This window comes from Gordionus sp. m RMFG-2023, chromosome 2 (assembly GCF_954871325.1).
Source record: "Gordionus sp. m RMFG-2023 chromosome 2, tfGorSpeb1-WG-v2, whole genome shotgun sequence".
In the NCBI taxonomy this organism is placed as follows: Eukaryota; Metazoa; Nematomorpha; class Gordioida; order Chordodea; family Parachordodidae; genus Gordionus; species Gordionus sp. m RMFG-2023.
In genome coordinates this window covers 45,392,840-45,443,591 of record NC_088776.1, presented here as the reverse complement: position 1 = coordinate 45,443,591, position 50,752 = coordinate 45,392,840, and the positions used below count along the sequence as shown (strand labels likewise).

Genomic DNA, 50,752 nt, shown 5'->3' with positions numbered 1-50,752 from the left:
TACCATTGTTTGTTTCGGTATTGTTGTGGTATTACCATTTTCGTTCTCCATAATAAACAACCTCTCTCAGTTGTAATTTCCTCTCTCCTTTGGTTATACTCCTTTAAACATGCATCATAGTTGTATGGCCATCCATCTATTGTATATCTGTATACTTTAGAAAGTATATCATCTCGCATTGTTTCTCTTTCAATTTCGCTTGCATTTAAAGGTGTTTCTCTCACCTGTATTTGATCTGGCGCTTCTTCTTTTGATATTGAAGTTCACTTTAGGGGTAATCTGGATAGCATGACAGCATTTGCTATTTGTCTACTACTTTTGACTTCTATTTCATATTGATAACCGGCTAATAATAAAGCCCAGCTTTGTATTCGGGCAGTTGATGTTGTGGTGTGGGTATATCTTTTCTTGGATGAAATAAAACCATTAATGGCTTGTGATATGTTTGTAATGTGAATTTTTTCCATATATAAATTCTTTGAATTTTGTAACCCCGAATATGATGGCAAGTGCTTCTCTTTCAATTTGGCTATAATTCTTTTCAGCTGCATTTAGTGTTCTTGAGGCGAATGCAATTGGTCTCTCCTTACCCCCTTCTATATATGATATTACTGTCCCAATTCCTATAGATGATGCATCTGTTGCTAATATAATGGGTAATTTTGGATCATAATGTTGTAAAATTGGAGTACTACTTATTTGTTGCTTTATTTTCTTATACGCATCTTTGCATTCATTAGTCCATTTCCAAACAACTGCTTTTTCTAATAATTTGTATAATGGTTTGGCTTTGGCTGCAAAATTGGAAATAAATTTTGAATAGTATGTTGCTGATCCTAGAAATGACTGTAATTGTTTCAAATTTGTTGGTTCTGGTGCATTTTTTACTGCCTCAGTATTTTTTTCGGTAGTTGTAATTCCGTTTTTTAATACTGTGTCCTAAGTATTAGACATTTTGTTTGAAAAATTTACATTTTTCTATTTTTAGCCTGATTCCATTTTCATCTAGACATTTTAGTACCTTTTTTAAATTTGTTTCGTGTTTCTCTCTATTTTTCCCGGTTATTATAATATCATCTAAATAACAAGCTACTCCTTCAAAACCTTTTAATAAATTCACGATGGCTCATTGAAATATTGCTGGAGAAGACGATATACCAAAAGGTAGTCTTGTATATTTAAATAATCCTCTATGCGTATTGATTACAAGTGAAACTCTCTCCACTTAAATTTGAAAATAGGCATCTGAGAGATCCAATATTGAAAATTCCACTCCTTTTCCCAAATTGGCTAATAAATCTTGGATTCTTGGTAATGGATATGAATAAATATTAATATTTTGATTTAAAGTTCTTTTAAAATCCCGGCAAATTCTTAATGTTTTATCTTTCTTTTGATCAATTACTATGGGTGATGCATAAAGTGAATGATTAATTTTCTCTAGTACTCCTATTTTTTGCAATCTATCTAAATCTTCTTCAACTTTATCTTTTAATGCGTATGGTAAGGGACGTGATTTACAGAAAATTGGTTTCTCGTTTTTCATATATATTTATGCCTTATAATCTTCAAAGCAGCTTAATTCTTTGGTAAATAATTGAGGAAATTCATTTTGTATATTAATATTATTTATTTGTATGGTCCTTTCAGGTAATTCAGTCATTTTGGGAAATTTAATTATCCAATTTCTTCCAATTAGATTTTTAGTATATCCTTTTGTAATTATGAGAGGTAGTTCTAATGTTCGCCCTTTATATTGTACTTTTACTACAGTTTGACCTAATAGTGGTATATTGGTTCCTGTATAACTTTTAAGTTTTAGCATGAAATTTGTTAATTCAGGATGATTAAGTTTATTTTTCCAATCTATTTCGTTAATTATACTGACTCCAGTTCCAGTATCCAATTCCATTCTTATATCGCTGTTGTTTATTTTGACATCCACCCAAAATTCTGGATTATATTCTTTGTTTTATTATTAATAAAATTCACTATTTCTTTTATACAGACTCGAGCAATGTGCCCAATTTTGTTGCATTTATAACAAGGGGCATTCTTGAAAAAACAATTTTCCCTTCTGTGGTTTTCGCCACAGGAGTGGCATGGATTTGGTTTTTTGTAGCTCGCATTATAATTATTATATGATTTTAATTGTTTATCATTATCATTAGTATTATATGATTTTGTTTGTTTATCATTATCATTATTAACTTTTTTAATTTAATTTATATTATCATTATGTTACTCTTCTAAATGATCGATTTTAGTTTCATCATTTTGTATTAATTTTGTATTTTTTATTGCTGTTTCTACTGCAGTAGCTATCTGAATAGCTTTATTTATGTCAATATCATCTTCGGATAGTAATCTTTGTAAAATTTTTGGATTTTTTATTCCGAATATAAATTTATCTCTTAATGCAGTATTTAAATATTCCCCAAAATCACAAGTCGTTGCTAATTTTCTTAGATTTTGTATATAGTCTATTAGTTTTTCATCATTTTGTTTATTATATTGATAAAAATTATGTCTCTCTACTATTATATTGGGTTTAGGATGAAAATGCTTGATTACAATATTATGTATCTCTAATACCTCTTTGTTTCCCGGACTATCAGGTGCACATAAATTTACCAGTATTTTGTACGTATCACACCCTATTGTTGTTAATAACAGATTTTTCTTATGATGATGTTAAACTTGGTTGTGTGTTTTTAAATTCTTGAAATAAGTTGTACCAATCTTTGTAACAGGTTTGAATCCGTTAGACTTTTTATAGACTGCGCCATTTATGTAATGTATTTTAATAGTAAACGAGTTTTTCTTATTCTTTTATTTTGTAATGTAAAAAATCAAAATCAGCCTTTTCTATTCAAATTAATCTCAAAATATATAATAATAATAAAAATAAACATTTTACAAAAAATAACAAAAAACAACAATTTAATACACATCAATAATAAATTGAGAAAAAATTTAAGAAAATTGACAGATTTTCTTTTTTTTTTTATAAATTTTTTTCCATGGGGTTTTTTTCCGGGGGTTTTTTCCTGGGGGTTCTTTTCCAGAAGTTTTTTTTCCGAGGATTTTTTTCATGGGTTTTTTTTCCGGAGGTTTTTTTCCGGGGATTTCTTTTCCTATTACCGATTCCATATTAAACAATTTTTTCGCCTTGCATTAACAGGTTCAGCTTGAGATATTGATTGGATAGATGTTGATCTAGAACTAGTTGAGGATTGGCTTTGTCCATCACCACCTTTTCTCCATCAAGAATTTCAAATTGTACTTTGAATATATTTAAAATCATATAAAATCCAGGTTTACCATCCTTCCTAAAATTCCAGATCAATGTTACACAGGAAAAAATATTTAAAATTTAAAAAACGAACTCAAAAAATGATTTAAAGTTGAAAAATTAATAAATTAACACGAACGTATAAATTTATTTATATGATAATTTGAACAAAAATAAATTATTCACTGCTACAACATTTCGATTCATTTCATTGTTTCAATTCATTCTGATGTGAATCTCGGATTCATTTCGTGGTGTAGGGTACTTCGAAAAAAAAAAGAATACCTTTTCCGCTTAAAATTTTTCTCAGTTTTCGAATTAACTATGTTTAAGGGTTTCACAATTTTTTTTAAAGATTAATATTCGGTCTTAATTATAATTAAATTTAAGGGTTAAATATTGAAAAGAATTTTTTTATTGTACAAGGGATGAACCTATTCCAACAATTTTCTAATGAAGTTGGATAATTTTTTAGTGAATTAATAACTTTTCACATATTGCCCATCTCAAATGAGCTAATTTTATTATTATCAGAGATTAGCGGAAATGAAGTAATTCTTTGTCAAGAGCTTATTTTACTATTTGTAATGTTTTGAAATTCGGGGTTCAATTAATACGTAACAATTCTAGAATTATATTTCCCATATTCTATCAAGGATCATAAAGTGATAACAAAATTAGTTATTTATTTTTAATTTCAATTAACCTTTACATTGTTCCCATGATGGAAATATGTATTGATAAATATTTTTTACATATTTAGAAAATTTTATCACCATATTTATTTATTTATAAAATTTTTAGAGTATTCACATGTGATGATTTACCAACCTTGATTATTATAATTAAATACGAACATTATACACTTATCATATGATACTGTTGAATTTTACTTTTTCTGAAGTTTATTAGAATTAATAAAGGATACCCAATAAAAATAAAATTACAAAAATAAAATTACAAAAATAAAATTACAAAAATAAAATTACAAAAATAAAATTACAAAAATAAAATTACAAAAATAAAATTACAAAAATAAAATTACAAAAATAAAATTACAAAGATAAAATTATTAAATTATGTCTTGCAAAATATTTTGCGACATCCCTTTATGAAATAAATAAATATAAAGCCCCTAAAGGTGTTATATTTAAAATGTATAAACTCATAAAAATAGAAGAAAAAAATTATTAAAAAAATTTAATCTTTATATGTCTCAAGTCTTAACAAAAGGATATAAAAACCAATTAAATTATTATACATGTTACCATGAAATAGAAATATGCAGATTTAATATTCTGAGATACAATAAGTGAGAGATCAGTCTTCAATCATTTTTATTTTTTATTAAAAGGAATCCAAAAAGTTTGAAGTAAATTGTGATTTCTTTTCTGGTAATTACAAAGAAAGGGGAATTTTAAAAGAAACTTTTCCGGCCCGGTCCTATCCCAAACAATTTTATTTATTTATCCCGAAAAGCCTGGCTTGACCCAAAAAAAATAAATTACTTATTTTAATTAATATATTTTAAATTATAAAAATAATATTCTACAAAAATATGGCCTTGTTTTTGCAAAGATTAAATTATATCAATTTATTTCACAAGGATATTTAAAAATTTAAGCCCGATGTCGCCTTGTAGAATGTTGGTAAATTGAGTGTGATTCGCAATATCGAGAATTTTAACTTATACCAAAGTAGTGATTCACAAAATGTAAAACATTTGCCGTTAATGTTAAATATTGTGAAGTCAATATATATAGAAATTTTCCAAAAAATGACCTATTTGCTAAACAACGTCCAATTATTTTTTAAAATACAATAAGATCAAGTGGTGGAATCATCACCCCTCCTAGGATGAAACTATCAAATTACTTGATTATATATTATACCTAATTATAATAAACTGGATTCGAACCCAAAACTATCGGATTGGCAAGCCACGCTCTTATCGACTAGGCTATAGACTTTCCGAAAACCACAATTTTTTAAATATATAAATTATGACCAAAGTTTCGATCCAAAAAAATAAATAAAATACCTATTAGCTCATCACTGACTTTGGGTAGTAACTATTGACATTATGTAAATCAATGCAAAAAATGTTAAGTAGAAATAGATGGCAATATTTAGGGAAATAGAAAATGACACGAGGAATAATGGAATACATGATGCTTTCAATAAATTAAATCACTTCTGTAAACCGTCTTGCTTTAAGAAGCTACAAATATTAAAATTAGTAAATAATAAAATATTAAACAATCCAGAGGAGCAAATATCACTTTGGCTTGATTATTGCATAATTACATTTGAATCAAGAACATCCAACTTAATGACATCGAAAGATATGAAAGACCTACCACATCTTCAGACTCTTCCGTATTAGAAATTAGTGCAACGAACAAAATGTTAAAGCTCCAAGACCCGATAAAATAAATCTGTAACACCATAGAGGGCCTCTGATAATATATCCAAATTTTTCTTAAGATAATTTCCCAATGAATTATGGAAGCAGCTGAAACCTTGAAAGATTGGAACCTATCTATATATATTGTAATTTATCCAAAAAACTAAACATATTATACTTTAACAGAGCTTGACATCAGTTGTATCAAAAGTAAAATTGAATAATAATAATCTTTAAAACATTCAAAATATCAAAAGATTCAAACTGGTTCATTCACAGACTTTTTTTTAGAAGTTCGGAGGATAGAATATTTAAAGATTTAGGAAGGAATTAATGACGATTAATGCCAATTAAAGAGGTTGGTTCAGATTTTGCATCCCTGGTATAACATAATGTAAGAAAAATTATGTGAAAATGTCGAGTGAATGAATTCTAAAAACCTAATTAAAATTCTCTTCCTATCGCCTAGCTACGCGCTGAGCATTTTATTCATGATACATCGATGTTAGGGAAGGTCACGGTCCGGTCTTTGGTTCGGACCGGACCGATACCATCGAACCGGACCGGACCACGGTCCTTAAGAAAAAGATCGATCCAGACCGAGGTCATAAATAAAAAAACCTGTCCTGGATCGGTTTTTTTATTTGTTTCTTTTTTTAACCTAATTTGATTTGTTTTATCAATTTATTAAAAAAATTTATCCAATAGTATTGAAAAAAATGATTTTGTGCTTGTGGAGGGCATATTAAAATTAATAGTAGATTGTGTTTTTTGAGATATTTTCATTTTCATCATTAGAATTATATATTTTATGTATTATCAGATTTCTGCTCAAGGTACCTAATTATTTTATTAAGAATAAGGTTAAGTAATTTTTGACAGTTTCTTAAGAAAAAATATAACTATATAATAACCAAAATATTTTAAAAAATTACTGCTTATTTTGATTAATTTATTGCTTAAAAAATTATAAACAATTATTTTGTTACTAGTTGCTGACGATACATTAAATTTGGTACTGCAGTGAACATATACTCTATGTTTTTTATTGGGACTATAAGTAAAATGTTTCTTGGACAAACTTATGGTTTTCATATTGTAAAATAAAAATTAACAAAATCTAAAATAACTCCTCTAGAAAAATATCATAAAAAAAATTATATTAATTGATAGTAAAGCAAACTTAAAAAATAATAAAAGACCGGTCCGGACCACGGTCCTCAAAAAAGATCGGTCCGACAATCGGTCCGGTCAGATCCCGGTTAAGACCGATAGGACCGGACCGTTGACCTTCACTAATCGATGTGATATATTCGTAATTACATTATCATTAATGTTTTTCATAATTATTTTTTTCGTACAAATTGTATTTTATTTTGGTATAAAATATTTTAAATTTATTCAATTAAAAAATTTGATATGCACAAAATACAAATTTATAATTATAAAAATCACAGTAATTATTTTTTCATATAATAAAAATTCATGATTCAACGATTCCATTTTTATGATTTAAATTATTCAATTCAAACTAAGTTATATTCTGTAGTATTATAGTCTGTCAATCCTATTTGTTCAATTAAATTAGTTTTGCTATCGAGATCCAGATCACCTGATCCTGCGTTAATTTAAAATATTAAAGTCAATTTTAACAAATGCACTTTAACTTTTATATAAGATTTAAAATTTAATTATTACGTTCATATATTGTAAAATTTAATTTATAATATAATCCAAGAAGTATCAGCTCAACCGACCATCTTTATAAAACAAAAAATATTTAAAGATATATGCTTTTATCCATTTCCCCGATTTATAAAAGATTATTGAAAAAAATACTCAGATTTTAAATTCCATATAAAATTTGTCTATGCCATAATCAGCGGAGTTGCTAATAGCTAGATACTGATAACGTTATTTAGCCTAAAAATATTTATAGTTATAGATTCAATGATTTTCACAGCCAATTTTGGGTGAAATATTTATTTTGTCAAAATATCATGCGATGTATTCCTCAAATTTGAAATTTCGGTGGGAGTCAGGTAAAAAATTTGAATTGTGGGAGAAATTTTGATTATGTTTTATGGTGTACAGGCATAGCTCCTATACCTCCATTTGAGGGTCAATCGGATCCAATCATGGGTAGTTGATTTTGTATGCTTTTATCTAAAATTGGAGTTATGGTTTTTTGATAAATAAAATAAAACCTGGTAAAACTTAAACGTACTGATTAAAAAATAATGACTCTCCTTATTTCTATTTGTCAACCGAAAAGGAAAATATTACAACATAAATTAGATATTTTTATGTTTAATTTTTGTTGATTATACGTATAGATTAATATTCAAAAAATTTATTTTTGAATAAAAATATAGAAGGTTTCACTTTCATAGTAAATTTTGGTTTGTAATAGATTTACTGAAATTTCAAAATTGCAGTAAATTTTGTGGAAGTTTGATTAATATGGTAAATTTCCTTTTTAAAAAAATACCGATAGTTTTTCACTTAATGTGGGCACATGAAAACCCCTTATAATGATCGATGGTTCTAAAAATATTTTGATTAACTGATTCTTTCTAATTTCCCATCTTTGGGAAATTCCACTAACCAATGTTTATTTCCAGAATACATTTTTGTGGGAATAATGTTAATCAGTTTTATAAATGAGGGATTCTCACCTATTAAAATGGTTCAAGTCTAAAATCAATAATTATCACCTACAAGTTTGAGTAATGTTTGAAGGTTTTATGGAAAAATATTGAAATTTTCTTGAAGATCTAGAGCATGGGAATTCTAAGATTGTGGAAGCTAATATTTGTATATTTTTTTAATTTGAATTCTGTTCTTTCTTTTTATTGTTCATTTACATTTTAAAATAGGCTCTGTAAATTGGCCAGAAAAGTCACTAGTTTTTTCATAATGTTATTAATACTTCTTCGTCGATTTCGGTGTTATCAATCCTATAATTATGGTTCAATATAAAAATTATATTTCTAGTTTGTATTGATTGAAAAAAAACACCTGTAAATTTAATACAAAAAAAATACCTATAAAAACCATAAAATATAATTGTATTGAATATATATTCATAAGCTATCAAAAATAACTATGCATATAGGAAGCAGATCCCTTCATGGGCTTTAATATTTTGACAAGCCCGTCCCAGGCCAGCATTAAATTTTTTTAGTTCCAAGTCTAGCCCGATACATATCTAATATTAAAAAAAAATTCCCAAGTTCATAATAAGTTTCAAAAATATTTCCCAACCCCGGGCCAAACCCATATCTAAAAATTTAATTTATTTTATTTAATAAAAATAAACAATATTTAAGTTTATTTAGGCAATCATTTTGATTACAAAACTGAAAATTTATTATTGTTAGAAGAAAAACAATATTTCTTTAAGTTAGCAACTGTTTTAAATAAGCTAAATTTAAATTTAATAATCTTAGTCCCAAGCCCATTGAAAAAATTTAAAAACCCAGACCTAGCCCATGAAGGTCTCTAATAGGAGTCGATTATCTACTTTCTGCACTATCATATAGCAGGATGATCCTCAAGTTATATTTAACATATGGTATGCCGGAGAGGAGCATATCGAGATTAGAGGTTTCTAGACACAGATCCTTTTACGTGGTTAAAATTAGTTAGATTGCCCTCACAAAGTTGTCTTTAGGCAACAATGAAGCCTTCGAAGTAGCCCGAGTGTTTAGGCCTAAAGAAATGTCAAATATAGTCTAGGCTACAAGTAAAGGGGTGAAGGCAAAGTGGGAAACTTTCGAATCTGAGGTTCGCATGACAAGAAGGGGGGGGGGTACACTTACTACAAAAAAGATAAGAGATGATTATAAACCGATGTGTCTAAATTCGCTTGGAAGTTATGCTTTTAGCCATGAGTTATGATTAAAGGGGAAATTAATTATCTTCATGCAGTATATTTAACCTCCTCCGTTTTCTGCTAATTGAGAGAAAATTCCAATTGTTCGGGAGTGGGTTTTTATGATAGATAGTGCCTTTGCGATCTTATTGATTAGAAGGGCCCCGATTTCATTATCTATGTACCAGGTATGCAGGGGAAGTTTGTACCAGGTATGCAGGGGAAGTTTGCAATCGGCAGAAATGTTTTTGACCATTTCATTGATACCTATGCTGAAAAGCATAGAATCCGATGAATATTCTTGTTGGAACAATTCTGATGATGAAATCAGATATTTAAATTGGAGATAAGATAAAAAGGAATAGGAGTAGTGGAAGAATTGAGAAAAGGTGTGAAATGAATGATATATTTGTAGAAGAAAATGGGAACGGAGAATAGAATTAAAAACGCAAGAAAAATAATTTTAACGATAATTCCGTCACTAAGTTTGCATTGGAAATGGATTCGAGTAGCCTTAGTAGATATTTCATGTTAATTCTGATACCGAGTCGATGAGGGGCCAAGATGGTGACTGCAGAGTCCTTAATTTTTGATATTATAAGTTTCACAGAATTATTAATCAAACAACCCTATTTGAATTTTCGAGGGTTATTAGTTTGGCGCCAAATAGATGTAGTCTGATGGATTAGGAAACAAACTCATGAGAAATTTTATTATAAAATCTTATTAAGTTTTGTAGGATTCGTGAAGATTGACCGAAGTCTATCATAGTCTGGAGAAAAGATTAAAATACTCTTTCGCACTTCGGCTAAAAATCACTTGAGAATGTGATAGAAGGCGGATATAAGGCGGTATCAGGTCACCTTCAGAAGCATGCTTAAATTCAGGTTTATTGTATCTTGCCTCATTATTTATTGCAAGAGAATCTTTAGATACAAGTAAACGTATGACGGATTTGATGTTTAAGTTATTCATTTTATTTGAAATTATCTTAACCTTTAACATATGGCTGGAATTTTTTTTTAATTTTATGAGAAGTTGGAAAAGTTGGAGAAGATGAGTGTGCTAATTAATGATTACAACTTTGATTTGTTGGAAGATTTTAGAATCTATGGATTCGGAGGTTAGAGGTTGGTAAAAAATTGTTTGAAATGATCTAGAAAGGAAATGTTATTGACCTGGAACTTTTAGGAATTCTAGATTATGGAAGGTTTGTGAAATTTTAGGTTATTGATGATACCGTCGTGAGTGGTAGGAGAGAGGGGGAATATATGTATCTGATGTATTTTAATGAGATAGGTATATTTGGTTAATTTGATGAAGTATGAGTATTATTATAGTGGAAACTACTGAGAGGGTTTTGAAAGTGAAGGGAGAAAGACGCTTTTCGGATTTAGTATATACGATGCCTTATATACTATATCTGATAAAAAACCAGATTTTAGATTTTTATATTTTAAAGCCCGACAACGCTCCATTAGAATAAGGAGTAGTTTAAATCAAGATTTGATGATTAGATCTTATGTAAAGGAGTGGAGAAAGTTAAAAGGATTTGGGGTATGGTGAATGCGAAAGGGATACAATGTAGGGAGAAATAATTTAATAGAGAAAAAAGTAACTGATGTTGTGGGAATAAGTTAGTTATGTTGTAAAGATTTGTTATAATGTATACTTGTTTTGTATTCTTTTTATATTATATTAATACCTATATTTATAGTTTCTTTATACTAAAATTTGTAAATTAATATTATTATTTATGATTCTTTATAAAGTTTTTGGATTTGATTTAACAAAAGATGATCAGTTGAGCTCATTTTTTGTTCTTTATCTTTAAGAATTACCTCGTTCTCTCCAAGCAGCTAAATCAATATCAGGTAAGTCTTTACACGTTAATAATGGGTTGCTTAAAAATATATAATAATATCTTAGGATAATTATTGTTAATTTTTTACTTGAAACTAGGTTTCCTGAAGACGTTTTTTTGAATTATAGTAATGCTATCCGAATTTTGACATAACACTTTGGCCAATGATGCCTTTCTTAATTCTTGTAATTGGGCTATTTTATAAAAGTTAAAATGTACAGATTATAATGCATAATTGATTATCAATACTGATTAAAATAGCTATTTAAATGTAGCTCACTTATTTTTTGAGTTATTTCTAAAAAATATTATCATTCCGAAACCTTCCGGGAAAGGAACTCTAAGTAAATTTATGGAACTGGAATGGAACCTGAACGGAATGTTTGAAATGATCTAGAAAGGAAAAGTTATTGACCAGGAACTTTTAGGAATTCTAGATGAAGGTTTGTGAAATTTTAGGTTATTGATGATACCGTCGTGAGTGGTAGGAGAGAGGGGGAATATATGTATCTGATGTATTTTAATAAGATAGGTATTGGTTAATTTGATGAAGTATGAGTATTATTATAGTGGAAACTACTGAGAGGGTTTTGAAAGTGAAGGGAGAAAGACGCTTTTCGGATTTAGTATATACGATGCCTTATATACTGTATTTGATAAAAAACCAGATTTGAGATTTTTATATTTTAAAGCCCGACAACGTTCCATTAGAATAAGGAGTAGTTTAAGTCAAGATTTGATGATTAGATCTTATGTAATTTGCAATCAATTAATTGAAATCAAAATTAATCGTAGAACTAGCTCCAGAAATATTTAAAAATGTTCAATTTTATCGAATGCCTCCGGGGTGGCCTAGTGGTGTATAATTTATGCTTGGAAAAACCGAAGGTCCCAGGTTCAATCCTGGTAAGGAACTATAAAAATTTTAGGTTTTTCTTTGATGACTGATGTGTAAAGACATATGATAAGATGAATTTCAGAGCTGAGAAATGCCACCCAGGTCACCGACAGGCTTGGACACCCGAGTGCTAGGATATATGTCCAATAAACCAAATGAAAGATGTCCAGCTGAATTCGTGGCGCCATTCAAGGATGATAGCGATCTCTTTGCCAGCTCTAGGATAAAGGTGACCTCGAGACCGTTCAATCACAATGTCTACCAATCTACTATGGACTTGATAAAGATACACCGATGGGAGATCCATCAAGAATGATATTCGGGTGGGAGATCAAGCTTACAATGGAATCAATAAGAATGAATATTCCGGTGAGATATCTGTCGATATTGATACTTCCGTGTGAGATCAAGATACAATGGCCTTGATAGCGATAGATCCAAATGGAATCGATAAGAATACTCCGGTGTGATATCAGAGATATAAATTAGATAAAAAGAGATAGCATGAGTAATAAAGTGGAGAGAGATATTGAAGGAGCTTACCACCAGAAAAAAAAGGTGAAAGCTAAAAAAAAAGTTATCAAGAATATTTTGCATTTAAAAGTAAATGAACCCAAGATATGCAAACATTCTGTTAGTACTATGTAAATTATGCAAACCTAAAAATATAATAATTAGAATAAGCCTTTTTTTTATTAGTTAAAATTAAATCCAATGAATTTTAGTTGTAATATTAAATTTATTAGTTTTTAAGAAAATAAAATTAATTTTTTAAGTAACTTCAATGACGCTATATTTAAGAAATAGTTATAGCCCGCTATTTTTTGAGAAAGTAGTTTTAACCAGTAGCAAAGCTAGGGAAAGTAGTTGTAGTAATTGCGCGCCAATTTTATAAAGTGACATTAATAGCATTGATCAGTATTATATAAAATAGTAAATCTTAAATTTTTTATTCACTAATCACTATAATTATATACTATAAATTATCTTTTTTTAACGATTTAAATCCTTTTATTGCCCAATTAATATTTTTATACAACCTAACGCATAAAATATACATTCAATTTTAAAATATATTTTAAAGAAACAAATAATAATTATAATCTATATTAAAATGAGATATAAAAAATATGTTCAAAATATTTAAAAATAACAATCGGGGATGGTATAAAGCGAGGAAAAAAAATGAAAAATAGAATTAGTTCTAGGATATTTTTTTGACTAGTAGACTGCCATTAGAGCTGATATAGTTCGCTTTAAGGATAGCTATGTCTAACCTTTGTGAATAAAAAACCTCCCTCTTCTTCTGAGAGTTTGCTGATTTGTGACGGTAAATATTTGAAGATAGCGCAAGTTTGCCAAAGATGGCAAGGGTGGCTAAAATGATAAGAATGAAACAATTGAAATTTCTGTGTATTTGGAGATTTTAAGTTTTCTTTCTGATCGATGATGTTGAGAGCTTGTTGGAAGGGCCAGGGGGTCAATGAGTATTTTATACCAATAATTGGCCTCTCCTACATAAAATTTCAGTGATCTCATCAGGGAGTTTATCGTCTGATCTAAAAATGCGGAGTTCTAGTTTAAAGGGTATCTGATTTCAAGGCTCGTTGGATGATTGAGTTACATTGCGTATGGGAGCGGCAATGTAAACTATGCCTTCCAATCATATCGACGGGTGAGTTACAACCTGAACACATATAGGGTAGATGGTGGAGCAATTAAGACGAATACTAATGGCGTGAGTTCGTTGCTAGAAAGTTGAAGATTGACGGAAGAATGACTTGAAATGCATGCCCAGTACAATAGGCCAGAGAATAGGGCACGGTTGGTAGATTTCAAACTAGATAAGAGTGTTTCAACGCAACGAGCAACTACGGGCAAATCCCAGATTGATTATGGGAGGATGAGAATCAACATTGATTTGTGTTTTCCACAAGTTTATTGCCTCAATTAAGTAATAGTCTTTTTTAGAATGATGGACATGATTATTTGCTTTGACAATAGGCAACTCGATATGAAATAAGTTATTGCTATTGCTAGGTAGTAGGGGGTTCTATATGAAATAAGTTATTGCTATTGCTAGGTAGTAGGGGGATCTAATGCCAAGTCTGCCGAATTTGGTTGTGAGCTAAGCCTGGGCCCAAGCAGGTTAGTTTAATCTGAGATTAACTATTTTTCGGTGAGGTCCTTTATTATTTTTCGTATGTTTTGAGTGGAGAAGATATTTAAAAATCGGTATTGAACGGAGTCCATAAAGAATCATAGGTATAAAAAAGAAATTTTTTAACAAGAAAAAGTATTTGTGTGGTGGAAGAGAGTAAAGATATCTTCCAATTTAAGAATGATCTCAAGACTGGTGTGAAGGAAGGTGCAAATTGCCTTCATACAGGAGATCCTAGATATGTAATTCTTCAAGTGCAGTGTATTTAAAATTATGAGTGTTAGGAGCGTTTGATTTAATTGGATGAATTCGGATTTGCTCGGATTGAGCGAGAGTCCGATGATTGTGCTCATTTCGTGAATTATGTTATGTGCTTTTTCAATTTCACAGGAACCACTCAAGATCAAGCATCAAGTGATAGAGTGCACGAACAGCTTATAAATTTTATTAGATTCCAAGACTAAAATGTAAGGATCAGAGAGGGGTCATCCTGTTGAATGTCCTCAACTGAATGTATATTCCGTGTTGAATTGTAAGACTAAGATTGTTAGAGATTGATAGTAGGAGAAAAGGAATTTGGTGAGCTGGAAAGAGTGTTTATGCAATGGAAAAGTCGATTTTCACTAAAGCTTCGCTTGTTTGGTTTTTTTCGAGAGAGTGAAAATTTTTTCTTGGAGTGGTGGTAATCAGCGCCTGTTATCTCTATTTTTAATTTATGTTGCATTAATTATTTCAATTTTGTTTATTTTTTATTTTAAATATCATAACTAAAAGTTTGCTGGATGTTTCTATTACAAATTAAGATTTGACTATTCATTATTAAAGTTAAAATGTATTAGTCTGATATTCAAGGGTTTAAATTAAATTATATTTTGCTTAATTAAAAAATGTTATTTTTATGTTTATCTTTATGGTGTATGTAAATTTATGGATAAATAATTTATTATATAAAGATATTTAAAAAAATGATATTGCTAACCATAATCTTTGTAATTTTTGCCCAGCAGTTGTTAACCATTTTATACAATATTTGTACAAATAATAAAAAATAGTATATAAATTTCTAATACAATGTTGAATAAAAATAAGTGATTAAATTTATTTCATCGAATTGGTTTTCAATTAATTTATAATCCTTGTTTTTGATTATGCACGTGCACTGAATCGTGGAGATATAAAAAATTATTATGTTAAAAAAATTAAAAATACAAAGTAGACATGCCGTGTTTTAATTTTTTTAAATAAAATTCGGACTGGCTCAAAAAAAATTTTTTAAATATATCCGGGATGGATTTTTTTTAAAAATATGACCGAATAATTAAAAATAAATGTAATATATTTTTAAATCGGGGCTGTGCAGAAAATATTAAAAAATATTATGGCCGAGCCTGAAAAAAAGCCCGGCTGGGCCATGTCGAAAATATTTTTTAAAAAAATCTGGCCGAGCAGTGCAAATTCTAACTCTACAGGTCTCTGGATAAAATTTTTTCATTTAAATTTTGATAATAATTCTTAATTATTTAAAAAATATCCCAGAGTATATTAATAAAAAAAATTTTTAATGGGCGAGAGGATTAAAAATCTTTCATTGCAGACCTCTATATTTTTAACTTAAAACAAGTATTTATTATTCATCGAGAATCAAATTAGTACAATAATTCTGGCTACTATAATTGTTTTAATAACAAGTTTAATAATAGTGCATTGGTTTTATTTTATCTTTAAAATAATTATCGATATTAACCAGGAAGGAAGGCGTGTTCAATTACATCACTACGATTAGCATTTTCATACCAGAATCTATCTCCAAATCGTAGTCTAAAAAATTGATCACCTAAAAGGCAGGCAAATGTTGGACCTATTTCAGCGCCGTCCGCGTGATATTCGGAGATGCCACCGGGAAATAAATCGACATCATCTACATCACTAAAAATTTTGACATAGAATTATAATGCATATAATATATTAGACTTATATAGAGCTCTCATTCTTTCAACCACATCTGAAGGCATAGCCTCCTTCATGGAATCCCAATCATTAAATCTATTCAAGCCACAAATATCACGAAATTCATTGTAAGCAGGTATACCATGGTCTCTTCCTCGGTGAATGTTTAATGCTAGAAGGTCCATACCTATAACATGATTATATTTAAACAAGTTATTTGATTATGTACCGAATCCTTTATTCTCGTGCTGAAACAAGTGATCATTTATATCTTCAGAAAAATTGTGATCAATTGTGTTGGCAGCCTGACGAACTAAACCGCGCAAAAGAGGATCAATACCTTCTGGAAATTCAGACAAATACACACCCCTTGGTAATCTTAATGTGTTTTTGAGTGGTACTGAAGAGTGATATATTCCTAAATATCCAATCCTTTGAAATTCATTGCTATATAATTCAAGAAAAATTATATATTATAATTGAAATAGGTCATTTTTTTTGCAACCAGGAAAATATTTTACAGAATCAATTTAATGCATTAGGAAGTAAAAAAATAAATAGTTACGAATTTCATCAATTTATAAAAAGATATTTTAAAAAAACATTGAAATGGGAGGAATAGCTCTATAAGTGGTTCATCTTAATAATGAGAACTTTCCGAGACGCTTCCCAAAAATCTGATTTTATTTTTATTTCATCGACCAACACATTTTATTCAAATATCTTAATTTATTATTACATATATCATCCGGATTGGGCAAATTTTCAAAAAAATGTATTCGAATATAAATACAAATATACATTTCTAAAAAAAGTATTAGAATGTAAATATAAGTTTTAAAAATATAAATGCTAAATACCCACATTAAATCTACTTGAAAAATAAGACCGGGGTAAAGCGATTAACGGAGTAATAATGTTAATGCGAATAGCTTTTTAACCTTTTAGCATAAAAACACAAAATTCTGTATGAAGGTGTATTTTATATATAATTTCTTACCTATGTTTGTCTTTTGGGAAATTTTCCTGATTTGGCATATTTTACTAATAATCCGTACCCAAAAATTATAAAAATTACTCTCTATTTGTTTTAAAATATATTTATCATGATGATTTAAAAATTTATATACATATTCCTTAAGTCTTGTCTTTAAAATAAAATTTACCTGAAGTTTATAGTTTAACTCAAGCAACAACTATTTGTATAATATATATAGCCTTGGGGTAGCGTTTTTAAAGACTCGTTTTGAGCCGATTTTTAAAAACGGCTAGCTCAATATTTTTGCAAAAAAACATTACCCAAGTTTGAAGATTTGGTCATAGATGTTAGATAGGTTTGAACATCTATTGGCAAAATCTTGTGTCTTGTGCAATATGTTTCTAGCTAAAATAATATAGCTGGTGTTTAAAAATCTAATCAAATAGCCGTTTAACAATACTGGGGTAAAGCTGTTATAGGATAAAACCGTTTAAAATGTTATTTATATTCCCTTAATGCATACATTGTTTTGTAAATAATGGATGTAGAATTAAATTGCTAATATTTGGTTTAATAAAACAATAAAGTTGTGTTCAAATTTTGCCGAAATTAGACGATTTTAGGGGCCTCCAAATTTAATAATTTCTCTATTATTTTTAGCCTCTTGAAAATCTAATAATTTTTTTGTATATACTACATATAAGACAGTATTTTTTACAAACCAAGTATGAATTTCTAAAAAAGGTTAGGCGTTTAGCCATATGTATCATTACAAATTTTCATTTTATATTAAAAAAAACAAACTTTTTAGTTGAGAAATTCCATTTTTTTATTGAAATTTTCTTTTTAATTTATAAATAATCTTTAAAAAAAAATTTAATTAAATTTTCTATTGGCAAAGAAACAAGATAATCGGTAAGTAAAAAAATATAATATATTTTCAAAAAACGATTTCTATTTTCCGACTATTTTAATAAATATCTGGTCTATTTTAAGGTTATGTATTTGTAATTTGTAATAGTTATGAGGCACATTTGGATATTCTGATTAATCTATTTTAAAATAATAAAGTTTGCACTATAGTCCTTGTTTGATAATCCCTTTCAGGTGGGTATAAAATTACTTTAATCCTGATTGAGTCATTATTTTAATTAAGATTTAGATTCAAATATTAAGTTATTAATTTGATATATATATTATATAATATGCTAGCAGAACCCTTAATCCTCAAATGCTGCACAAAAGTCTTATTGGCCAAAGAATGAAAACAATATCCATCTTGTCATCTAGTTTGATATATTTAATCAGGTAAATTTAATAAGTAAGGTCATGCAAAGTAACAATATTGAATTAGAAAGAGTTATTACACTTATAGAGCCCGTGGAATATGATATGTGCAGATGATATTGTGATACTTGCCGAATCCAAGGATGAAATGAAAGAAAGATTAGTGAGTTGGATAAAATCCTAGAAAAGCACGGGCTAAAAAGAGAAAAGACGGAGTCAGGCTTGTTAATCGATTTAAAAAGATCGAATTCCGATCACGATCTTTTGAAAAAAAGAGGATCGAAATCCAGGATTGACCTTTTTTTTAAAAAAGGATCGCGATCACGATCACGATCCTTTTCTTATTTAAATTTCTGATCGATGGAAAATTAACTAATATAAAAAAATATGGTATAAATTTATTGTAATTGAATAATATAATATAAGTATAACAAAAATTAGCCTTTAATAATAAAATTTTTTCTAAATTATCATTATTTAAACAACCACGTTTTTCATTAAGTACATGTTTAGCTTTACTAAACAAGCGCTCCACAGGAGCGCTTGATGGTAAAGGTATGTTATATTCAATAAATGTATTTTTTTAATTAACATAATTATTAAAAATATTCACTGAATCAACATTAGAATAAAAAAAATTATTAATGGAAAGAGCATTTTGTGACGAGTTTTTCCCAAAAAAGGTATCGATCCATGCATTCATTTGAAGGATCTGCATATGATTGACCCTTATTTTCTAAATGGGTAATTAACTTTTCTTTAGCAAATTTTGTGGCAGATTAATAAAAGGCCAATTGAGCTTAAATTTTGGGTAAATTATTGATGCCAATATATTACTGTCATCATATAGTGAAGGAAATCTATAATTTTTATTATATGCATATTGTTATGATCTTCACAAATAATAAAAATTGTATTTTTAAAATAATTAATTACTTCTAAATGCCTCTTTAGGTTTGAACTTCTAATCTTTGAAGAAGATATTTTGTTTGTGCATAAAGAGCATTTTGCATAGATCATTGTATGGTTACTTCCATCCGTTTCACAAAAGTAAAATACTTACTTAAATTATGAAATGGTAAAAGTTTCTCATTCTCATTTATATCTGCTGTCACATCAATAGAAGTAGATTATCATCTTCTAAATCTATAATGGAGGACATTATTAAAACCTAGAATTTATATTATAATATAATTAATAAATAAATATAACTTTTTCTTACAAAAAATTTGCAAAATTGTTGAAATATAAAATCTGGTGGAATGGTGGTTGATAAAATATGATGTAGATAGATATTTTTTTAAAAATAATATGTTAATTTAATTTCAAAATTATTTTATTTATTGCTTTTTAAGTAAAAAAATAATTTTTAAAAGGTTTGGGATCGAATATTTAAAAAAATGATCCCGATCACGATCCACAATTTAAGGTCAGGATCTTAAATCCGAAAAAATTGACAAATTTAGGATCGAATCCAGGATCGGCGATCTTTTGATTCGATCCTTTAACAACTCTGGACGGAATATATGGTGATAGGAGGAGATGAAACAGAGAGTATTGATATAAATGAATGGCAGATATCGGCAATTGAAAGCTGTAAATATTTGGGCTCCACTATACAAACAAACGGTACAAAAAAGAGATAAAGAGTAAAATTAATCAAGGGTGATTAAAGTGGAGATCTTTATCTGGAGTGCTATTTGTTTAAAGAATCCCACATAAATTAAAGGGAAAAATTTACAGTTCCATAGTACAACCAACTATTCTATATAGTTCGAAAACATGGCCAACCAAAGAATCAGACGAGAGAAGTATACAAACTATGGAGATGAGAATGCTGAGGATGATTGCTAGGGTAACAAGAAAGGATAAAGTGCGCAGTACAAGAATACTAAGTAGTTTTAAGGTAGTGCCCATTAAGACTAAGTTAATGCTAAACAGACTTAGGTGGTATGGGCACACAATGAGAAGGCCTATGAACTACATAGGAAATAAGGTTGAGAGTTTGGAAGTGATGGGCAAATGTAAAAGAGGAAGGCCAAAACTTCAATGGGACCATAAAGTTAGAGCCAATATAAAGAAGTATAAATTAGATAAATTGATGAATAACATAAAGTGGAGAGAGATGTTGAAGGAGCTTACCACCAGAAAAGGTGAAAGCTAAAGAGAAAAAAATAAATAATACTTATAGAGAAAGTCCAAAGGTTTTTTAGATCGCCTTAAGGAAAACGGCATTCAGAATTCATCTGACTCAGGGAATGAGCTTGTGCAGGAATGAAAATGAGTGTAGAAGAGCAGTGCTTTTCTTCAAAACATTAATTCATAGACTGAAAGTTCCAAAACGAATTTTTTTAAGAAGGGGATGACGAGCCTATACACTATCCTCAAAAAAATATGAGATTAAATTTTTCAATGTATTACTTGATCAAGCGAGAAATTCGGAGGAACGTTTCCTTGAAGATTATTTTGATCGACGATATAATATACCAGAATAAATAAATGCGCCTGAAAGCGTATAAATTATTGTCAATTAAATATTTAACAGATAAGGATACGTTAGAATGCTATATTAATCCGCAAGATCTACTAATTGATTAAAAAATTCCATTCGAAATTTACGCTATATTAACATTAATTGGTTAAATAAAGCTTTACCAAATATATTCATTGTATTAAGGATTATTCTAATCATTATAGTTACCGTAGCATCCTTAGAACGCAGGTTCTCAAAGTTCAAATTAATAAAACTTATCTAAGTTTCTGTATAATCTCTCTTTAATTTCAATAAAAAATGATATCTTTCTTGAGGTCTGCAATGGGCGGATTTTGGGTCCGCTTCCTCACGTCCACCCATCTAAGTGGGCGGGCTTGTGGGGGAAAAAATTTTAAACAAAGGGCGAGTGGGTGGGCAGGCTAAGAAATTTAAACAATAGGCTGGTGTAAAAAAAATAAAAAAATTTTTTATTTAAAAACGAACACGGAAGACATCTGTTGTCAAAAATAAAATGAAAGCCTCTGCTATCGAGCTGAAGGCCAATTTAATCACTAAAAAATTGACAATCTTAACATCAAAGGTGCACTTAGATTGGTTTCTACTCAAGACTCCCTCGCCGAACCTTCAAACGACACATACTTGAAGCTCTGCAAAAAACACCCTTCTACAACTATAACCCCTATATCTCTACAGCCTCACTCTACATGCGCATCACAATTTACCACTGATAAAGTGAGGAAAGCTATCTTTTCCTTTCATCGAGATTCAGCACATGGCCTTGATGGAATCCGTCTTATATTTCTCCAGGACATTACTTCCCTCTCAATATGTTCTCAAACTTCCATTCTTTCCAAAATTACAAACTTTTGCAACAAAATCTTAAAAGGTGATGTGCCAACCTTTGTTTCCCCTATTCTTTTCGGTGCCAGGCTAATAGCCCTTCAAAAACCCAATAATGATTTAAGACCGATTGCAATTGGCTCGACCTTTCGTCGTTTAGTAGCTAAAATGATTTCCTCTCGAATAAAGCATGAAGCTTCAAATATACTAAGTCCTTTCCAACTTGGTGTTGGTATAACTGGCGGCTGTGAAGCTGTTGTTCATCTAACGAGAATACACTTAGAAACCCAGCCAACCAACGAATCTTTAGTCAAAATCGACTTCAACAATGCTTATAACACTCTTTCTCGGAATTCCTTTCTGAGCGCATCGAGTATTCTCTTTCCTGGTTACACTAAATTCTTTTATTCATGCTATCAACAGCCTTCCACTCTCCAATTTGATACCTATAAAATTCCTTCGATTGAGGGCATACAACAGGGAGATCCTCTAGGTTCTTTATTTTTCTGTTTTGGGATCAATGAAATTGTTAAATCTATTAACGAGGCATGTTCATTATCATTGCATGCATGGTACATCGATGATGGAATCCTTTGTGGTCCAAACGAGGAAATCAATAAAGCTGTAATGATAATCAAGGATGCAGGGCTATCCATTGGTCTATCAATCAACCATGAAAAATCAGAATTCATTTCAATTAATTCATCTGAAAACAATTTTCATAATTTCAAACAGATTACTCTGGATGAATTATCTCACTTAGGTGCTCCCGTTGGTGAACACATAGCCATATCATCCTTCCTACAATCTACACTCGAAACCCTTAATGTGTTGGCTGACCTATTTTCCCTTCTCCCTTCTCATAAAGCCTTTTTTCTCATGAAAAATTTCTTCAATATCCCAAAAATTCTTTATGCGCTCCGCTCTACCCCTATTTTTAAATTTCCCACTTCCTTAGGCATTTATGAAAATGAGATTAAAGTCCTAATTGAAAGTATCCTTAATCTTAAATTCCATGAATTAGCGTGGACACAAGCCACTCTTCCTACCAAGATGGGAGGACTAGGCATCAGATCCCCTTCCGATCTTGCCTTAACTGCCTTTATATCGAGCTGTCTTTTAACCAAAAATTTAGTCAATCCTAATTCCTTAAATTCTGACCCTTCCTTTGATAGTGCCATCATTGAATGGAAATCTCGATTCATTGCCGACCACCCAATTAAAGAAACGAACAAGCAGAAGGACTGGGATAAGCCCATTATTGCAAGCTGCGTCGAATCTCTCCTTTCCAGTATGCAATCATTGGACCGTCCCTTATTCTCCTCTCTGCTTAATGGTTCTGGAAATGAGTTTCTCGAAGCCATTCCATCCGCGAACTTACAATTACAATTGACCCAAAATGAGCTAACTCATGCTATAGGCATCCGTTTAAATTGCTTAGTAACCCAACCCCACATCTGTGCCGGCTGCAGTTCTACTGTTTTGAGTAATGGAAGGCATAGTCTACATTGTCTTTCATGTAAAGGCCGCATCGTTAGACATAACATTTGCAATTCTATAATTCTTAGAGCTCTGAGATCCGCTCAAATTCCTTCTATTCTCGAACCCTCTGGTCTTTTCAGATCTGATGGGAAACGCCCTGATGGGATCTCTCAAATTCCCTGGAAGCGAGGTCAATTCTTGGTCTGGGATTATTCTTGTATTGATCCATTGGCTCCTTCCAATCAATCCCTTAACATTCTGGAGAACAAGGAGCTTCTAAAAATTGCAAAATATTCAGAGATATCCCAAGATCACTTATTCATTCCCATCATTTCCACTACCTTGACTACCTTTGGGAATCGTGCTCTTTCTTTCTTCAAGGAACTTGGATCGCTAATCCGCAAACTAACTGATGAACCTCGTGAAGGCTTCTTCTTAAGACAAAGACTCGCAATAGCAATTCACAGGGCCAATTACATCAGCTTCATTGGCAGCCTCATCTCACATGATGATTAGAATATATTTTATATAATTTTAATCGCGTAATGAATAATTTATTTATATAATAACTTTTCAATGTTCATTTTTATATTATTAAACATTAATATAATTTTTTATAAACTTCTTTTGAATATTTATAACTCATGAAAATTCCTTTATATTTATTATAATTACTAATTACATGTAATCGTGATTTTATAGAAAATTCTAATTATAAATAAAATATTCTTTTTCATAAAAAAAAAAAAATTTAAGTTATTAATAAATTTTACTAAAACATTAACATATTTTTATCAATCCATTTTATACAAAATTGGAAATTAGAAAAAAAATTTCTTTTTATTTCACAATTTCAAAAAGGAAAAAAGACGGGAGAAAATATTCTTAAAGAATTATTTAAAACTTGGTGTTCACCGAGAATATTTTTCCACATCTTTGTAACGGACCAAGGAGCAAATATTAAAAAAGAGCTGGATGGGTAAATTTTTGTTAAATTTTATAAAATTTATCTATTAGATAGATATTATAATAATTTTTGAGAGATTCTGTATACACCTAAATAAAAAACATGGATATTTAGAGAACTATATTTTCCGTTTATTTAGATTTAATAGACTAAACATTTCAGCACATATATTGAACACAATACTTCGGAATCCAGTCAACTTTTATTTTGAAAATGCTCTTGAAATTAATAATTGACAACTGCAAAATCGTTGACCACTTATTTCAAACAAAGGGACAATGTAAAATATCTGAGCAAGATGTTAAAACAAAATATTGATATAAGATTGAATACAAAGAATAAGATACTATAAAGCATTTATTTAATATATGATGAGATTTTTTTTGTTCTTGCAATCTCGTGATATGACTGAATAAATTGGATCGATGGGAAAGGAAGGTTTAAAAACACTGATAGATTATTTGGAACCGTATAAGGTTGCAACTAATGCTCTTGAGGGCGACTGCAGGCCTACACTACAGAACGTTTTTATATGGTATGAAAATAATATTTTAGAATTCATGCCAATTTTTTCTTTATTTATAAAAAATTTAGGTATAATCTTCTTATATATGAACATAATCAAATAAATATGGATATAATGGAGAGAAAAACAAATAGCGAGAAGTAATAGATTTAATAAAGAAAAGAGCTAAAAATTTTATAATTAAAAAATTTGAAATTCATATGCTCCTTAAAATTTCAACATTTTTAATACCAAAGGATAAATGAGGATGTTGTCGTCGGAAGAAATTAATGAAGTAAAAAAAACATATTGAAAACATATTGGATTTGATTATAACATTGAGTTGGATGAAAATCTAATTTCACCCGTTTCCCCAAAAGCAAAGAGAATCCAATTAAAGGGTATCACTAAATTATAAAATTTTAATTAGCTACTTATTAAATGCAATGTTTGAAATAAATAGCATCCTCGTCAGAATTAAACCCCAACAGATGGGAGTACGAGGTTGTTGTGGAGAATATCGTACCTAATGACATAACAAAATATTTAAATTTTAAAGTAAACCAGTTTTGATATGTTTAATTATCAAAATTTTAAGCGCATATTACATTTAATTTAAATTTTAAATTACTTTTTGAAATTTATTACTATTGGTTTCACTATTTAAAGATCTCACTTGAGGAAGAGGATATACTTCAAACGGATATCCTACTTTGGTTGAAACGACAGGAAAGAGATTTGCCAATATCAAGATTAACAAGAAAAATATTCGAGGAATTACCATTTTAGGAAGTTTTTAGAACACAGAAGAACATGTTTGAATCCAGAAAATGTAGATTCATCATTATTTTTGCATATAATATCAATTATATATATATCTTTTCATAAATATTTTATTTGATCAAATAAATTATCCATAATTTAAATTGAATATATATGCCTAATATAGTAATTTCCAAATTATAAAACTTTTTCTAGAGGTGTAATGCTAAAATTTTTTATTAGATGCTTAAAAAATTCAAAGAATGGCTATAATTAAATTTTATAATAGCGGGTTTGGGTTAAAAAATTTATATAAATAATGGGCGGGCAGGTAAACAATTTTAGACTAATGGGCGGGCGGGAGGGTTTTTTGAAAACTATGGGCGGGTGGTGTGCGGGTTAAAATTTTTTAAAACATTGGGCGGTCTTATAGTCCAAAAATCCTCCCAATGCAAACCTTTAATCGTATTTTTGGAAAATACTGCCATAATATGCTCTTTTACAAATAAAAAAGTGATGAGGATAAATAAAATCACAATATTTTAGTTTATGATTTTATTCATTTTTAATGAATAAAATTTAATAATGTATATATGCTTTTAGTTTTCACTGCGAAAAGTTTTCAAATAAGTTTAGGCTAGCATATAGTGTTTTTTAAGGGGCCGCAAATTATTTTTTGCCCTGGACCACCAAGTCTCGAGTTGGCGTGCGGTGGAGAGTAACATTAATGACATAAAATTTGAATGGACTAATTGTGATAATTGCAACTATATATATTTGATAATCTCAAATTTTTTTATTTATTCAAAAATACATTGCATAATTTTATGGAAGTTAGGCTAGCCTGGCTGAGGAGATATGTCCCATATGAGAACACTTAATATTTTATATTTGAGCAAAAGGTATTTTTTAAAAGGCCAGAATCAAATTTTTTGACTGTTTAGTATATGATGTAATTATGAGTGCTTAGAAAGAACGCTATTGATTATTGTGATTGATAAAAAATTTAGATGTTACATTCTCGGTAAAAAAAATCCGCGCCATCACTGGTGACCCTCAGGAAGGCTTCTATCTCAGACAGCGCATATCTATTGATATATGCAGATCTAACTGCATTGCCATCCATGGCTCTCTTTCTTAACCTCCTCCCAGCCAACATACAATTTACTATACTTATTATTTTTTTTTTATTATTATACAGTTTTTTTATATAGATTTTATATAAATAGTTTACATGACATTTGTAATATATATTTTTTTTAAGATTACGTATATATGTTTTACTTTTAACGTTCAATGTATTAAATATTATAAAGTTCTTAATAAAAGGTTGTTATTCAAAAAAAAAAAATATTGTGTAATTTAAAAAAATAAATAAATAATAATTCAGCTACAATCAATTAGATTTAATTATTTTTTTCAGTAAAAATTATTTTTGGCATATAATATGAATAATATATATTAAATCAACCAAAAAAAAGTCGATTCTCAACCCGACCCACTACGATTTTTTTAAAAATTTGTTGGTATTATATAAACTAACTAATAAAAATATAAAATTTTACTTTTCAAATCACCTTACTTCATGAGATATGGCCATCTTAGAAAGGCGGAAATTCCAAAATACACTAAATTTAATTTTAAATATCTCAAAAAGTAATTAAGCTAAAAACATGTTTTAAATTTTATTAAATAGCTGTAGAATAGCTCTTTAATATGACATAAAATTAATTTTATTAAAAAAACTCTATTACCAAAAACCGGAAATGGCTATAAAATAAAAATTGCTCTTTTTTTTCTTTTTTTACAGATAGACATTATATTTCTTAATATGTTTACAAAATCCTAGATTGGGACGAGTATTGGGCAAAAAGTTATTACACTTTAAATATAAGTAGTAGGGCTTAAATCCTATTATATACCAAATGAATAGTAATTTACAAACAAATAAAAAGAAAATTCGCTTGGGATCGGGCCGGATAAATTTTTTTATAAATCTTTCTGGGAAAAATTAGGCCCTATGCAGATCACTAGTAGACATTAATCATTATAATGGTTGTAGAGGATTACAAAGTTTTTTTTTGTTTTATACTGGGTAACAGCTCCATCAGAAAAATAAAATATTATTGAAATCTTATCAAATCTTTCTTTCAAGTAGAGAATTAATTTTACTTGAAATAAATGAAAGGAACAAGTATTGTGTTAGAGACAATCTGATATAATCACGTAACTTAAATGATTGAGGATATCGCCTTCGCGGTAATAAATCATAAATGGATAAAATGTTGCCTGATTATTAGTCCAATGGAAACCTTGAGCGTGATCTTGAACTACAAAAGCGTAGTTCTCTGCAAAATCGGATATTATAAGATATTCCCCATCCTTCAAATTCGATTTTAATGACTTAAAAAATGAAGATTGTTCCGAAGAAATAAATGCATGAGGAATTAAAATATTTAATTTTTCAATCAAGTACTCCACAAATTCGTTGACGGACTTTGTTAAAGTTTCGAGTGTAGTACGGTCAGCAGCAAAACATTGTTTAAATGTTATATAATCTATGGCATTATTATCTTACAATAAGTGTAGTCTATCCTTAAGTTCCAAAGTGCCGGGACACATTTGGCATTTCCTTAAGTAACAGCAAGGCTGGGCTAGATTGCATAGACTTTGTGCAATGTAGTGTTTATAATCTTTTAAGAGAGGAAATGGAGAGTTATGCTGGTTTGCAGTTAACTCATCTAATTTACCATTAATTATAATTAACTTAAAATTTTGATGAAATGTGCAGATGCACATTGTATGCGTTCCAGACCCGCCTGCTAAAATATAGTTTTTTGGTCTCATGATAGCAAACTTGCTAAAACCTATCTTTATATTACAGTTTATTTCTTTAAAATTGGTAAATAATTCTTTTATATTATATAAAACTATTCACTTTTGCACTTGGTTCATTTTTCTATTAACTTTCATTGATATAAAATTATTCATACCTGGCATAAGTCTGCTGTTTTCATCAGAATTATAAAATTCTATTACTTTATTTGCAACGTCATTCGGAATTATTCTACTTGGTTTTATGCGTTATATTTAAAATAATACAATACAATTTGGTAAATGTTGTTTTGAGTTTTTTAACATTTAATAAATGCAAAATAATCAGATTTTTTAGTTTTAAAAAAATAATTACTCTATATTTGGTATAATATAGGATTTAAGCCCTACTACTTATATTTAAAGTATAATAACTATTGACCCAGTATTCGTCCCAATCTAGGATTTTATACAAATATTAAGAAGTATAATGTCTATCTGTAAAAAAAATTTATAAGAAAAAAAAGAGCAATTTTTATTTTATAGCCATTTCCGGTTTTTGGTAATAGAGTTTTTTTAATAAAATTAATTTTATGTCATATTAAAGAGCTATTCTAGAGCTATTTAATAAAATTTAAATCATGTCTTTAGCTTAATTACTTTTTGAGATATTTAAAATTAAATATAGTGTATTTTGGAATTTCCGCGTTTCTAAAGATGACCTTATCTCATGAAGTAAGCTGAGTTGAGAATTAAAATTTTATATTTTTACTAGTTAGTGTATATATTTCCATCATACAAATTTTAAAAAAAATCGAAGGGGGGTTGAATTTTCAGTTGATTTGATATGGAATACAACATTTACTTGATTAAACTATGTCCTAATCTCAAAACAGCAGCAGCAAACGAATTAGCAATAGTGGCATCTATATTTTCATTATAACCTGAAAAATATCCTGTATCTGCCAATTCTAATTTATGTTTTTGAATTTCTATGGGCCCAAGCAAGATGGGTAGCCATTCTTTATAAGAGATATGTTGTAACATGGCTCCAACAATTTTTCTTGTTGTTTGAAATCTTTAATATTAATTGGAAATATAATGATTTTAATTATTTATACAAATAAATTTCTATTTCTAATAGATGTTTAAAAGGATGAAACTAATATATATATTAATCAATCGAAATCAAAAATATTAGCTTAATCTTACCCCTTTTCAGCAGACCAATGAGGATTTATATGTTGCAACCAATCAGCAATTCTATTATGTTCTCTAATCCAAATCGTGTGCATTGCAGTTAAAGGGGTATTTTCATTACTTCTTTCATCACCTATCATATATAGTTTTTTAAATATCTATTTTACAATCAAATTATATAAATAGGATCTATACAAATTTAAAAAATATTGGACAACTTATAAATTTAATTTTTAACACTTCTTCAAAATTACCTGCTCTAAAGCAATGATAACGAGCCCTTCGTGCATATATACATTCTTCTAATTGTAAATTAGCTTGTGCTGGTAATAATTCTCTCATTAAATGGTTAAATGGATGCGGTTGAACTTTCATTTTAGCTGTAATAAATATTTTAAAATAATATTTAAACAATATCAAATACGTGTTGATGCATCTCGCAAAGCCAAATTATCTTCAATTATGCTTCCATATAACACCGAACCATCTAAATACGAAGAAACCTGATTCATTTGCTCTCGGGGACCTATACATGTATAAATTGAATTTATTTTAAGAAATATTTCATATACCGATTTTGCAATCAGTTCTTAAAGCTGGTAAAGATCTAACGGCGTTCATACAAGTTTGATTAAATTTTGAAAAGAAGGAATCATCTGAAGGAAAAGGCATGCCATAACATAATGGGTGTTTAAATCGGAATTTGCAGCATTCTAATTTTGGAGATTGCCTCCCTGAATATAAATTTTAAAGTTTGCATATTATAAGTATTTTTAAGACTACTATTACCAGTAGGAGCCGGTGTTTGTGTTAAATCATGATCAATAAATTGACCAAATGTCATCGTCATGATCGTCATATCATTATGAAACTTGTCATCATTTCCAAATACCTTTTTAGTTATTAACCTAGGATTTGGTAATGCTTCTCCATTTTTAGCAATTCGAGGATTATTAAGTCCTTAATAAAAAATCAGATTATTTTAGAAATAGTTATGTAGGACTAAATTTTATTTTATGTTAAAACAAAATCTATATAACCATCGCCATAATCGGGCTCAATAAGTCTTTTGTGGGGCATATTTGACATTCCCCAATGTTTAGTCTTTATATTATTGCAGAATCCATCCAATTCCCGTTCATATTTATTACATGTGTGAATTCGCAGATGTTTTTCAATTTTACATTTTCGAGCTAAAGTCGTACTAGATATATTAAGGGATAATAAATAGGGCCCTATCTCATATTTATTTAGTTTCCCTCTAAATTAAAGTAAAAATTATGAGAAAGAAACAAATAATATTTACTTAAGAAGGGCTTTCATATGGTTTGCAACAAAAGAATATTCTAGAGCAATCTCTCCATATATAGTAAATGGTGTCAGAGGGTATGTAAATTCTCTAATTGTTAAATCTCTGATACCTTGTTGCATAAAAAGGGAAATGGGAGTATAATATTAAAAAAATACTTTTATCGTAGACCAAACTAGTAAAATGATCTCGTATCAGATTATTGAACGATGCCCCTTTGGCTATAGCTTCATGAATATCAGATGGGTTTAGATGGACACAAAATGTAACCAATATTAAACATATTAACACTATAAATAATTTGTGGCAATGCGGACCAACCATGTCAATAAATCTAATAGAAAAACAATACAATCGTATAATAACATGCAATATTTGACCAATTTTTTTATATTTAATTATCAAATATTATTTATTTAAACAATTTCACAATGATTTCCGGTCTTTGTAATTTATTTTACTAAAAGCCAATTTATGACACTTTTTATATCTAGATAACTAACATTATTATATGACGAAATAGAATTCTCTAAAATTTCGAAATAGGTTTTCCTGTTCTAATTTGTGAAAAGTGGGGTTCTGATTTCTAAATTTGACGCGGTTGAGAGGGTTCCTGTTCTAAACTATATTAAAGCAATCAAAATAAAATTCAAAATATTTAAACAATAAAGGAACCCTTTAAAATTAACATACATTATAAACGATATAATATTGATCACTCACACTTTTGTTAGAACCGGTTCCTGAAAATTTAAAAATGAGTTTTGGTTTTTATAAATCATACTGATAATATATAATTTTTTATTTGATTAAAATGTTTTTTGAGCATACCAAAATTTTGAAAGAGGATCTTTTATAATGCTTAGATGCTAAATGTTAAGTGCCAGCAAAGCAATGCCTCATTAAAATCTAAGTAATACACTAAATTTGAATTGAATGATATAATTATTTTAATTGAATATGGCCCTAATGAGTCTATATTTTCATATAAATTGGGATATTAAAACTTTTGGTTCTAAAAAGTTTATTCGAATAAATAGAAAATATTATGGAAAGGAAAAATTTATTTGAAAAGATTTTTTTCTAGATATCGATTTATTAGAGAGATAGAGATAATTTTAAAAAAAATCGTATAAAAAATAGTTTACAGTGCTGGTTAGTGGGTTCTGATGATTAAACGATACCCAGTCTGACTACTTAATTCTAGCCAGGGATCTATTACAAGGGGAAGGGGATAGATCATCATTGAAATTGAGGGGATAAGAAGTAAAATAAATGTTTAGAGGCCATTTTGAAAACTCACTAAAATATAATACAAATAATTAAATTTAATTTTTCTTCCCTTATAATTATTTTTCCTGATTTCCTAGGTGTTATTTATAATTGTGAGGTTTACTCGTTTTCCTTTTTAAATATTTTTTAGAAAGTTTTTTGTCACTGTCTCTTCTTCATGTTCAGCAACTCGATGAGAATCTTGCGACATTTTAGCGAAAAAATAACAGAACTCGTTACATTTTTTGGAATACTTTTCAAGTTATTTTAAAAAATTTACACATATATTCACTATCTTTATATGATGATTTTCCAAATTTAAAATTACTGCTTACTAAATATAATGTCTCATCTAAGCTCCTGAACAAAGTTTTCCTTAGTCTTGTTTTTAAGAAAAACTGGCACATCTTTTAGACACCAACTTTGAAAATATTTTTTTGTCAATAAAATAAAATTAATATTTATTTCGCTCAAACCAAATTTCTATGAAAAATAAATATTATATATTTTTTCGGAGCAAAATAAATATTTATTATGCAATTTTTTTAATTAAATTTTATTTATTTTTCTTCTTAATTTTTCGAATTAAAATTTTCAAATGACAGAATTATTTTGTATAATAAAAAGATTGACAAACAAAAAAATAACATATTTTAAACAGACTAATATAAATGACTAACTATTTATACGATAGATAAGAGGCTGCATGGAGTCATTGATAAGAAATTTGAACGGCAAATTTCTAATCAAATGTTCTAGCGAATAATGAAATATTCATTAAGATAGCCCATGTGATGGTAATTTATCAGGAAAGAAAGAGCTTTGTGATTATATTAAAAAGGCTTAATATAAAAATTTTCTAAACTAATTTTCAATGTAACTAGTTACTTTTTAAATATAACCGTAATAAGCTACAATTGATTTTAGAAAATATATCTAATGACTGTAACCAGTTACTTTTTAAGAATATAATTTGTAATTATTAACTTTAAAAAGTAACTTTAAAAAGTAACTTTAAACAATACTAACAATAAGGGATAATTACTTACATACTATTTTTTTTAAAGAAAAAGGAAAAAATTATTTAAAATCATAGTCATATTTATAAATAGTTTAAGTTTTTATTATGAAATGTGTTATTTTTGTGGTTTAGAAAAACGTAAAAAATGGAAAAAGCCTTAAATGAATATACAGCTCATAAGTTTAATTTAAAAAGCCTTCTTTAACTGAAAGTTTTATTGATAAAAAAAATTCATTGGGAATATAAAAATATAAATCAAGAAACGAGTAGAAGAGATATAAAAAATAAAATTTCGTATAAAATACTTTTGTTAAATTCTCCCTTGATAACTAATCAGCTAAAATACGAATTCAAACGATTAGTAAAATTTTCTCCAAGTTAATTAGTAAATTTATAAATCCCCTTCCCCCCGAATAAATATTTACTCTCGGTAAAAATTTTTAATTAAATTTATTTAGTATATTCTAAATAAATGATATGATATTAAACTAGTAATTAGTTTTAAAAATTGAATAGTTAATTTTTCATATAGACGAAATGTGCAAATTTTCAAAAAAATCCTATTGTCCCAGCTAGTGTTGTTAAACAGTTCGATTTGAGCCGATTTTTAAAAACTAACTTAATATTTTATTCAGAATAATGTTACGCAAGCATGAAGATTTTGCTCATAGATGGCACAAAGGTATAGACATAAATTAGCAAAATTTTGAGGCTTAGGAAATATTTTTCTGGCTAAAATATTGAGCCGTTTAACAACGCTCCCAGCACTCTTATAAGCAAAAATTCTTGATTATATCCCTGATAATTTTTAAAAGTATATAATCTTCACCATAGAACATTCATATATAAATTATAAGATTACTATAACTTGGTTAATTAATTTGGGCTCTCGATAATATGATCCCATAAGATCATCCAATTAGGCAAAAAATCGGAAGTTACAGTAATTTTTTGAATTAGTATAAATTATTACAATTAAAAAAATAAGTATGAAGATATTTTTTGATAAATATTAAAAATACTATACTATAAATTTTATTACCTTTTTCTCAAAGGAAGTTAGAATCACTCTATAAAAAGGTATCAGAAATCTAAAATTTTAGCATATTCAAAACTAAATAAGAGACGAAAATAAAAATTTTAGTTATTTGCAAAATATATTTTTTTTATGAAATACTTTTACGACATTTTTTTTAAATAAAAAATTAATATAAATGTCCTAAAGGTGCTATGTTGAGAAATATAATGAATTCATAAAAAAAATCAAATAATCTATAAAATTATTTACTATATTTTTTATAAAAATGTAACCTTTTTTCCGTATAAATTTTGTAACAAAGGGATATAAAAGCTAATTACAGGATATAGCCATGAAAGAGAAATATGCAGATTTCATATTTTGTAAATGTTATTGGAGACAGGCACTCGGATGGGGGTGGGTTATGATGCAATATCGTTATTGAAATTGAAGGGGGGGGGGAGTTGTGAAAACTCGGGAAGTTTGGTATGGATAGAAATGCATTTACTGGGTAGAAGGTATGCTAATTGATTTCGTTTTTTTTTCTAACTTTTATCTGGATTTTCTTTCTTATATTTCTAATTTATTTAGATTAGAGACCTATAAAATCTAAAATTTTGACCTGAAGTCTGGGGGCAAAATTTTTTTAAAGGCCCTGCCCATGGCCCTTTGGAGCCCATGCCCCATAGATAAAGAAATCTCAAACTCAAAATATTTATTATATCTCTATTTTAATGTTATACATTAAATTAAAATATTCCTTAAATACTTTGATGATGTGTTTTATTCTATATTGCAAAATTCTAAGAAATTGGATATGAACATTTCCTTATGATCTTTTAAAATATTTTTTAGTTTTTTTATAATTGTGATACTATGTTAAAAAGGATAGGAAGGAATGTAATATTAATATTTTTTGTGTTGATGTTACCGCCAGCCTCTTTCTATTTGGTACATTTAATCAGTGATATATCAATAAGTCGCCTTCTAATTGCGTATTATTTTACAATTTTATTCAATTTACATTATTTCTTAAAATATGCTAAAATTTACCTATATTTTCATTTTCGAGAAGGGTTGGGTCGAGAATATAGGATTAATTTTATATTCGGGTTGGGTTTAATAAAAATTTTCAGATTAGTTTGGGTCTAAAAACCCACTTCTTTACAGTTCGGGTAGAAAAATTTATTTCCAAATCTCTAACAGGGGGTAATATAGTTTGGCTGGGTGTAGAAGTGCCTGGTGGAATAATTATTTTAAAAAAAACAAAAGCAATGCATTGTTATTAAAATACAAGAATTCATCTTAAATAAAATATTAATTAAGGGTTCCCTGTTGGCTAATTTGCAGCTTACTACTAACCCAGAAGGGGAGGGAAAGTTCGCCAAGGAAAAATAATAATAGTATCAGATGTTACAAAAAAATAAAATTTACATCTTGTTGTTACAAAATTTTAAAAGTGACAAATAATTTATACCTAAGGTTAAAAGAGACAGAATATTTGGAGTCATAATACTTGAAACCAGGATTGACAGGGAGCCAAGTGAAAGGCATATAAGATAGTTTCAAATATTTTGGAATACCACATAGGTGATTTAGATAAGGAAATAAGGAATGAATAGCCAATAGATAAAACGGCGAGATATGAGTGTGATAATTAATATTATTAAATTGGAAAAGTAAATTATATAAATCCAACCTTTAATAATATCCATTTCAAATAGTAGTTAAATTTTAAACAAACTTTAGATTTTAAAAGTGTTATCCGAATAAAAATTTGTTGTTTATTTTGAGAGTTTAAAGAAAACTGGGGCTAGATGGCAAGAAATTTGTTCTTTTGCTCTATTTTGTTCTTAATCATAAGCTAAACAAATATTAAAAATCTATCTATGAATTATAATAATTTCCGGAATATCTACCTATCATAATATAGAATGCTCTAAATTTGTTAGTGGTGACAAATTTCCAAATTTATGCCCTGGGTAATACAGTCAATATAATTTGTGATTGAATAGAATTATTTAAAAAATATATATGCTAGGGGAGAGAGTACGATGCTATTAATCATTATGTAAATTAAAAGACAAAGTTAAAATTATTAAAACAATTTTAATAATATGAGTTAAATGAATAATTCAAGAGGTCTAAATCTCATCACATTTTATATAATTATTCACCATCCTCGATTTCCCTGAAATTATTTCATTGTCTATTTCCAAATTAAAATTTTCATCATCAATTCCCAAAATATTTTCCACTTTCATATCAACCGAAATATTTTCAATTTCCAAATCACTATTTTTTTTAATTTCAGATTCCAAAATATTACCAACTTCCAAATCAACTGTAATATTATTAATTTCCAAATCAATTTTTTTTTTAATTTCCGTATCAGGTTCAGAGGTATTAAACTTATATCAATTTTATTATCCAAAATATCAAGTTTTTCCTGACCCATTTTATCACTTATAATTTTTCCATTTTTCTGAACTTCCTCAGAATTATTTAATATATTTTTAATTTCATCATCTTTAGCATTTTACTTTCCACAAATTCATTTTCTTTATTATCACAAATTCTTTGATTATTATTACTCTCAATTTTAATATTCTATAAAATTTCTTTCATTAATTTATTACCCGAGTTTTTAACATCCACCTCTTTTACAGATTTTTTTAATACTTCAATATTTTTATTTTTCATTTTTCCCCTGAAATATATTCAACAAAATATTTTCTAAACCAAATTTTGATATCCAATTCCATCCCAAAACTGTAACAATTTTTTCTTCTAATACCCACAAGTCCAAATTTATTAATTCGTTATTTATTAATACCAGTAAATTTACTTTTCCCAATGGCAAAATTTCTGAACCATTCAATTGTTTTATCCTCATTTTATCTTTAATTATTGTTTCATTCGGCCATAACTTGTAAAATTCATTATACCCCATCACAGATATTGTTGCCCCTGTATCCAATAACATCAAAATCTCTTTATTTCCTACATTCACTTTTACTCTTGGACATTGATCAAAATTTTTATTATCTTCCAACTTGAAAATCGGTTAATTACTAATATGTATATTCTTTCGTGTTTCATTTTCCAACATATTTTTATAAATCCCATAAGTGTTATTTACATTTCCTTCATTTTTTCTTTCTATTTCATTATGATCATTTATCTTGTTTTTATATATATTTTCTTTCAATTTCATTATGATCATTTATCTTATTTTTATATATATTTTCTTTCAATAGATCCAACTCATTTTTTGATGTAACTCCTCCAAATGTTTTTATTTCACTATCATACAGTCATCCTGATGTACAATCTTTCGCATAATGACCAATATTACGACATTTAAAACACGTTATATCTTCTACATTTCTTTTTTCATAAATATTATTCTCTTCTATTTTCTATACTCCCCCGCTGGAAATGCTTTGGAATTTCCCTGTTGATTTTTATAACACTTATCCTGATTATGTCCAAACTTTCCACAATTTCCGCCGCTGTAATTCTTTGTTTTTCATTTAATATTTTATATGCCGGAACATAACATTCCTCAGCATTATGTCCTCGGTTTCCACATCTTTTGCAAACTACAGGTAACATTTTTTTATTTATTCCTTCATTACATTCTCTGCCTATATGTCCATATTTTCCACAATTATAACACATTCTATTTTGACCCGTTCTGTTACACTGATTCCTGCTATATTCCATTCTGTCCCTATTTTCTCCTGAATTATTTCCATAATTTCTTTCGCTCTAATTCTTTTTCTTTATTCTTCTCCTCCAATTCTTTTATCTTTATTTTCATTTCCGTCATTTCTACTATTAATATTTCTTTTCTTTTAAATTCAATTTTATCCAATTTTTCTTTATTTTTTCTTTCCAATTCTTCTATCTCCTTTCTTTCATTTTCCCATTCTTCTCTCATTATTTTTCTCATTTTTTCAATTTCACTCTCTTTTTTTTTATTTCTTATATTCATATCATCATTTTCTTTTTCAGAATCTCTAATGATCTCTGGTTTATTATCATTAATTTCAAATTTTCTTTTTTTAGTATCTCTAATGATATTTATTTTTACTATTTCACATTTTTCATCAAACATATTTCATTATATAACTTTTCAATTTTATCATATTTTTCATTTTTTTCTCTATCCATTTGTTTTAACTAACAATCTTATTTTATTTGCCTCTCTATTAATTTCTTCTTTTATACCAAATATAAATACTTAATATTAGACTTAAAATTAATATTAAATAAATACATTGTGACAAATTCCTGACTTCAAAATAATTATTAGCTTTTATCCAGGGATTTGAACCGAACCTGAACCCGGAAGAGTAAACCCGGGTTTTTGATAAAAAATCTGAACCCGAACCGAACCTGAACACCATTTATAAAATTTTTACAACCCCGAACCGAACCCAGGAATTTTTATGAACCCGGGTTCAAGCGGGTTCAGTGTATTGTTTAAAATCATATATTAAGATATTTGTATAATTGTAAATACAAATATTAATAATTTAATTGAGATTTTAAAAAATTATCATAATACCTTTTAAGTGAAGTGATAATAAATTTTAAACAACTTAATTCATTTACGCCATTTTTTAATTTTTTTAAAAATTTATTTTCAAAGATTCCTATTGGAGTGTTAAATAAATTTAAAGCAATTAAATACATTCACGCCATTTATTTTTAATTTTTTACTTAGTCTCAAGGATTACTAATTAAAGGAATGAACAAGTCAAAGTAAAAATTATTATATTTATTTTTTGTTCAGATTAATTTTTAATATATATTAATGAAGTGTATATTATAATTGAAATTAAATTTATATATCTGTTTTTTAATTTTATGAAATCATTGCTATTTAAAATTTATCCTCTTTAACTCTTTTATTTCTAGGTTTATGACTGTTTTGTATTTTTAAATGTATTTTGTCTATAAATAAAATAAAAAATTTATTTTTATACCAAAATTATGTCTAGTTTTTTAATATCAATTCGAAAATTCTTAAACCCGAGCTGAACCCGGAACCAAACCTGGGTTCAAAAATATTTCCATAAACCAAACCCGAACCCACCTTTTATTTTTTACTTAAACCGAACCTGAACCGAACCCGGGGCTAAAATTTTGCCGGGTTCGCATCCCTGCTTTTATCCCTTTTTTATTAAACTTTTTTTTTTAATACATTCAAATAAAAATATTTTACCTTTTATTATTATGAATTTTTATTTTTCACCGTGATTGTATATTTTATTAGTACACTGCGTCCACTCTTCCCCAGATATCTTCTCGTTGAATAAAAAAATAAACGGCACCAAACTGTAAGAATTGTAAGAAGGCCCTAAACTGTAAGAAGTGTAAGAAGGCCCAAGAATTCTGCAAACTAAATATTTTATTCCTGTTTTGAATTTTACAACATAAAAATAATAATAATGAATAACGCCGATTTTTACAAAATATAATATATTTTTCTTTAACATTATTTTTTTTATCAATTATTTTTATATTACAACAATTATATTGCAATTATTATATATATTTTCCTATTTTGTCAAAACTCATTTGCAAGAAATATCTGATTGTTATAAACAATATAATTTATATTTATAACTATAAACTATCTATATACAATAAAAAATAGATCTAATATAATTATACTTATAAAATATCATGATAGGGTGTTATGGACCTTAATATTTCAGAATATCTATTAATTAAACATGTTGAAGGCCGCCAAATTTATTTTGAAATTTTATATATATTTGGACCAATATGCTGATAAACATAACAAAAATGACCATATTTGTGATGTATATATATAATGATGCTCTATTAATTATAGTTCTTGCAAAAACCCCTTAAGTAGTTCTAAGAAATAATATTAAATTTTTAAATATATAATTGTGTAAAAATGTACAATTAGTGTAATATATTCATATTTCAAATTTTATCCATGAATGAATAATATGTTTAAAGTATACGTAAGTTCTCTACTGTAACAGAAGAGCAAGTAAAAAAGGTATATACATTATAAATTTTCTATTCTAATTCATTTTTTAAAGAGGTATCAAAATTGAAAAATTATTTTTATAATAGTTATTTCTCTAAAATTTTATAGTCTTTAGGTAATAATTTTTATGTAAAACGCTTTCGTTTAGAGGTTAATAGTGGTATAATCTGAGAATTTAATTATTATCGTAATCAATTTATATTCAAGGTTTATTGGCATTGGCGCAATTACGCGAAGAAGTATTTGCGTATAATTCACGCGCTGAGTAGACAGGTCTTAGATCAATGGTGTTAATAAATAAATATTTTGAAAAGTTCTTTTGAAAAATAATTATTTAAGATATAATTTTTATGTGGTAAGTTTTTATGCAATAACCACTTATCCGGAATTCTCATGTTATGAAGGAATACTGAGTCTTAATATCAAATCATCTACCAAAATAGTTTTTAAATTTGAAAAAAATCTGATTTTACCAGAGTGCATAATTTCAGGCAATATCTTAAATTTTTGAGTATTTATTTATGAATAAAAAATCTATGAAATAAAAATTAGCATAAATTAAGAGTTGTTAATAAGTTCTTAGTGAAATTGTCAGAAATTCATAGATTAGGTCCTATACACATATTAAAATACATTTCCGGTAAAATCAGATTTTTTCCTAATTGATTTATAATTGAGATATTCCAAATTCTTAATTGACAACTCCGGCTAGGTCATCGTTTCAAAAAATATAAATTTTTAAAAATTTGATATTGATATGGAACCACCCGAGGTATTGCCTTAGGGAAAATAGAATTAGGAAAAGAAAAATTGATGAAGGATATTGAGATTAATTAGTTTTCGAATTAATGTACTGACTGCTAATTGTCTATTTCAATAAATAAATTACATTTTTATGAAAGTCTGAATGTAAATTATTGAAAATTGCCCCCAGAAATCTGGTACGAAGGTAGAAATTTAACCCTTGTAATAACATTATTATGCCTATAATTAAGTTATTAAATCATTAGTCCTAAAACCGAATCTATATATCCATTCTGATCATGATATATTATTGTCAAAATTTGTTAATGTTAAATATAACAGTATGATATTGAAACAACAAAAATTTGCTCTGATCGAGATGATTAATGTTTATTTAAAATATTTATATAAAAAAAATAGGATTTTTAGAAATAACGCATATAAAAAATCAAAAAACTTCAGTGTCTCAGTAGGTAAGTGCGTGGATCGTTAATTTGATAGCTCTGGGTAATCAGAAAAATCCATGATTTTCTCTACTGAAGCCAACTAGGTCGTTCCATGCTAGGGAGGATAATATATAGTAGATCGGAAGTGAACGCGTGATTCCCTCTCTTAAATATATTTAAAAAAGAATAATGATTCTCCCCGTCAGATGGATTTTGTTAATATGTATTTTTCATAAAATATCTAAACATGTCATTTATTTATCATTATATATAGAAAAAAATTAAGTTAAACTAGTTAACGATGGCATAAATCTGGACTCGAATCCAGCAAGGACTATATTTCTTTTCTGTTAATAATTATATCCTTGAGGGGATGATAATAGATTGTAGGAGACCGCTTAATTCCGCCTTTAAATATTTAAAAAATAGGCTTTATAACACTTTAACATAATTAAGAGAAGCTTTAATGAAAATCGACTTTTCCATTGCATAAACACTCTTTCCAGCACACCAAATTCCTTTTCTCCTACTATCAATCTCTAACAATCTTAGTCTTACAATTCAACAAGGAATAGATACATTCAGTTGAGGACATTCAACAGGATGACCCCCCTCTGATCCTTAAATTTTAGTCTTGGAATCTAATAAAATTTATAAGCTGTTCGTGCACTCTATCACTTGATGCTTGATCTTGAGTGGTTCCTTTGAAATTGAAAAAGCACATAACATAATTCACGAAATGAGCCCAATCATCGGACTCTCGCTCAATCCGAACAAATCCGAATTCATCCAATTAAATCAACGCTCCTAACACTCATAATTTTAAATTCACATATCTAGGATCTCCTGTCGGAGGATAAGGCAATTTGCACCTTCCTTCACACCAGTCTTGAGATTATTCTTAAATTGGAAGACATCTTTACTCTTCTTCCACCACACAAATACTTTTTCTTGTTGAAAAATTTCTTTTTTATACCTATGATTCTTTATGGACTCCGTTCAATACCAATTTTTAAATATCTTCTTCACTCAAAACCTACGAAATAAAGGACCTCACCGAAAAATAGTTAATCTCAGATTGAACTAACCCGCTTGGGCCCAGTCTTAGCTCACAACCAAATTCGGCAGACTTGGCATTAGATCCCCCTACTACCTAGCAATAGCAATAACTTATTTCATATAGAACCCCCTACTACCTAGAAATAGCATTAACTTATTTCATATCGAGTTGCCTATTGTCAAAGCAAATAATCAATGTCCATCATTCTAAAAAAGACTATTCCTTAATGAGGCAATAAACTTGTGGAAAACACAAATCAATGTTGATTCTCATCCTCCCATAATCAATCTGGGATTTGCCCGTAGTTGCTCGTTGCGTTGAAACACTCTTATCTAGTTTGCAATCTACTAACCGTGCTCTATTCTCTGGCCTATTGTACTGGACATGCATTTCTTGAAGCCATTCTTCCATAAATCTTCAACTTTCTAGCAACGAACTCACGCCATTACTATTCGTCTTAATTGCTACATCATCTACCCTCACATGTGTTCAGGTTGTAACTCACCCGTCGATATGATTGGAAGGCATAGTTTACAATGCTGCTCCCATACGCAATGTAACTCAATTATCCAGCGAGCCTTGAAATCAGATACCCTCTAACATTGCCGCTCCCATACGCAATGTAACTCAATCATCCAACGAGCCTTGAAATCAGATACTCTCTAAACTAGAACTCCAGGGCATTTTTAGATCAGACGATAAACTCCCTGATGAAATTACTAAAATTTTATGTAGGAGAGGCCAATTATTGGTATAAAATACTCATTGACCCTCTGGCCCTTCCAACAAGCTCTCAACATCATCGATCAGAAAGAAAACTTAAAATCTCCAAATACACAGAAATTTCAATTGTTTCATTCTTATCATTTTAGCCACCCTTGCCATCTTTTGCAAACTTGATCTATTTTCAAAAATTTACCATCACAAATGAGCAAACTCTCAGAAGAAGAGGGAGATTTTTTATTCACAAAGGTTAGACATAGCTATCCTTAAAGCGAACTATATCAGCTCTAATGGCAGTCTACTAGTCAAAAAGATACCTTGACTAATTCTATTTTTCATTTTTTTCCTCGCTTTATACCATCCCCGATTGTTATTTTTAAATATTTTGTACATATTTTTTATATCTCACTTTAATATAGATTATAATTATTATTTGTTTCTTTAAAATATATTTTAAAATTGAATGTATATTTGATGCGTTAGGTTTGTATAAAAATTTTAATTAGGCAATAAAAGGAATTAAATCGTTAAAAAAAGATAATTTATAGTATATAATTATAGTGATTAGTGAATAAAAAATTTAAGATTTACTATTTTATATAATACTGATTAATGCTATTAATGTCACTTTATAAAATTGGCGCGCAATTACTACAACTACTTTCCCTAGCTTTGCTACTGATTAAAACTACTTTCTCTAAAATAGCGGGCTATAACTATTTCTTAAATATAGCGTCATTGAAGTTACTTAAAAAATTAATTTTATTTTCTTAAAAACTAATAAATTTAATATTACAACTAAAATTCATTGGATTTAATTTTAACTAATAAAAAAAACTAATTATTTTATTTTTAGGTTTGCATAATTTTCATGATACTAACAGAATGTTTGCATATCTTAGGTTTATTTTCTTTTAAATCCAAAATATTCTTGATTTTTTAGCTTTCACCTTTTTTCTGGTGGTAAGCTCCTTCAATATCTCTCTCCACTTTATTACTCATGCTATCTCTTTTTATCTAATTTATATCTCTGATATCACACCGGAGTATTCTTATCGATTCCATTTGGATCTATCGCTATCAAGGCCATTGTATCTTGATCTCACACGGAAGTATCAATATCGACAGATATCTCACCGGAATATTCATTCTTATTGATTCCATTGTAAGCTTGATCTCCCACCCGAATATCATTCTTGATGGATCTCCCATCGGTGTATCTTAATCAAGTCCATTGTAGATTGGTAGACATTGTGCTTGAACGGCCTCGAGGTCACCTTTATTCTAGAGCTGGCCAAGATATCGCTATCATCCTTGAATGGCCCAGGAGTTCAGCTGGCCATCTTTCATTTTGTTTATTGGACATATATCCTAGCACCTGGGTGTCCAAGCCTGTCGGTGACCAGGGTGGCATTTCTCAGCTCAGAAATTTATCTTATCATATGTCTTTACACATCAGTTATCAAAGAAAAACCTAAAAATTTTATAGTTCCTTACCAGGATTGAACCTGGGACCTTCGGTTTTTCCAAGCATATATCATACACCACTAGGCTACCCCGGAGACATTCTTGATAAAATTGAACATTTTTAAATATTTCTGGAGCTAGTTCTACGATTAATTTCGATTTCAATTAATTGATTGCAAAAGATTAAAAGATTTGAACAAATTTACAAGTGTAAATATTTTCCCCTTGGGATCATTGATCTTAACCATTATCTTATGTTCAATCATACGCCATTGAACTCTTTAACACATCTCGGATCCCCAGTAGGTAAAGACGAGTCCTTTATCAAGTTTCTTGTAGATATCTCACGGGAGATATTCCTCACGTGCGATACTATGTCGCGTCTCCCAGCCCTATTGAAGAACTATTTTCTAATTCCGAGAATTTTATTTACACTCCGATCTTCGCATTATGATGCCATTCTTGCTGCGCTTAGGATTAAACAAATCACAGAGGATATCTTAAATTTGGAGATCTAGCTTGGTTATATACCTTACCAACCAAATCTGGTGGCATTGGCATAAGGTCGCCCTCGCTACTTTCCCTTAGTGCATTCATATCCTTTAACCTATTTTGCGAGCCCATCATACACACACTCATAAAACATCCTGACTCCTTCCTTCTACGAAAAATTTATCTCTGTCTCTCTCATTAGTCGATCCTCCTTCATCGGCACTACAGAAGGACTGGTATAAGCATCTAGTTGGCAACTCCGTGCATACCTTAAATCGAGGAGCCAACCCGATGACCATTCTTTACTTTTCTCCATTTCCACAGGTAGCGGCTACGAATTTCTCTATGCTTTCACATCGCGAAACTTGACCATCTCAGAAACGATAAGCTACATCACGTCATTGGTCTTAGACTTAATTGCCATATAGTGATACCCTATCATTGTATTCTCTGTCAAACACAACTCCAAAGACCATCACTCTTTGCACTGCAAGCTTTGTAGAGGCATATTCATTAGACATTCAAAATGCAAAGATATTATTTCCAGGGCCTTGAAATTTTCTGTCATATGGTCAACCATCGAGCCTTCTGGCCTTTACAATTCCGATGGTAAACAGCCTGATGGCTCTACCACGATCCCTTGGAAGAGAGGGAATTCCTGCATCAATCATCTTGCCCCTTCTAATATAAATAGGGATGTTTTACTGGACGCCGAGGCAAATAAATTCGTTAAATATTCTCCATCGCTACCTAACAACTATACATTTCTACTATTAATCGCCACGACTTTAACAGCATTAGGCTCTCATGCCCTGGCTTTTTTTAATGAGCTTAGGCCTACCTACGTCAGAGATTGGTTCAAAACATAATAAAGTGCAATTATTTCAGCTTTATACTTTTAATGAGCGAAACCCCATGATTGAACATAATGTGCAAAGGATAGGCTTAGGCTATTTAGCTCCCAATAATAACATTGGCGTTAAAAGAGAACTTGGATCTCAAGCGATAAAAGACAGCAAAAATTAATGAGAAAAACAAAGTGGCCGCTAAAACAAAGCCAATGCTACTTTTTAGATGAAGAATTTACAAATTTTTCTTAAAAATTTATAATTATAATCTTTATTTAAAAATTTTTGTGAAGTATTATATCCATTTTATTTATTTAAATTATAAATAAAATAATTAAAATTGATAAAATATTTATCATTTTAAAATTAAGATTTTAAAGAAATCAAAATTAATCAGAGACATGGAACAAGGGCATTTATGCGTTCCCATTCCATTAAAATTCCGGTTAAAAAAATTGTTCCAGTTCTGTTCACATTTCGAAACTTTCCTAGAAAAGTTTATAAATATATTTTTTAAGTCTACACAATTTAATCTTTATTTAATCATTAAATGAATTAATTATTACATCGAAGTAATAATATATATTCTAAGAGATTATCATTTTTATAGGTTCTTAGTGGTGTTAGAATAAATTTGATTGAAAAATAACGTTCAGCACTTACCTGGCTAAATGGAGTCGCTAATACGATTTTGGCCAATTCATACTGAATAGAATTTTTTTTTTATTTCATTGGCCCAGTACTCTATCAAATCTTTTGTTTTATCTAGACATCCGCTAGAAATTTTAATAGTTGATATAATACCATCATTTTTGTAACTTTGCTATGTTTTTTTTTACTCCTTGAACCTTAGAAACATTAATTCATCATATTATTGTACTTATTCAGAAGATTTATTCTAATTGCTTATTATATTTAAATCTTCATCTCTAAAATTTGTAATATGTTCCCATGTCGCCAATAGGTAATTTATAGCTATATTATTTCCAGATTTAAACCTAGAATCTGGGGGTATAAGGCAGAAAAAAGTACATTTATTTCCTTTTGTTGAGAGCTTTAATCAAGTCTTGTGTTAACCGGAAATTAATTTTTTGAAGTTTTATTTAACTTTTGGTTCGACCTATAAAATAACCTGGAAATCGGCTCTCTTTTTTGAACATTAAGCTTGCTTCCTTTAACGGTTCTAATGAGGCCACCATTTTTCTATAGTTTTCTAATCTTCATCGGAGAAAATGATTTCAGAGTGTACCATTTGAAGGATTTAAAAGTAAAAGGAACTTGATATATGGGCCTGTTAAATGTTTTTTTAATTATAGAAATAAATAAGTAATTTATAAATATACGTTCCGGTTCCGTTCAGGTTCCGTTCCAGTTCCATAAATTTACTTAGAGTTCCTTTCCCGGAAGGTTTCGGAATGTTTCATTCCATATTCCTGAAATTAATATTTTTTAGAAATAGCTATTCAAAGGATAAGTGCGCTACATTTTAATAGCTATTTTAATGAGTATTGATAATCAATTATGTATAATCTGTACATTTTAACCTTTATAAAATAGCCCATATACAAGAATTAAGAAAGGCATCATTGGCCAAAGTGTTATGTCAAAATTCGGATAGCATTAGTATAATTCAAAAAAACGTCTTCAGGAAACCTAGTTTCAAGTAAAAAATTAACAATAATTATCCTAAGATATTATTATATATTTTTAAGCAACCCATTATTAACGTGTAAAGACTTACCTGGTATTGATTTAGCTGCTTGGAGAGAACGAGGTAATTTTTAAAGATAAAGAACAAACAAAGAGCTCAACTAATCATCTTTTGTTAAATCAAATCCAAAAACTTTATAAAGAATTATAAATAATAATATTAATTTACAAAATTCTAATCCGGTTGATATAGCCGAGAAAAAAAAAAAAACAATGAAATATTCCAAATTCACAAATTATATTTTTACACCGATTGTCATCTCTTCCCTTGGACATATGCCAAGTGGAACTTTAAAGTTTTTAAAAAATATAGGGGATAAGATAAGAGCCCTTACATCAGAACCTAAAGAATCTTATTTCTTAAAACAAAACCTCCAAATCATAATTTTAAAATATAACTACACATGTTTTTTGGGAACTTGTAGTCCCACCTCGGTTTTTATATAATATTTTATTTTATTTATTTTATTTTATTTTATATTATTTTAATTTAGTATTTTAACGCTATGTATTATTTTACACAAATTATATAATAAAAAATATGACGATTAAAAAATTTTAATATAAATGAACTATAAATATAGGTATTAATATAATATAAAAAGAATACAAAACAAGTATATATTATAACAAATCTTTACAACATAACTAACTTATTCCCACAACATCAGTTACTTTTTTCTCTATTTAATTATTTCTCCCTACATATCCCTTTCGCATTGACCATACCCCAAATCCTTTTAACTTTCTCCACTCCTTTACATAAGATCTAATCATCAAATCTTGACTTAAACTACTCCTTATTCTAATGGTACGTTATCGGGCTTTAAAATATAAAAATCTCAAATCTCATTTTTTTATCAGATACAGTATATAAGGCATCGTATACACTAAATCCGAAAAGCGTCTTTCTCCCTTCACTTTCAAAACCCTCTTAGTAGTTTCCACTATAATAATACTCATACTTCATCAAATTAACCAAATATACCTATCTCATCAAAATACATCAGATACATATATTCCCCCTCTCTCCTACCACTCACGACGGTATGATCAATAACCTAAAATTTCACAAACCTTCCATAATCTAGAATTCCTAAATGTTCTAGGTCAATAACTTTTCCTTTTTAGATCATTTCAAACAATTTTTTACCAACCTCTAATCTCCAAATCCATAGATTCTAAAATCTTCCAACAAATCAAAGTTGTAATCATTAATTTGCACACTCTCATCTTCTCCAACTTTTCCAACTTCTCACAAAACTAAAAAAAAATTCCGGCCATATGTTAAAGGTTAAGATAATTTCAAATAAAATGAATAACTTAAACATCAAATCCGTCATACGTTTACTTGTATCTAAAGATTCTCTTGCAATAAATAATGAGGCAAGATACAATAAACCTTAATTTAAGCATGCTTCTGAAGGTGACCTGATACCGCCTTATATCCGCCTTCTATCACATTCCCAAGCGATTTTTAGCGGGAGTGCGAAAGAGTATTTTAATCTTTTCTCCAGACTATGATGGACTTCGGCCAATCTTCACGAATCCTACAAAACTTAACAAGATTTTGTAATAAAATTTCTCATGAGTTTGTTTCCTAATCCATCAGACTACATCTATTTGGCGCCAAACTAATAGCCCTCAAAATTTCAAATAAGGTTGTTTGATTAATAATTCTGTGAAACTTATAATATCAAAAATTAAGGACTCTGCAATCACCATCTTGTAAAATTACTTTTCTTGCGTTTTTAATTCTATTCACCGTTCTCATTTTCTTCTACAAATATATCATTCATTTCACACCTTTTCTCAATTCTTCCACTACTCCTATTCCTTTCTATCTTATCTCCAATTTAAATATCTGATTTCATTATCAGAATTGTTCCAACAAGAATATCCATCGGATTTTATGCTTTTCAGCATAGGTATCAATGAAATGGTCAAAAACATTTCTGCCGATTGCAAACTTCCCCTGCATACCTGGTACATAGATAATGAAAACGGGGCCCTTCTAATCAATAAGATCGCAAAGGCACTATCTATCATAAAAACCCACACCCGAACAATTGGAATTTTCTCTCAATTAGCAGAAAACGGAGGAGGTTAAATATACTGCTCCATGGAGATAATTAATTTCCCCTTTAATCATAACTCATGGCTAAAGGCATCACTTCCAAGCGAATTTAGACACATCGGTTTATAATCATCTCTAATCTTTTTTGTTCTAGACTATATGTGATATTTCTATAGTCCCAAACACTCGGGCTACTCCGAAGGCTTCATTTTTGCCTAAAGACAACTTTGTGAGGACAATCTAACTAATTTTAACCACGTAAAATGATCTGGTATATGTGTCTAGAAACCTCTAATCTCGATATGCTCCTCTCCGTCACTCCATATGTTAAATATAACTTGAGGATCATCCTGCTATATGATAGTGCAGCAAGTAGATAGTCGACTCCTATTAGAGACCTTCATGGGCTAGGTCTGGGTTTTTGAATTTTTTCAATGGGTTTGGGACTAAGATTATTAAATTTAAATTTATCTTATTTAAAACAGTTGCTAACTTAAAGAAATATTGTTTTTCTTCTAACAATAATAAATTTTCAGTATCGTAATCAAAATAATTGCCTAAATAAACTTAAATATTGTTTATTTTTATTAAATACAATAAATTAAATTTTTAGATATGGGTTTGGCCCGGGGTTGGGAAATATTTTTGAAACTTATTATGAACTTGGGAATTTTTTTTTAATATTAGATATGTATCGGGCTAGACTTGGAACTAAAAAAATTTAATGCTGGCCTGGGACGTGTTTG

The 50,752-nt window shown here is 28.7% G+C and overlaps 1 protein-coding gene across 1 annotated transcript; it reads right to left on the bottom strand.

Annotated features, from left to right (window-relative positions):
• Positions 1 to 7,129: 7,129 nt before the first annotated feature.
• On the bottom strand, positions 7,130 to 34,530 carry LOC135925365 (peroxidase-like). The gene is made up of 16 exons (XM_065460638.1): positions 34,424 to 34,530; positions 31,247 to 31,422; positions 31,086 to 31,200; positions 30,820 to 31,040; positions 30,569 to 30,739; positions 30,352 to 30,513; positions 30,204 to 30,305; positions 30,034 to 30,159; positions 29,792 to 29,912; positions 29,445 to 29,657; positions 16,679 to 16,896; positions 16,474 to 16,636; positions 16,247 to 16,428; positions 11,532 to 11,637; positions 11,421 to 11,482; positions 7,130 to 7,320 (listed from the first exon to the last, which is right to left on the bottom strand). The coding sequence occupies exons 2-16, from the start codon at positions 31,410 to 31,412 to the stop codon at positions 7,229 to 7,231; spliced, it is 2,220 nt and encodes a 739-aa protein (XP_065316710.1). The 5' UTR covers positions 31,413 to 31,422; positions 34,424 to 34,530; the 3' UTR covers positions 7,130 to 7,228.
• Between the last annotated feature and the right edge of the window lie 16,222 nt (positions 34,531 to 50,752).

Excerpts from the sequence above, each read along its gene's own strand:
- LOC135925365 (XM_065460638.1), bottom strand. The coding sequence starts at position 31,412 with ATGGTTGGTCCGCATTGCCACAAATTATTTATAGTGTTAATATGTTTA. Across the intron at positions 11,638-16,246 it reads TGAACACGCCTTCCTTCCTG|CCCAATTACAAGAATTAAGA; the intron begins GTTAATATCGAT and ends TTTATAAAATAG. Across the intron at positions 7,321-11,420 it reads AGCTGCTTGGAGAGAACGAG|GATCAGGTGATCTGGATCTC; the intron begins GTAATTCTTAAA and ends AAATTAACGCAG.